The following is a 72,089-nucleotide window of genomic DNA, read 5'->3' as shown; positions in this document are numbered from 1 at the left end:
CTCACATGTTGTAGCTACCATGCAGTAGAGAATCATACTCTTATTTGGCATTAGCCCCCGCCTACGTTCTATTTACTTTGATATCTTTGTTGTAGGCTTAATTTTCTTTCTTTTTCTCTCCTTTTAGGCTGGCCACCAAGAAAGGAGGAAACGGAAAAGCTTCTAAATGGGGCAACGAACAAGTCATCCGCACAACCTTTCGAAGAAGCTCATCAATTGTAACAATCCATCCACCTTGCTCTCCTTTGCATGCACCGAGGACGGTGCATTCTTCAAGTGTGGGGAGGTCATTCGACCGATCTCCATGGGTAACAATTTCCTTTTCAACACCAATTTTTTTTTATTTTTCTTTGTTAGATTAGCTATTGCATTACATGATAGGTTGCATGTTAGTTAGAATTTGTACATATTTTTACCACTTCTTTGTTATTAGGACTACTTGGTTAGGGTGATGATTTTCTTTCCAAGAAACCGTTTTAGGGTAACCTACCAATTTGAAAATTTTTGTTGAACTTGCTTGAAAGAATTTATTTTGGAACATGGTTTTGAGCTAAGAACACAAGCTTGTGAGATTTGAGCCTAATGGTGTGGTTACATCTTATAACCACTTATTTTCCTTCTTGCGTGTAATTGTTCTCTTTCTATGATTGTAATCTTTGATTTGTTTGAATCTATATGTCCCATTATTCCTTGTATTCATGCATTTATATGATTGAGGCCATTGTTTCATTAACTCACTTACCCAAATAGCCTTACCTCTTATCATCCATTGTTAGCCAATTTGAGCCTATGATTAACCCACTTGTTCTTATTTTAGCACATTACAAGCCTTAAAGCGGAAAACAATGAATGTCCTTTATTTGGATCTTTGATTGGTTTAGGCTAGTGAGTGTGAGTGTCATCCAAGAGTGGGAAAACTTTGGGACATTGGTTGGGATAAAAGGGTGTTTGTGTTTTGTATTTTTATATTGGGGAATTGGTACATACTCATGTATTGATTAAATGTATAGACCTTATGCATTAATGTTCTTGTATATAGTTTGAAAGAAAAAGAAAAAAATGAAAAGAAAAAGAAATAAAAGTGAAAAAGAAAAAAAAAGAAAAGAAAAGAAAAATGTATATAGAAAAAGAAAGAAAAAAAAGAAGAGCAATAAAGGGGACAAAATGCCCCAAAGTGAAGCTCAATAAGAATCAATGCATAAGTGTTGTGAAATGAAAAGAAAATGCATGAGTATGTGAAAAAGTGAGGAATGGGTAGTTAGATTAGTACTTAATTGTATAGGCCATTATATAGGCTAAATGGGAAAGTTTAAGTTAATCAAAGATTCAAATCCTTAAGTCCACTAGCCATATATGATCCTACCTTGACCCTAACCCCATTACAACCTAAAGAAAAGACCTCATGATACATGTATGCATGCATTGAATAATTGTTGATTGTTAGAAGAAAAACAAATTTTGGAAAGCATGATTAAGGGAGAATTGAGGGAATCAACCCCAAACACCGAGCGACTAGAGTGCAAACACTTCCGGTGAGGGTTTGATGCTCAATTCCTTGATTCCCGGCTTTCATGAGCATTCTTCTCGCAAGTCTACTTGAACTTCATTTCGATATTCGAATTGGTAGGATTCATGAATCGTTATATGATCTTGGCCCTACTTGTGCACGTATGACTTGGAGGATTGGTTTATTTTTAACCAAGTAGGTAAAACCATTTTGCATTTAGTTGCATATAGTTCATTTACATGGAATAAATGTTGATACCCTTTGTTTCTCTCTTGGCTTAAGCATGAGGACATGCTTGGTTTAAGTGTGGGGAGGTTGACAAACCCCATTTGTAGGGTTTATCTTGTATTGATTTTTGGGGATTTTATCAACTTTCACCCACATTTATTCAATGAAATAGCATGGTTTTATAACTTCTCCCTTAATTGTGCTTAAGAGTGAAAACATGCTTTTTAGGACTTAAAATAGCTAAATTTAATTCACCTTGATTCTATTAGATGCCTCGATATGTTTGTTAAGTGATTTAAGGTTTAGGAGGCAAAGATTAGATCAAGGGAATGAAGAAAGAAAGCATGAAAAGTTGGAGAACTCATGAAGAAATGAAAGAACCGGAAAGCTGTCAAGCCGACCTCTTTGCACTTAAACGACCATAACTTGAGCTACAGAGGTCCAATTGATGCAGTTCCAGTTGGGTTGGAAAGCTAACATCCGGGGCTTCAAAATGATATAAGATTTGCCATAGTTGCATTGCGCATATGGGCGCGCACGCGCACGGTACGCGGACGCGCCGTTGGTGGCACATGACTCACTTAATGCAACACGTGGCCAGCGATTTTAGAAGCTTTGTGGGCCCAATCCAACTCATTTCTGATGCTATTTAAGCCAAGAATTGAAGAGGAATCAATATATACTTTAATCATTAGTCATAGTTTAGTTTTAGAAGTAGTTAGAGTTAGAAAGAGAAGCTCTCTCTTCTCTCTAGAATTAGGATTAGGAATTAGGGTTAGATTAGGATCTCATAGTTCTAGGTTTAATTCAAGTATCCTTCTACTTCTACCTTCAATTGATGATTGCTACACTTTGGTTCTTCTCTCTATCCCTATTCTCTTGTTGTAATTTCTCTTATTTTGTTTCTAGGTTTTGTAATTGAAATACTCTTGTTCTCTTTATTTTCTTTCAATAATGCAATTTGAGGTAATTCATGATAATTATGATTTCCTTGATTGTTGTTGTTAATTCTTTACATTCAATTGTAGTTAGAATTCATTCTTGTTGTGATTGACTATACTTTTCTTTTGTGCCTTCCAAGTGTTTGATTAAATGCTTGGAAGAATGTTAGACTAGAATTTTATGTTCTTGGCTTGAGAAGGTAACTTAGGATTTCTTGAGTCACTAGTGTCCAATTGATTGATAGTTGATAGCCATTAACTCTAGCCTTCATTAATCCAATTAGTGGAAAGCTAGGACTTATGGACTAGGATTGATATAACTCACTTGACTTTCCTTTGTTAATCGATTTAAGGATGACTAAGTGGGATTAATCCTTGCAACTACCATACTTGTGGCTAGTGATAATGATGAAGACCCTTGACAACCAAACCTTGCCAAGACCATTTTGTGAATAAAGTTTTCCTACCATTTACTATTCACATTCCTCATCCAAAACCCCAAAATAAACAAGTCCATAACCAATAACAAGAACACTACCCTGCAAGTCCTTTGAGAGACGACCCGAGGTTTAAATACTTCGGTTTATAGATTTTAGGGGTTTGTACTTGTGACAAACAAATTTTTGCATGAAAGGATTATTGTTGGTTTAGAGACTATACTTCAACGAGATTTCATTTGTGAAATTCTAAACCGTCAAAAATCCATTCGTCAGCTCGTCTCAAGACCATCATGAAGATGGCAAGAAAACATACTAAAATAAAAATGAGCTGTGGCTGAGATTTTCACCAAATATAGTTAGATTTGGTGAGGTAATCTTGAGCTCTTCATGCTAAAAAAGGAAGAAGAAGATTCGGCCAGCAAGGAGGAGATTCTTGGAGGCATGGCTTGTCTTTGATTCTGCTCAACCACCACAGGAAGTAGCTAGAGTGGCGAAGTGATGGTAGAGGCAGAGATTGAAGCAGATGAAGTCATCATCATCATGAAGCATCAAGGGCCAGAAATCCATCTTGGAGAGCAAGCCAAGGATGGAGAGCTCGGATTGATGAAGAGTGATGATCAAGAAAGGACTAGAGGTAATTGCATGTTGGATTTTGCATGGTTATCTCTTCTCTCTATGTGGCCGAACCGGTTCTGTTTTCTTGGAGAAGAAGAAGTTAAGCTTGGGTTTTTGGCTTCTAGTGTGGAGGCTTCTCTCTTCTATAAAAAGGGAGAACAGCCACTGTTTGGAGTAAGGAGTTAGAAGTAAGCAGTGAGAGTGCAAGGCACAGGATTCTCAGAGCTACCTAAGCTTACAGATTTTCTTCTCCTTCAATGTATTCTGTTTAGTATTTTTCTGTTTAATTTTGTCATGTCTTGAGTCTCATGGAAAAAGGCAAACAAGTGAGGTTTGTATGAAAAAGCCATAGAGCGGAAAAAGACAGAGAGTGCAAAATTAAAAGAAAAAGCCATAGATGTCCTTAGAGTTTCTTTGTTCATCTATGTTGCGTTTCATGATTCTGTGGGAATCCCCTTGTAAGTTGGGTTAGCACTTTACAGTTTGTAATCAGGTTGATTATAGTGAAATTCCATCATTGTTGTGATGAAGACTGGATGTAGGCTGCACTGCACTTAGCAGCTGAACCAGGATATATCTGGGTGTAATCTTCTTCTCTTCTCTACTCCATTTCTGTTTCTACTGCACAGGAGCAAAAACCAAAAATATCTCGTGCCAAGTGACGAGACAAAAAGAAAAGTCTCGTGGCTAGGGACGAGACAAAAGAAAAGGTCTCGTGTGAAGTGATGAGCTAAAAACAGAAAAGTCTCCTCTAAATCCAGCAAGTGTTAGCAAGCAAAAAGGGGGCTAAGATTCAACCCCCCTTCTCTTAGCCACTGAAACCATCAATTGGTATCAGAGCTTGGTCTCAAAGAGATCAAGCTTTGTAGCTTGGAGAAAAGATCCTTTTGGCAGAAAACAGTGGCGCAAATGTGGTGTCCTATAATCTGACTGAAGGTCAATCGAGCATCAGACCTCCTCTTTTCAATGGAAAAAATTATACCTATTGGAAGAAGAGGATGAAGATATTTGTACAAGCAGTGGATTACAGACTTTGGAAGATTATCCTGGAAAGGCCCCAATTTCCAACTACCACAAATGCTGAAGGAGTAGTCTCCCTCAAACCGGAAGCAAGATGGACCGAAGAAGATAGGAAGAAGGTAGAGTTAAATGCCAAGGCAATAAACCTGCTCAACTGTGCTATCAGCTTTGAAGAGTACCGACGGGTATCACGATGCACAACGGTAAAGGAAATCTGGGACAAGCTACAAATCACTCATGAAGGAACCACCATTGTAAAGAAGACTCGGACAGATATGTTGAACAGAGAATATGAAATGTTTGCAATGAAGGAAGGAGAGTCCATTGATGAACTGTTCGAACGGTTCAACGCCATCATTGTTGGCTTAGATGCTCTGGAAATTACACATTCTGAATCTGTGCTAGTGAGAAGAGTGTTGAGATGTCTTACAAAAGAGTGGGAAACAAAATCTTTAATTATTTCTGAGAGCAGTAGCTTAGATTCCATGACACTTGATGATTTGAGAGGAAATCTTCTTGCTTTTGAAAACACCTATTTGAAAAAAGATTCAAAAAAGAAAGGAATTGCTTTTTCTTCTATGACTAACCCTCTGGATGATGAATCCAGTGATAACTCTTCTGAAAATGAGTTTGTGTTGTTTGCAAAAAAATTCAGGAAAATGGTGAAGCTCAAAGGCAAAGGCAGCAGCTCAAGGAAGATGAAGAAAGACCTTAGCAAAGTAACTTGTTACAATTGCAAGGAAATGGGGCATTTCAAATCTGACTATCCCAAGTTAAAGAAGGAGGAGAAGCCGAAAAAGGGAAAGAAGAAGGGAATGATGGCCTCATGGGAAGATTTGGAAAATGACTCAGATGATGATGATAAAGAATCGGAGACCAAGTCACAACCGTGTCTCATGGCAGATCATGTAAATCAGGTAGTCTCTCATAACCCTAACACTGAAGATCTTCATCTTATGATAGACCACCTTTCTGAAAAAATTAAGATGTTTTCTATTGGAAAATCAAGAACTTGAACAACAAATCACCATTCTTAAAGCTGAAAACAGTTTTCTAAAAGAGAAAGTGAGAGAGGCCGAAACTGCTTGTGATCTTGTTGAAGAAAATAAGCAGTTAAGAGCCCAAATTAGAAGCTGTAAAAGTGACCATTCTGTCCTTGCATATGTAGACTGTTTTAAAAGAAATGAAGAGTTGCTTAAAGAGGTTAAAATGCTTAAGGAAGACTTAGCCAAGTTTACACAAAGTTCTGAAAATCTTAATCAAATTTTGGCTAGTCAAAAACCTCTTTATGATAAAGTTGGGTTGGGATTTTATAAATCTGAAAAGTCTCATTTTGAAAACATTGCTTCATCTTCAAATGATACAAGGTATCAAAACCCAACCTACTTTAACAAAATAGCAACTCCAAGATTTTGTAGGCTATGCAATCGAAATGGACACTTTTCTATTCAATGTTTCTTTGGTGAAAGAATGATTGGTGATAAAGTTTGTAAAGTTGTTTTTGATTATAATGGTTTAGGACATAGAAGATAGTTTAACGTAAAAGGATCCAAAAAGATTTGGATACCTAAAGTCTCTTAAGCTTGTTTTGTAGGTGTGCCTAGCATCCAAAAGGAAGGAGAATATGTGGTATATGGATAGCGGATGTTCTAGGCATATGACCGGAAAGACAACTTTCTTCATAAAGCTTGATGAGTATGATGGAGGACTTGTCACTTTTGGTGATGATGCAAAAGGAAAAATAGTGGCTGTTGGAAAAGTTGGTAAAAATTTTTCATCTTGTATAAATGATGTTCTTCTTGTAAATGGTTTGAAACATAACTTACTTAGTGTTAGTCAATTGTGTGATTTAGGTTTTGATGTTATTTTTAAGAAGTTTGTTTGTTTGGTTGTTTGTGAGAAAACTGGGGATATTTTATTTGAAGCCAAAAGATACAACAATGTGTATGGATTAACTCTTGAGGATTTAAAGGAACAAAATGTAACATGCTTTACATCTTTTGAATCTGAAAAATGGTTTTGGCATAGAAAGTTGGGACATGCTAGCATGTACCAAATTTCTAAGCTAGTTAAAAGGAATTTGGTTAGAGGAATTCCAAACATCAAATTTGATAAGGATCTTACTTGTGATGCTTGTCAATTGGGCAAACAAGTAAAATCCTCTTTTAAATCAAAAGATGGAATCTCAACCAAAAGGCCATTGGAGATGTTACATATTGATCTTTTTGGTCCTACTAGAACTCAAAGTTTAGGAGGTAAACACTATGGCTTTGTGGTGGTAGATGATTACTCTAGATTTGGTTAGGTACTTTTTCTTGCTCATAAGAATGATGCTTTTCATGCCTTTTCCACTCTTTGCAAGAAAATTCAAAACAAAAAGGATTTAAAAATTGCCTATTTGAGAAGTGATCATGGAAGAGAATTTAAAAATCAAGATTTTGAAAAATTCTGTGATGACTTAGGAATTTCTCATAATTTTTCATGTCCTAGAACCCCCCAACAAAATGGGGTGGTTGAAAGAAGGAATAGAAGCCTTCAAGAGATGACTAGGGCTATGCTATGTGAGAATGAGATTCCTAAATTTTTGTGGGCTGAAGCTGTGAACACAGCATGTTATATTTTGAATAGAACAATCATTAGAAAAGGGTTAAAGGAAACCCCTTATGAGCTATGGAAAGAAACCCCTCCAAATCTTAAGTACTTTCATATTTTTGGATGCAAATATTTTGTGCTTAATAATAAAGAAAATCTTGGAAAGTTTGATCCAAAATCCTATGAAGGAATATTTGTTGGATATTCCACCACAAGCAAGGCCTATAGAATTTATCTCAAGGAGCATAGGACTATAGAGGAATCCATACATGTTACTTTTTGTAATTCTAACTTAATTCCCAGTACTGTGATAGATAATGATTCAGATGATGAAGAAGCTGGAACAAGCAAAGAAAATCCCAAATCTGTTCAGAATGAAGAATCTGCCAGTCCAGTTTTGTCTCATCAGATTGGAAGAGACATTTCCATTTTGTCTCCTGAGCAGGCACGAGCAACTGAAACAGTAAGACCACCAGAAGTTCATCAAAGCTCTACACCTGTCCGAAAGCCTAGAGAATGGAAGTCCATGAGGGGTTATCCTCATGACTTCATCATTGGTGATCCCTCTCAAGGAGTAACAACAAAATCATCCACCAAAAGGCAAACTGAACCTAGCAATCTTGCTCTCTTGTCACAAATAGAGCCCAACAATGTCAAACAAGCTCTTGAGGACCCATCATGGGTTAAAGCAATGCAAGAAGAGCTTGCTCAATTCGACAAGAATGAGGTTTGGACACTAGTACCCCATCCGAATGGTAAGAAAGTTACCGGTACTAAGTGGGTATTTAAAAATAAACTTGGTGAGGATGGACAAGTTGTTTGTAACAAGGCTAGATTAGTGGCCCAAGGTTATGATCAAGAAGAGGGTATAGATTTTGATGAGTCTTTTGCTCCGGTAGCTAGATTGGAAGCAATTAGGTTGCTTCTTGCCTATGCCACCCATAAAGGTTTCAAAATGTTTCAAATGGATGTTAAGTGTGCTTTCCTTAATGGTTTTATTGATAGAGAAGTGTATGTGGCACAACCCCCCGATTTTGAGCATAAAGAGTTTCCAAATCATGTTTTCAAACTAACTAAGGCCCTTTATGGTCTTAGACAAGCTCCAAGAGCTTGGTATGAAAGGCTAAGTGCCTTCTTGTTGGAAAATCAATTTCAAAGGGGTACCACCGACACTACTTTATTCATTAAAGCGTCTAATGATGATATGCTCCTTGTTCAAGTTTATGTTGATGACATTGTATTTGGATCGGCCAACATTTTCTTGTGTGAAGAGTTTGGAAAACTCATGACTAGTGAGTTTGAGATGAGTTTAATGGGAGAGCTTACTTTCTTTCTTGGCCTCCAAATTAAACAAACTCCTAGTGGCACTTTTATTTACCAAGGAAAGTATGCTAAAGAGCTTATCAAAAAGTTTGGCCTAGAAAATTCCAAATCAATGGGAACCCCAATGCATCCTAATACAAAACTTGAAAAGGATGATGATGGCCAAGATGTGGATGAAACAAGGTATAGAGGAATGATAGGTTCACTTATGTATCTTACCTCCTCTAGACCGGACATTGTCCAAAGTGTGGGTGTATGTTCAAGGTTTCAATCTCACCCAAAAGAATCCCATCTTACAGCCGTTAAACGCATTATTAGATACATCAAGGGAACTTGTAATTATGGGCTATGGTATCCTAAATCTGATGACTTTTGTGCAGTAGGGTTTTGTGATGCAGATTATGCGGGAGATAGAGTGGATAGAAGGAGCACCTCCGGCATGTGTTGCTTCCTTGGAAGCTCACTCAACATGTGGTCAAGCAAGAAATAAGCCACAGTGGCTCTATCCACAGCTGAAGCTGAATATATTTCCGCATCTGCATGTTGTTCACAATTAATTTGGTTAAAAACACAATTGAAAGATTACAAATTAAAAATCAATAGTATACCCTTATTTTGTGATAATATGAGTGCTATAAACATTTCAAAAAATCCGGTTCTGCACTCAAGAACCAAGCACATTGAGATAAAATATCATTTTATTAGGAAACATGTGCAAAAGGGTACTATTGATATTCAATTTGTAAAATCTGAAGACCAAATTGCTGATATTTTTACAAAACCCCTCTGTGAAGACAGATTCTGTGCCCTGAGAAAAAGTTTGGGAATGTTTGATTTAAGTTTCATTGATAAATTGTGAAAAGTTGATTCTGTTCAGTTTTGTCTCGTAGGTTTGGACGAGATAAAATTAGAAGCGTTGGAAGGGCTGTGATCAAGGGGGAGACAGTGTCTAAAGTGAATTCTCATGGCCCCACCAAATTTTCTTGACCCCACTTTGCCGTTATGTTAGTTATCTCTCTATGTAAATAAGAATCCTCTTCCTTGTGTCATCATATCTTTTTGGAAGTGGTTATTGTCAAATCAAATCACTCTCTCCATCTAATCCCTTGATTTAAGGCAACAACTTTTCAGTTTTTGATTTTAAAAATAAAAAGGGAATCATTTTGGGTAATAACTACACCATAATGGTCATTAACCGTCCACTAATGGTCATTACCTCCACCAAAGTCTCTCTCTCCAATCCATATTTAATGTGTCATTCACCTTGCTTCTCCCTCACTCAATTCGGTTACTTCATCAACCTTTCATATTTCATTCTTCCATCACCATGAAAAAGAAAATCACGCCAAGAAAGAGTGAAAGAATCCTTCTCTCTCAAAAACCATCAACCCCTCAAACCCACACTCACATCCACATACATTCTACTTCTTCATCTTCTCCCTCACCCCAACCAAGCACACCGAAGCCATGAGGAAGAAAGTAATAGCACAGAAGAGTTCCGGAAGAAGAAGAAGAAGCGGGAAAAATAAGGAGCCCCGCATTGAGGAAGAGGAAGAATCTCATACCTCGCCCATTCGTTCACCACCACCTTCATCACCGAAGAGAACTACCCCCGGAAAAAGCTCACAGAAGACCAAGGGGTTTGCACTAAACGACACCACCGAACCTTCAAATTTGGAATCCCTGGAATTCAAAAACAAGTACAGCAAGACTCACTCTCATTATGATCCGAGCATATTCAACTCTTGTGCCTCATTTGAGTTTCACAATGAATTTATGGAAAAACGTCATTTGTGTGCAACCTACCTTGTCAACCTCGACACTCTCACTAACAAAGGCATCAACATCTCCTCTCTGTTTGAACTCCTCAACTGGAAGCCACTTCTTCTCATTCAGAAACCAGTCTATCCTGGCCTAGTTCGGGAGTTTTACGCCAATATGCGACTCATTGACGGCTCTCTTCATTCCTATGTCAAAAGGGTTCAAATAGCCCTTGATTCTGAGACCATTGGAGCGGCCCTGGGCTTCAAGGATGAAGGACCACGAGCGTACATGGCAGAAAAATGGGATACACAAGTCGGCGTTTCATACAAAACGGTTCTTCAGCACATTTGCAAGAATCTCTCTGGCTTACATGGAACGACTCCAACCCACAAAGCTCTAGGACCAGTCAACTCTCTGATTCACCGAATCATCACCCACGTTCTGACTCTCCAAAGCGGCTCACACAACCGAGTAACATTTTCTGACTGTCTCATATTATTTGCTTTGGTTTCCTCTACACCGATATCCTTTGGTTATATTATGATTAGGCATATGTGGGATTCTGTTAGAAGCACCAAAAAGGCTAACCTGCCTTATGGTATGTTTTTAACTAGAATTTTTGAATACTTTAAAGTTGATCTGTTGAATGAGGCTGTAGAAAACAAGGTGTCCTCAATCAAAGGAGGAGGAGTGACTAAGGGAACCAAAGGGCACAAATCTGTTGCATCCGATAGTGACTATGAGTACAGGCCAGAATCTTCCAAAACAGCCGAATTCATCAAACAGATTTTGGGTGAATTCTCAAACATGGCAGAAATGATGGTTCAATCTCACAAAGAGACCCGTAAGCTAGCTTATGAGAGCGAGAAAGCTTGGAAAAGATGCAAAGATAGGGTCGGGCTGATGCTAGAAAGTCTTAAGGAGGATCTGAGAGATGATAGTGAAGAAGGCACTGAGGAATCTGATCTTAATCTATCAGATGATTGATGACTGTTGTTTTATGTTATTTGATATTGGCATGATTAGGCTCAATCTTTCTTTTGTAAAAGCATGACTTGATACTCACTACTCCTTGACACTTTGACATATTTGGCATTTTATGAATATTTTGTTGTATTGCCAATGCTTTCTTGCTGCAGGTACATAATGCCCCTTGATGCCAAAAGGGGGAGGAAATTGATCCAAAATTGAAACTGAAAAACAGGGGATGAAATTCTCTTTGAGAGTTCATGATCACCCTTGTTGATGATGGATAATGCATTGTGAAAATGCATTAGGATTATGTTTGAGGATGTTTTGTTAATATAGCATTCGGTTCTACTTTAATTACTGCCATTACTTGATGATTATCTTGGTAAAATATGTGTTTGTAAGAAATTTGAATTACCTTGATAGAATGATTGATGATTGGATTTATTTTTGGCAGTTCCTTTAGTTTGAAATGATGAAAGTTGCTGTGTTTGGAAAGATTATATCATGTTGATGAAAAATATTTTTCCTACCATAACCATGATTGCTCTGATTTATTGAAAAAAATATTTGAACAGCAAAATCTTCCTTCAAAATAAATTGATTATGTAGTTTGAGCAGAAAATCAGTTTATGATATCAAATGAGTTTTGATTATCAATTTAAAATTGCTCATAAATCAAGCATTTAGCATCATATAATATGCTAAATAACATTGTTCATGAAGCTTATTAAAATGTTACAAGTTAGTGCTTCCCTTGGTAAAATAAGCATACATCAAGGGGGAGCCATGTGACATTTAGAAAGGGGGAGAAATTCAATCTTCAAAGGGAGTACTCATACTCAATTTTTTAAATTTCTTTCCATTTCAATTTTAATAATGTTTGTCATCAAGGGGGAGATTGATGAGTTTGGAAAACTCTAAATTAAATTGATGATGATCAAACATTATTAACAGCAAAATTATTAATCTAATTTTGATTGATATATTAATTAAATTAATTTTGCTGTGCAGGTTTTTAATTGGGCCGAAAATAAAATATAAATGATTACAAGCCCAAATGTGAATTTTTGCTTAGCATTGGTTCAAATATTAATCAATGAAGTTTGGCTGAATTATTGTTCTTGTGTTGGGCCAAACTTAATGCTTGTGGTTACAAGCCCAATTATAAATCTTTGCTAAGTGATCCAATACTTAGCCTGAATCAAAATATTATTAGGCCAAAATCAATATTGTTACTACCAAGCCCAATTTTGATTTTGATGAATGTTTCCATTGCTTGATCCGAAACAAAATTCATCAGGAAAACAAATGTTACCATTGCCTCACACCTTCAACGGATTTCATTTCTCTCTTTGATGGATTTCAAATTTAATTTAAGAATTGGGAACATAAGTAAGTGAGAGAAGATTGATTTGATTGCTATGATAGCTATGCACGCCTCTGATGGATTTCAAATTTAATTTAAGCATTGGGAACATAAGTAAGTGAGAGAAGATTGATTTGATTGCTATGATAGCTATGCACGCCTCTCAGCAAAGGGAAGTAAAAGCAACCTTTACTTGTGTAATGTATTGAATTGCTTTTTTCAAGTTGTTTATTCTCTCTCATCTCTTTCCTCTCTTCGGACATTAACCAGGAAATAATGGAAGCCATGGAAGCTACACCTACTCACCGAAAAGAAGATAGAGCTCGTCTCAAGACCATCATGAAGATGGCAAGAAAACATACTAAAATAAAAATGAGTTGTGGCTGAGATTTTCACCAAATATAGTTAGATTTGGTGAGGTAATATTGAGCTCTTCATGCTCAAAAAGGAAGAAGAAGATTCGGCCAGCAAGGAGGAGATTCTTGGAGGCATGGCTTGTCTTTGATTCTGCTCAACCACCACAGGAAGTAGCTAGAGTGGCGAAGTGATGGTAGAGGCAGAGATTGAAGCAGATGAAGTCATCATCATCATGAAGCATCAAGGGCCAGAAATCCATCTTGAAGAGCAAGCCAAGGATGGAGAGCTCGGATTGATAAAGAGTGATGATCAAGAAAGGACTAGAGGTAATTGCATGTTGGGTTTTGCATGGTTATCTCTTCTCTCTCTATGTGGCCGAACCGGTTCTGTTTTCTTGGAGAAGAAGAAGTTAAGCTTGGGTTTTTGGTTTCAAGTGTGGAGGCTTCTCTCTTCTATAAAAAGGGAGAACAGCCACTGTTTGGAGTAAGGAGTTAGAAGTAAGCAGTGAGAGTGCAAGACACAGGATTCTCAGAGCTACCTAAGCTTACAGATTTTCTTCTCCTTCAATGTATTCTGTTTAGTATTTTTCTGTTTAATTTTGTCATGTCTTGAGTCTCATGGAAAAAGGCAAACAAGTGAGGTTTGTATGAAAAAGCCATAGAGCGGAAAAAGGCAGAGAGTGCAAAATTAAAAGAAAAAGCCATAGATGTCCTTAGAGTTTCTTTGTTCATCTATGTTGCGTTTCATGATTCTGTGGGAATCCCCTTGTAAGTTGGGTTAGCACTTTACAGTTTGTAATCAGGTTGATTATAGTGAAATTCCATCATTGTTGTGATGGAGACTGGATGTAGGCTGCATTGCACTTAGCAGCTGAACCAGGATATATCTGGGTGTAATCTTCTTTTCTTCTCTACTCCATTTCTATTTCTACTGCACAGGAACAAAAACAAAAAATATCTCGTGCCAAGTGACGAGACAAAAAGAAAAGTCTCGTGGCTAGGGACGAGACAAAAGAAAAGGTCTCGTGTGAAGTGATAGCTAAAAACAGAAAAGTCTCCTCTAAGTCCAGCAAGTGTTAGCAAGCAAAAAGGGAGCTAAGATTCAACCCCCTCTTCTCTTAGCCACTAAAACCATCAAAAAGAGAATGATATTCTATTGCTTCTGTGTGTAATCAACGAAAACTTAACCTTCTATTTATATATGTACAAAGAGTTATTTTTTAAACTCTTATTAAATATATTCTTTCTTAAAAATGTTAAACCGCCCAACATAAATAAATATCCATCTTGTCATCCTTATCACAACAAGTAAATATACAAGGCCTGATGTCCTCTTATATGGCGCAAAAACAACTCTTTCATAACTCCATCTTAATTAATTATGTCTCTGTAGAACGTTTCCATTTTCTACTAGCAATTGCTGATCTATATATAATATATTCGGAGGATCAGAACCATTCACATTTTATTTAAAATTAAAACAAGCTTTTAAATAATAAATTGCAACAAGGCTCTGCATTAGTACTCTTGCATGAACATATGATGATTTATGCCATTAAATAAATAACATGCCACACTTATCACTTAATTAATTAGATTTTGACACACTGATGAAAGTTGGTACCTCTCCTCGATCAGGAAGATCTCGAATCGATCTGTATCGGATCTATATTCTATGGGTCCGTTTAAAAAACTTTAGAAGTAACATTTTTTAATTTTTAACTTATGAAAAGTAATAGTATTAATGTTCGATGTAATTTTTAAAATTAAATTGTAACTTTTTAAAAAGCTATTTAGGAGCTTATAGAGAAGTTAAAAAAAAATGAATTCTCTCATAATACTTCTACTTTTCATCACATTTCTATAAAATAAGTACTTCTAGAGTTAAAAATCCAAACACAAAATAACTTATTTATAAGTTACTTTTAATAGAATTATTTATTGTTTAAATTATTTTATCAAAAGAAGCTTAATTAAGTTGGTTACCCAAACTGGACCTATATCCTATAGACACATAAATGTCTACTAAAAAGAATTAAATATTAAAAATATATTATATTCATCATCATGAGCTGAGAATACATATTGCCAATGGAAATTAAAAAATTCATTCACCAATTAAATGGGTAACTTCCATGACCAAATTACTTTAATTTCATGTGACGGTGGATGGCACGCCCGTGCATGTATGAATTTATATACTGTCGAATTTAATGAAAATAAAAAGTGTCATGCATTATTACATTAACAATTTAGTTTAAAAATAATTTTACAAACAACAACAAAATCTTATTCTATTAGATGGAATCGACTACATAAATCAAACCATATTATTGCGTCCTATCATATATTATATCTACAATAAAAATATTTAAATATAAATCTCTTTTAATCATCATGTATGATCTTAAAAAAAAAAAATTCTACTATTTATCTCCTATTTATCTTTCATTTTATCCACCTTCAACCAAATATTTTGTCAATCTTCTTTCCACATGTTTATACCACTTGAGACAAAATTCTATCATCTCTCTACAATAAACGTGCTTTCAATTTTTTCTTTTATATTTTCGTTTCTTATTTTATCTATTCATATATAACTATTCATTCATCTGAGTATTTTCATCTCTATTCCCCGTAACTTATGTTCATGCTTATCTTATGTCGTCCAACAGTCTGTTCTGTATAACATAGCTTGTCTAATGGTAGTACGATAAATTTTTTTTTTTTTAATTTTAAAGATAATTTTTATTGATTGGATATAAGATCAGATATACTCTATCACTTTAACCAGTCTAATTGTATCGATTTTTTTTTACATTCTTCTCGATCTATCCATTATCTTATATAACATATTTAAAATGCTTAAAACACTTTACTTGTAATAAGATAATTTTTCTAATTTCACTTCTGTAATATTATTTCTGTTCGCCGAAAGAACTTATATTTTATATATGTGCAAAACATATTCTCTAAAACTTTTTTTCACAACTTTAGATTCTGATTTAAATCTTTCTTTGTTTCTCACATAAAGACAATATTATGGACAAAAAATATATACCATAGTATTGGTTGTGGATATTTTCAACAAGTACTTCTATTCAAAATTAATGTAAAAAAATATACTTAGAAATAATTCTTAATGTAATTTTATACTATAATTTTAACTAATAAAAACTCAATTTGATTTTAAGGTACAAAGTGAGCAATTTTTTCAAATAATTAAGTAAGTTTTATTTTTATTTTTTAGTGAGTATCAAATTTGAAAAAAATGATTAATATAGAACATAAATCCTCATTCATTTGTGATAATTTGTATTAGTTTATCTGTTAATTACTTAGCCATATCATTTGTAGTATAATGACGAAAGAATTAAATTGAATTACGATATCAAATTTTAAAAACTGAATTAAATTAATGGAATATTGAAGGATATGCATGTTTGTGTTAATTTCAACTTTTTTATTTATAAACAGAATCTTTGGTAATTATTTTTTTTTCTTATGTTCTTCCTTCAACTTGTTCTCCAAAATTCGTATCACATTTTTCACTTTCAATCTAACAGTCAAGTAAATATCTTAGTGTTTAAGTCATTTTTTTTTTTATATTGTCTATCTTTGACTTCAACTCTCCTTGAACTTTACGCCTCTTACGGTCGACTTAGTTCGCAGTCGGGACTTATTAAGGAATCTATTTTTAGTATCCTTCAAGTAAATCAAATAAATGATTTATCATTCTAAACCTATAAAAACGTAAATCGAAGCTACCTGATTTAATTTACATGGAGGAAATACTTCTAACTACTTGTTTTGATATTTTGACATCATACTAAATTGAATCTTCTCAATATAGTTTACTTTGATTTGCTCTCTATCCTAATAAATCAAATGTAACTATTTCGATTTACATTTATTTTTGATAAAGTAAATTTAATTAATTCGATTTATATATAATTATTCAAAATAGAACGTATAACCATTTTTAGTTTAAGATATTTGTGTAATATTTATCTCTATTTATTTTAGCTATGTAAATTGTCCAATAAATAATGATAATCTTTTATATATAGGTAATTTTTTATTAAAATCTACAAAATCGAAAGCTAGAAAATTGTGAACACAATACAAATTTGAATTTAACAGGATAATTTCTGTAAAATATATAAATAAAAATGATTAATTTAAATTTATTTTAATTGGTAATATAAATATATTTGGGGTAAAATATATTTTTGTTTCACTCTTACCGTTTCCTAAAATTTTCGAATTTACTTCCCAATATTTATCATTTTATTTAAAATTAATATTTTAATGGTTTTAAAGGTTTTCAATTTTATCATTTATTTAAAATTTATATTTATTATAAATAACACAAAATTTTAAAATGTTATAGTCTTAAAACCTTATTGATATTCTTGTACAGCTGGCACACAAAATTTCATTTTTTGATCCAAGAATGAAAGACTACAATTATATTGGCACACAATAGCCACTCCCACGTAATGTTTAAGAATGACTTGGCTTAAAGCATAGCTCAGACAGAAATGTTCATTATTATTATTATTATTATTATTATTATTATTATTATTATTATTATTATTATTATTATCTAATGTCTAGTATTTATTTTCCTTTTCCAACTAAGGAAAACCGAAGACTCCAGTGATCATCTGGCCCAATACGTGTCATTGATATATTTTTTTTCTCAAAGTAGGAAAAAAAGACTGATATTATTATTTTTCTTTTTTTTTATACGTATTCTTCTCGATATAGATTAAGGTATATTATTATATAATATAATTATAATTTTATAATATAAATAATAAAATTCTATAAATACCAACAAGTTATATTTCAAATGACATAATTTTTTCGTACTTACATAAAAATTACAAATGTAAATCTCACTCTTAATTAAAAAAAAAAAAAAAAAACTGCAGACGAGCATATGCCTAAATATATAAAGGTGGATCCCACGTCTTTTTTATTTTCAATAAAAGACGATATAATTTAATAATTTTCATTATGTTTCCACTTCCATCCCCTTCCTCCCCTATCTTCTATTTTTGGCATTTTTCATCCAACCAAACAAAACTTGTGTTAGAACTTAGGAGATAGAACCTAAATGTTGGTGTTACAACATAATAAAAAAAATAAAAAAATAAAAAATAAATTATATGGGCCCTGAGAAAATGAAAGAGGCAGAAAGTTATTTAAGTATTAGCAGACTAGCAGTGATCGATAGTGAGAGACAATCATGTGAAAATGGACTCTCTGAAACAAAGAAGCTCTACCTTAATGCATTTTACGCGTTCTTCACTTCCTTATTCTCAATTTTACATTATTATCATCTATCATTACCATTATTATTTCTCGTTTTTTCTTTTATTTTTTGTGGTATTAATAAAATAACATGAATTAATATGTTTATTAACTCGCTCATTTTTTATTTCTATCATAGTTTAAAAATAATTAACCTCTATACTATACATAATGAAAATATAACAAGAATTAATGTCCAATTTTTTTCTAAAATATCTTTCATTTATATAATTTATAAAAAATATATATTTTTTAATTATTTTCAATATTTAAACTCAAGACCTCTTAAATTATAAATTACTTGTTATTTTAACTAATTTTATTTTTTTTAACTTTATACACAACAAATTAAAAAGTAAATTAATAGACACTTTAGTGAACGTATCTATTAATACAATAGTATATAATAAAGAAAATTTAATACTTGGAATTATTGGTCTTTTTTTTCTTTTCATGTTTTTTTCTCATACTTTAATCTCTCTTATTTAGCTTTTACTAAAAGAATTTGTTTTATTTCTAAGATTTAAACTAAAAATAATTAATTATAAAATTAAAAAAAAATTATCTTAATTAATTTCATATTGATTATTATTACATATATTTACTGTTTACGAAAAATGTACAATTTTTTTGGTGTCTAAAGAAATTTATTAATTGTCAAGATAAAATTGAATAAAAGAAAAAGATACATATATATCAGGTAAATTGTAATTAAATGTAAATATCTGTAATGTATCAATTATCAAATACGCAAAAAACTCGGCAAATTGCATTTATTTCTTAGCCATTGACTCTTCAATTCCCTCTCTGCATTATGCCTTCAATATTTTTTTATTTTTCATAATAAAAATTTCCCATTTTTTATGCACATTTCTCGGTAAATGCAAGACACACAAACTCAAACACACTGCTTTGTTTTTGTTGTTACTTCACCTCTTCCTTCTTTTTCTCTCTCTCTCTCTCACTCTCTGAACTTTTTTGTTTCGGTCTCAATTTCAGTCACAGGAGTCAGAATTTGATCTTTTCCCATTCATGGGGTTGTGAATTTACTCAAAAAGTGTCAAACTTTGATCACCGTTTCTCTCTAAAACCATGGTTGGTGTTCATCTTCATCAGATCAAAGCTTGCAACTTTCTCTCCTTCTTCTGCATGATGATGATGATCACAGTTTGTTACGGTGCTACAGACCCAAATGATCTCAAAATTCTGAATGATTTCAGAAAAGGATTGCAAAATCCCGAGCTTCTCAAATGGCCAGAGAATGGAGTAGGTGACCCATGTGGCAATCCTCCATGGCCTTATGTGTATTGCAATGGTGACAGGGTGACACAGATTCAGTCAAAGAATCTTGGTCTCAAAGGTTCACTCCCTCAGAATTTGAACCAGCTCACAGAACTCCAGAATTTGGGTCTCCAAAGGAACAACCTCAGTGGGGTTTTACCAAGTTTCAATGGATTGTCCAAATTGGAATATGCTTTCTTGGATTACAATGAATTTGACACAATCCCTTTTGATTTCTTCAAAGGACTCACAAACATAAGGATCTTGTCTTTGGAAATGAATCCTTCTTTGAATGCAACCACAGGGTGGTCTTTTCCTTTGGACTTGAAAGAATCATTGCAATTAACCAATCTCTCTTTTGTGCACTGTAATTTGGTTGGACCATTGCCTGAATTTCTAGGCACATTGCCTTCGCTTTTGAATCTGAGGCTCTCATACAACAGAATCTCTGGTGGAATCCCAAACAGTTTTGGCCAATCTTCAATTCAGGTTTTGTGGCTTAACAATCAAGAAGGTGGTGGCATGAGTGGTTCTATTGATGTTATTGCCTCAATGACTTTTCTTACACAGCTTTGGCTTAATGGAAACAAGTTCAATGGGGAAATTCCAAACAACATTGGGAATTTAACTTCCTTGAAGGAGATCAACCTCAATGGAAACCAACTTGTTGGTTTGATTCCGGAATCAATGGCAAACATGGACCTTGATCAAGTTGATTTAAGCAATAACATGTTAATGGGGCCAATACCAAAGTTTAAGGCTGCTACACAAGTATCTTATGGTTCAAATTTCTTTTGTCAGAGTAAGCCTGGGATTCAATGTGCACCTCAAGTTAATGCACTCATTGATTTTCTCCATGGTCTGAATTACCCTTCAATTCTGAGTTCTCAATGGTCTGGTAATGATCCTTGTGGAGGGAACTGGATTGGATTGAGCTGCAATCAGAACTCTGAGGTATCTCTTATCAATTTGCCTAGGAGAAATCTTAGTGGTACATTGAGTCCTTCAATTGCTAAGTTGAATTCACTTGTTAAGATTATGCTTGCACAAAATAACATAAGTGGCAAAGTCCCTAGTAATTTTACTGAATTGAAATCACTGAGTTTGTTGGATTTGAGTTATAATAATTTTGAGCCTCCATTGCCAAAGTTCAATGATGGTATGAAGGTTGTTATTGATGGCAACCCTCTTTTTGCTGATCAACACGGAAAGAGTCCCTCACCTATTAGTAGTCCACAACCTTCACCCCCGAATCCGGCATCACCACGGCCTCTGCTCTCTCTGCCACCAAAACCAAAACCAACACCCTCGCATATGCCGCCTTCCCATGCTCCGGTTCAAAGATCAAATGGCTCGAAAAGATCGAAATTGGTAGTATTACTTGTTGGTGTTGGAATCTTTACATTTGTGGCTGTTTTGCTTGTTTCTCTATTTGTATGTTGTTTGAAGAAGAAAAAGGCTCCTAGCAGTCTTAATCCTCACACTCATGATACATATAACCCAGAAACAATGTTGAAATTCGCAGTTTCGAGCTGTGATGCTGATACCAAGTCAACAAAGACAAGGTTAAGTTCTGTGAGTAACCTGAGTGGTGAAACAGAAAACACTCATATGAGTGATTCTCGAAACCTTGTGATATCAGTACAAGTTCTACGCGAGGTGACGAAGGATTTCGCAGCCGAAAATGAGCTAGGGCGAGGCGGGTTTGGAACGGTTTACAAGGGAGAGCTAGGAGATGGAACGAAGATAGCAGTGAAGAGAATGGAAAATGGAGCTATTAGGAGCAAGGGAGTGGACGAATTCCAGGCGGAAATAGGGGTTCTTTCGAAGGTGCGGCACCGGCATTTGGTGTCGCTTCTAGGCCACGCAATAGAAGGAAATGAAAAACTATTGGTTTATGAGTATATGCCTTTAGGTGCTCTAAGCAAGCATCTATTTGAATGGGAGAGATTGAAATTGGAGCCTCTGTGTTGGTCTCAGAGGCTTGTGATAGCACTTGATGTTGCAAGAGGAATGGAGTACCTTCATGGTTTTGCTCGCCATACCTTCATCCATCGTGATCTCAAGTCTTCCAACATTCTACTTGCTCATGATTTTCGGGCAAAGGTTTCTGATTTTGGTCTTGTCAAACTTGCCCCCGATGGGAACAAGTCTGTGGCTACCAAGCTTGCCGGAACCTTCGGATACCTCGCCCCTGAGTACGCGGGTATGCATTTTTTTTTTTTTCATTTTTAGTATTTTCTGTTTTTTAGATTTCCTAATAATCTTGTGCTTCTGCTGCGATTTACAGTGATGGGTAAAATCACGACGAAAGTGGACGTGTTCAGTTACGGTGTGGTGTTAATGGAACTTCTAACCGGACTAATGGCTCTGGACGAGAACCGGCCAGAGGAGAACCGGTACTTAGCCGAATGGTTCTGGCAAATCAAATCAAGCAAAGAAGAGCTTCTTGCCGCCATAGATCCTGCTCTCAAAGCCACCCAAGACATTTTCGACAGCATCTACATTGTGGCGGAGCTGGCCGGACACTGCACCGCCAGGGAAGCAAACCACCGGCCGGACATGAGCCATGCAGTGAACGTGCTGTCGGCATTGGTGGAGAAATGGCAACCGGTTGACGAAGAAGTCAACGGTGGGTCTGGCGACATTGACTACGGTCAACCGCTTTCGCAGATGTTGAAGGTTTGGAAGGAAGCGGAAGGGAAAGAATTGGGTTACACTAGTCTTGAAGATAGTAAGGGAAGTATTCCAGCTAAGCCTACTGGTTTTGCTGACTCCTTCACTTCTGCTGATGCTAGATGAAACATATCCATGCAATTTTATGCTTTTCTTGCTTTCTTTTTTTTATATCTGTAAATTTGACTTATTATAGATAGTTATACTTTGGTAAAGAGATTGTTTTTGTTTCAATTTCTTTAGTGCCTATATAGAAAAATTAAAATCTGGTTCAAAGTAATGATTCTGGGACTACAAGGTTAAGTCAAAATTCTATATTATTTACTTATTTTAGGATGGAAATTTAATCATTTTTATATGAAATTAATAGTTAAAAACAGTTAAATAATTTAATATATTTAATTAAATTATTATTTAATATATTTATATTACGATAATTGTATTATTAAAGTAATGCTTTTTTGTTATTAAATAATATTTTTAAAAGTATTATTCAAAATAATTACTAAAATATAAAAAAAATATAATTTTAATTTTAACAATATTTACATAATCATTATAACCACCTTACCATAATAATACTAAAACCTACTTATATATTACATGATATGGGATGGTTTAGCATTACATAGCTATCAAATTACAAATGTTAAAGAGAATTAAGAAATAATATATTCTAGCCAAAGGCCCATGGTTTTATGAAAACTTCTGTGCTACATTTATTTGACAAAATATGACCGTGATAGTTAGTTGAATGACTTTATGAGAGTCAACAAGCTAAGTAATTTGGCATTTTCCTTTATTTTTTATATTTAATTCGTCAAAATATAAAACAAGTAAACTAATACGGCGGAATGGAGTTATAACTTGTAACAGTAAAATCTTAAATTCGCCCTTGAAAAAATGTCACAGAACATTGAACATTCATTTGACTTTGGAAAGAGTTTGGGAATCAAATTGATACAAGAACTGTTTCAAGGGTCAACTCTTCCGAAGATTAGTGGAAAGTCAAACCTCAACATTTAAATGGCAGCAAAAATTGGCAGTTGAGAATAAAAAAGTGCAAAGCAATAAGAGAGCATGAATATTTCACATGCACACAGAGCCTTTTTAGTGCCAAATCTGTGAAGTGTGAAGTGTGCTCATCTTCTAAGTTCTAACGCTTTCCTTTACCTTCCATTGGACCACAATCTTTAACTTTAATTGCTTGGAAACTAGAAAGTACCCTCTGGTCAATTGTTTAGCATGAATAATTGAATGTAGATCTCTAAAGCATAGTAATTAAAACCGACTTGTCAATACACTCGGTCAATATATTAGATTAATAATTTAATCGGTGAATTATCAGTTAAATCGGTTAATTTAAAAGTTTTTAATTTAATTTATAATAAAATTAGGTAATCGAATTTTTTTTAATCAAGTTCCATCAAATATCACTTATTATATGCGTATTTTATGGTCGTAGTTTTTTTTTTTCTTTTTAGTCGTTATAATGTCTTATTTTAATTTTTTTACTCATTCTTTTATCTTCTTATTCTCTTTTATCATTGATATCATTGTTTTTTCTATATTTTTATATATGTTTAAAAAATTAGCACACAAAAATTTTAATTCACAATATAAAAAATTTGGTGCACAGTATAAAAATTTTAATATATAATACAAATTTATTTCAAAAATTATATGTCCAAAATATTGATACCAAACTAACAAAATATATACATCACATAAATTTTAATGTGTAACCATAAATTTTTAAAGAATCATATATCTAAAACATTGACTCACTCATGATCCAACCAATAGCAGTTAAAACTTATGTGTTATGTACAAAATTTTTTATACTATATCAATAAGTTTAAACTATATACAAAAAATTATATGCTATATTAATAAATTTGTGTATTTTTTAATAATTTTTTTATTGATTTATACTAATTTAATTAGACTTGATTACAATAACGTTTACACATATAATATCATTATTTAATTTAATATAAAAATATAATTTAATTACATCGATGTAATATAATTTATAAAAAAAACAATATACTTAGCAAAAAAATAAAACAGGCTTCTTGTTCCATTCCTTATAAGATTCCTTGATTACCCTATTCTAAATTTTCATAAGCCAATTTTTTCATAAATTTTGTAAGAATAAACACTTAAATTTGTTTCTAAAAATTTTTAAATTAATTGTTTTATATATTTGGTTTTTCATTAATAGTCTTTATAAATTTATAAAAATTATTTCATCAAACAGATATATATATTTTTTCGTTATTTTAAAGAGAATTAATTTGTCTAAAATAGCTAGTAATATTTTTTATTTAATTGTCTTGTAATAAAATTTGTTCGAAATTTATTGTTCAATACATGTATAAAAAATTTAATTAAAAATGACAGACGACATCACTCTTAAAAATTTATAATAAATTAAGTATCTAATCTATCTAAATTTTTTTAAAAAACACATGCTGACATCATCAAACTCATGCCTAGAGGATAACTAGAACTTGTTTGGCTTGTTATACGGATTTTCTATAATACTCTTTTAAAGTAAAATAATTTTTTTTTTTACTAAAGATAGAAAATTCGAAACCACAACCTCTTAATTGAGTATGAGGAGACTATGCCATTTGAACTATAATTTATTGGTAATGTAAAATAATTTTAAAATTGAAAAAACAAACTGTGTTATTGGAATCTACATATAGTACAAAAAATATTAAATTTAAATTATTTTATTATTTTTAATAAAATTTAAAAATAACTATTCTGATCTCTTATTTTAGTATTTTATAATTATTTTCATTTTTGAAGATTCAAATTGTCGGTGAAACTCTAGCAAATGGGGACCATTTGGATAGCATTGAAATTCATTTTCATCACCAAACTTTCAGGATCTTATTTAAGGTTGCTCCATCAATTAAAGGGACTTAGATCATTGAACCTATGTAGTAGTGGGGACCTATATGGAAGTTAGCTAAGAAATAAAACACCTCAACTTATAGGTATTCTCTTTTGGTGCAAACGATCTTCAACTCTCTCTCTCTCTCTCTCTCTCTCTCAAGTCATTTTCTATACTAAATACAAGGGTTTGAGATTGAATGTATTCACCAAAGGGAACAATAAAGTTCATACCTTATCACTAAGTACTCATGTAGAAACTCAATGAACTTGGAGACTTTCTAACTTATAAACTCAATCAAAGGTAAAGCCCTAATAATAGTAATGGTTATAAGACTTTGTGAATAGGATTGTTATTTTCACATAACTTAATTCATATTTCAGGCTAATATACCACCTTACATATGCTATTTGAGTCATAACCTAACTACGGAAGTAAATTATTTTGGTATTTGCAAATTAAATGAGTATGAACCAAGTTGATCTCTTAATAATGTGAATCTAATTGCTCCTTAAAAGAAAATTTCACATGGATAAAAGTGAATAGAATAAAGTATTCTTTTGGTTCTAATATTTGGGTCAAGAATTAATTTAGTCTCTAATATTTTAAACATCTTATTATAGTTTTGAAAAGTTTTAAATGTCTTATTTCAGTCCAAAAAAATTGTAAACAGATTTAATATTATTCCGTCATTAAATTTGATACGAACAATTAGCATATTAATCAATAACGTTTAATTTTAGTATGTAAATAAAATTAATTTATCAATAATCACCAACTTAAAAATTTTTCTTTGATTCTGGATTGTTGATAATTGATTGATAGAATTTTAGAATTTTTTTTATTAGATCGAGAAAAAAAAGTGTTACAAGAAGTTTTAGTTATATTTCTTTAACACAAGGAAGAAAATATAACTTAACAATAATATTGTTAATATCTATGTCATTTATTTGATTAATTATTTGTGTCAAATTTAACAGTAGAATAATATTAAATTCTAAAACAAAAATAAAATATTTAAAACATGAATAACTAAATTAAAATTTGATGTCAATGAGTTATAGTTCAAATAGCATAGTTTTTCCATATTCACCTAAGAAGTCGCGAATTCGAGTCTCCCTATTTTCGGTAAAAAAAAAATTAAGATTTGACAATAGTACTTTATCCAAGTGAATATTAATCTGAGATTTTTTTTTCTCTTGCTTTTGGTCAACTCATGCAAAATTTATCAAATTGGGTAGTGAATGTGAACTCTAAATACGACACATATGTTGACCCAAAAAAGAATGACGACACTGTTGACTTTTTCTTGGGCTCGAAAATTTTGGTTTGGTTAAACTTTCGGGCTTTCTAGTAATGTGTTTTCATTAAGCAGCATATGTAGGGTTACGTTTTTTTTTTTTGCCATTGGTGACATATGTTTGTCCTCTATCTGTTAAGAAATATAACAACCTGTACCTTTCGTTAACTTCTATAGCCCAATTTTCAAACTATCATACTAAATGCTAAATATAAATTTCTGGAACTGCAGAGATTTTCATGACTCCAATAGGAAACTCTTCTCTCAATAGGAGAGTACTCTAAGAATACTGGTTCTTTTTTAATAGAGAGTTTTTTTCAACTTATTTAACTTCACAAATCGTATGTTCACACTATTTTTTTTCATTTAATCTACCAAAATTACTGTGAAACTTGAAATATACAAAGACCAAAAGATTAACAACCAACAATATGAATAACATAGAAGAAAAAATCATTAAACTCAACAAGTCTGGAGAGTTGAGGTACAAGAAGGATTGCTTGAATGCGGTGGAAAAGATAATAAGTGATAAAGAGATGAGTTTTAAAACATGCAGAAATGCATAATTGGAAATGTGGGAAAAACCCACAAGGAGTTAAAGTTACTGACATTGGGCTGAAGAAGATGTTATTCAGCTTTAAAGATAGGAAGAGAGGGCTTCAGATTATTTAGAATGGTCCTTGGAATGTCAGAAAAAATCTGGTCAATCTCAGATTATGGATGGAGGATGAATTAGTTTTTGAGGTTGATCATGACTTCATGGAGTTATAGATTCAAGTTCATGGCATTCCACTTGATCACATGAATAAGGAGACCGGAATTCTTATAGGAGGAATGCTGGGAGTTTTGGCAGAGGTTGAAGACCCAAAAGTGGATAGCGTTCTTAAGAGATCCTTTTTAAGAATTAGAATTAGCATCAATATACCAAAACTCTGCCTACAGGTTTCTGGATAGAAAGAGAGGAGATGCCATCACTATGGATTTTCTTTAAGTATGAGAGGCTGCCAAACAGCTATTGCTTTAACTGTGAAATATTGGGACATGAGAAGAAAACATGCAAGAATCTAACAGCCATGGAATATTAGAATCCAACCAAGAAGAAGTACTCACCAGGGCTAGAAGTAAGCCAAGTTCGTCCAGTTTCAGCCATAGGAGGAGGAGGGTCAAAGCAACATGGATGGAGAGAAGAAGAGAAAGAGCAGGCGCTGACAACAAAACCTTGGAAGAGAGAGTGGGGAGGAACAAAGAACTGAAGAAAGTAGAATTAGGGCTGAACAAAATTTACAGTAGGAAATCAAGGAGAAAAGTGTATGAAAAACCAAACAAGAAGAGAGGATGTGATGGCTAAAGTGGGAGAGCAGTTGGGAGAAGTACAAGAAATTCTTGATTTTCAGGGGAATGAGAATATGTAGCTTGACCCTAAAGGGGATAAGAGAGAGGAACAATAAATGGGCTTACATCAAACAAGCCCAAAAGAGAGAAAACAGCAAAGATGTACAGTAAGTGAGTATATACGGGCCAAATAAGAATGTTGGACCTAATATTCTGGTAGATCAATTACAAGCTGGGATTGGAAGGGAGGATAAATACAAGATAGGTGAAAGGCCTGGAAAAAATACAAATTAGGAGATGGGCTGAATCTGTACACAATAGAAGAAGGAAAGGTGAACAACAACAAAAAAGAGGACTGGAAGGCTACCAAAGGAGATAAAGTAGAGCAGAAAACTATTGGCCAGGAACTAAAAAGGCTCATGACAGCTAAGAGGAAGGAAGATTACAAAATTGTTGAAAGAGGAACGATAAATGAGCATCAAGGAATGGTGAATAGAGGAATGGAAGAAAAATTCAGGAAGCTATCCATGGATGTACAGGGCAGAGAAAATGCATTAGGGAAGCAAAAGAAAGACTCAGGTGAGAACGTTTACTATGTAGAATTATTAAGCGAAGAAGATGAAGATGAAGAGGTGAGAAGGAAAGAGCCCGCTGAATGGGAAGCACAACTAGCAAAGAAGATAGAATTGGAGCTAAACTTGAAAAGAAAAAGAGAAAACAAACAGGTGCTAATGCTGACTAATGAGGAATAGAAGGGGGAACAAGAGGACAGGGTGCCTAAGAAATTAAAGGACAGCAATTTTGCTCTAGATACAGGAGAATATGACTTAACTCTGTATGCTTCTAATCAGTATAAAGGAATACTAATGGTTGAAGAGGCGGGCCATAACATGCCCCACCCTCAGCCATAAGTACAATTAGCTGGAATTGTCGGGGAATAGCGGCTGCCTCGACAATATCCGAGTTGTTTGATCTATGTAAAAAAGTAAAGCCGCTCATAGTATTTTTGATGGAAACTAAGGCTAAACAAGAAAAGATGTTTAGGATAAAAAGAAGGCTCCATTTTGATAATATGTTTTTTAGAATCCCGGAGCTTGTCCGATGGGCTATGTTTGTTATGGAAAGCTAATGCTAATATTAATGTTTATGAGTGGTGTGATAACTATATTAAGGCTAGTATTAATATTAATAATGGACTGAAATGGAAAAGTATTTTTGTGTATGAAAATCCGGTTTTTCAAAAGAGAAAGAAACTATGGCAGGAGCTAACAGTAAGTAATAAGAATAAGGAAGAACCTCAAGCTTATTTGGGTGACTTCAATGATATCTTAAGTTAAGAGAAAAAGGTTGGCATTCATCCACAGTCAAGGATTTATTTAGAAACTTTTAGAAGGTTTGTAGATGAGAATAGTTTAATGGATGTTGATCTCAAAGGTAACAAGTTTACGTGGTTCAGTAATCCAAGAAATAACTTTATCACTAAGAAAAAATTGGATAGGATGTTATCAAGATAAGAAGAAGGCTTAGGAGGAAGTAGAATTCCGAAGAAAGACTGTTGGCAGCAGGCGGAAGATCATTCATACATAGCATAGTCCAAGCGGACTGGTTGTGGGAAAGACTTTTTCAATTGCCATTCCCGATCGAAAAACTCTCGGGAATCCTGACTTGAGCTTTAAAAGAGCTATAAGACGAATCGATAGGATTCTATTCTGGCATAACCTGGGAAAAAAACCCAGAGCCTTACAGCTAGTAGAATCGGATACGGATCTTTTTCAGTCTCTTTCGCTGGGGCAAAGTTAAGCCAATAAGGTTGCACCTCTGTCCACCCTCTTTTTTTACTATGCATACGGATAAACTGCAAATGGATGCAAATTCCAAAACACTATTTTAAAAGCTTTTCCAGCTGTAAGTTTGGATCACTGCGCTTTAATTCTTGAAACACAGCCGCTGATTCGGACAAGAAAGGATTTTAGGTTTGAGACTTTTTGGGAGGAACATGAAGAATGCAAAGAGGTGATCAAGCAGAGTTGACTTTTGGATAACGGGAATGGAAATTGTTGGAATCAGTTCATAAGGAAGAGAAATAGATGCAAGATGGAGTTGATAGAGTGGAGTAGAAGGAAGTTTAAGAGAGCAGATAAAGAAATTGAAAGAAAAGAAATAGAGTTACAACACATTCAGAAATCTGATATGTCAGAAAGAGATCAAAGGAGAGAGTATGAACTGAAAAGACAAATCTCAAAACTATGGAAGCAAGAAGAGAAGTATTGGAAATAAAGATCAAGGCTAAAATGGCTAAAATGGGGAGATAAAAATACAGCTTTTTTTCATACAACAACAATTCAGAGAAGGAATAAGAATAGAATAGAAAAATTAAGAAATGAGTCAGGACAGTGGATACAATCAAAGAGAGGAAAATGTGATGAGGTTAGTGAAAAAATATTTTACCAAGTTGTTTACCTCTACTGGGGTCAGAAATTTGGAGGACTATGTAAGAGAAATACCCAAGAGAGTCACTAGAGAGATGAATGAGGAGCTTATGGCAAGATCAATGAGGAAGAAATTAAGAAAGCGACCTTTAGTATGGGCGGCTTAAAGGCTCTGGGTCCAGATAGATTAAATGGGTTATTTTTTCAGAAACACTAGGATATTTTGAGTAAGAAAGTGTATGAAATTGTTAAACAGTTTTTTAAAGAAGGCATCGTACTAGAAGATTTAGGTGAGACAACTGTTGTTTTGATTCCCAAAATTAGTCAACCGAAAAGCTTAAATCATCTTAGACCCATAAGCTGTTGTAATTTTGTGTACAAGATTATAACGAGAGTTTTGGTGGGGAGGTTAAAGAGAGTGCTAGATGCTATCATATCTCCGGTTCAAAGTGCTTTTGTAAAAGGAAGACTCATATAGGATAATATAGTAATAGTACAAGAAGTCTTTCACAAATTAAACAAAAAAGGAAGTCTTAGAAGCAATGACATAGCCATTAAATTATACATGAATAAAGCGTATGATAGACTGAAATGGAATTTTTTGGAAAGGGTTCTAGAAGAGTTCGGTTTTAGTAATGAGTGGGTGAAGTTGATGATGAGTTGTGTGAAAAGTGCTAGTTATAGGTTCAAAATAAATGGAAAGTTATCCAGCAAGATCAGTCCCCAAAGAGGACTTAGACAGGGAGATCCTCTATCACCCTATCTCTTTAGTTTGGCTGCTGAGAGCTTTACTATTCTCTTGAAAAAGGCGGCAAGGAATAATCTAATTTCGGGAATTAGATTAGCTCCCACAGTCCCAGTTATTACTCATTTATTATTTGCTGATGATTGTATTATTTTTGCAGGGGCGCAAGAATAGGAGGTTTATCAGCTCATTCAGATAATTAACAAATATACAGAGGCATCAAGTCAAAGAATCAACACTGAAAAATCCGGGCTGATTTTTGGAAGTCAAGTATCTATCCAGAGTAGGGTGAATATAGAAGAGATCACTGACATGGCAATGTGGGAGGATCTCGAAAGTTATCTAGGGTTGCCAGCGAGTTGGGGAAGATAAAAAAAAAAGAGCATTGGAGTGGATAGAGGAGAAAATACTTGACAAAATGAAAGGATGGAAGAAAAAAATTATTAAATCAAGCTGGAAAGGAGATATTGATAAAGGCAGTCATACAGGCGATTCCATTCTATGCTATGAATGTTATCAAATTTTCAAAATCTTTCTGCAAAAGAATCGAAGCAGCGATTGCCAGATTTTGGTGGTCAAATAATGGGAAGGAAAGAAGCATTCAGCAGAAGAGCTTGGCAAAAATGATAAGGAGTAAGAAGAGTGGAGGCTTGGGTTTTAAAGACCTAGAATGTCAAAATTTAGCACACTTTGCTAAACAAGCTTGGAGGCTACTAAAAGAGGAAGATGCTATATGGGTGTGAATTTTGAAGGCCATTTATTATTCTAATTGCAGCCTATGGGAGGCAACAAAAGGAAGAAACACATCATGGATATGGAAGAGTATGTTGGAGGGAAGAGACTTCGTCAAAAGGAAAGGCAGCTGGAGTGTAGGGAATGGAGTGGAGATAGAAATTTGAGAGGATAATTGGGTGGCGGAAAAAGGAAAACCAGAAAGGTGTAGAGATTGTAGATTTAGAAAGGTGAGCGATTTGATAAGAGATGGGGAGGGTTGGGATGCGGATAAAATTCATGATATATTTTCTGGTGACATAGCTGAATTAATACTCAAAACACTAATAAGTTTGATCAATAAAAGGAATCATTTTGGTTGGCCATATAGGAGTGATGGACAGTACTCAGTGAGAACGGGTTATCACTTTGCGAAAGAGGAGAAGGATGCCAGGGAGGAGAGAAATCTCAGCAAAGCCTCAACAAATCAGAACTTGAGGAAGGTTTGGAAAATGCTATGGAAGCTACCGGTGCCACAAAAGGTAAAATTGCTTCTATGGAAAGCAATGCAAGAAATTTTACTATTGAATGCAAACTTATATCAAAGGATGATAGCAAAAACACCCTCATGCAGCATATGCCAACAAGCGGATGAAACTATCGAACATGCTTTATTGTTGTGTTTGTGGACTAGAGCGATGTGATTCGGATCTAACCTACAAATTTTGCCTACGGTCTATAATGTGAGTTCTTTTGGGAGATGGATGATGGATACAACAGAAAAGATCAAGAGGGAGATCGGGACGGATCAATCAATAATTTTGTGTAAATTGGGATGTGTGTGCTGGTGCATATGGAAAGAAAAGAATCAACACATATTTTAGCAATCAAACATCAAACCACAAAAAGTAATAGTCAATTCAGAGCACCTAACAGCAGATTTCTATAATGCAACAGAAGGTGGTTCTAATGATAACAGATTAGAAGTAAGTAGGAGCGGTAAGAGAAAGAGAGTTACCTGGAGGCTTCCGCCCAAGGAGTGGTTGAAGGCGAATACAGATGCGGCTTTCCAAAAGGAAACAGGCACGGCAGCTGCAACAGTGGTAGTCAGAAATTGGCAAGAAAAAATTGTCACTGGGTCAACAATAATATTCAAGACAGTGTCAGCCTTAGCAGTAGAAGCTCAAGCATACAGAGAGGCTCTCATTCTTATTAAAAATCTTCAACTAATGAAATGCATAATTGAATTAGATTGCTTACCTTTAATTCAAGCAATTAAGGCAAAGGTACCAGTGGCAGAAGCAGATGCAATTATTAGAGACATTCTCCAATTGCCGGATGAGGCTCTGGATGTGGGAGCTACCTGGACTCCAAGAGACGACAACAATTTAGCTCACTAACTGGCAGCGATGGCAGCGGAGAATGGACTACAGAGGCAGTGGACAGTTAATCCGTCGGTTCAAATTATGAAAACAATCAGAATAGAAGCAGGATTCGCATCAATTTAGCAAAATCATAATATACAGAATCATAACAATTTAGGTTCAATTTCAACCAGCCAACCAAGACATCAAATAGAAGAGAATTTACTGGTAAGAGGGAAAGCGAAAACAGGGAATAGAGATGAAACTAAAGTTGAGACACAGGGTCATCCATTAGCAACGTAAGGGAGTATAATTGGGAATGATGAGGAGCCAAAAGAGGAAGGGAGGAGGGGCCATGGAGGCGGTCACCGAGAGCTTCAACGCATGCCAGAAAGCACCGCGAGAGGAGAGGATCGGGGCCGTCACAACACTCGAGTAGGATCTTCTTCAATGCACTAGCAAATGCGGTCCAAGAAGAATACAACCACATGCAAATGGGTGACAGGTCAGATTCAATTTGAGAAATCACAAGGGACATCCATTGAGAACGAAAAACAAGCTATTTAAATCGGGGGAGGACGGCAGCTGCGATCGGCAGCAACGGGAGACTTATATAGGCTATTTCATCAAACTCGGGTTTAGGCCATCGGCGAGAGTGAAGGAACTGGGTTTTAGCTCCATGCAACAATCTTCTTGAATCATGAGGATAAGCTTCGGTAGCATTGGTTTCTTTAGCGACTGAGCGTGGAAGAGAAGAATTGGGATCAAGGTAGGTTGGCGGGTTAATTTGAGAGTACAGATACAAGTTGGGTTCGATTTTGGTTGTGTGGGCTGGGTAGGCCAAGTCCAAAAAAAAAATCTTAGAACTGCACCGGGTTCAAATCCTCATGGAGGAATATAGAACCATGCTAATAGAATACTAGTAGAGATGGGTGTGTGAGTTGGTATGTGTTTTATAAGACAAAAAAAAAATTTCTTGACCAAAAACCTCAACTGCTAAATATAAATCATTCAACACGAAAAAAAAAGATATAAATTGATTTCATCACCAAAATTTAACAAATAGAACACCAAATTTTTTCCAATTATGCTATATTTTTTTTTCAAAGTCAGATAATTTTATTCATGAATTAAAAGAAACATATAGGTGTCAATATATGGGACAAATAAAAGAAATGGGAGACTTCCAACGTTCTACTATAGATGTAACATCATATAATAATCTAATAAGAGAAATAAAAAGTAAAGTGCTCATCAATTAGGAAGTGGAAATTTGTTGAAGCTCTTTCTGCAGCTTCAAAGTCGACGCCATTATCTCTTCCACATTAGTTGATACATTATCAAAGATAAACATGTTCCTAACCTTCCATAAGGACCAGCTCAAAATCACCATCATCATTCTCTGAGAGGAGCTATTGGGTTAGTTACGCAAGAACTCCCATTCTCAAGTTCCACCAAACATAGAAATCAGAGTCTTCAGTGCCTCTTCTAGTAGCTGGTAAGCCCATTTTGACTAAATTTTCTTTGATTTTACACAATGGAAGATGCAATGATTGATTGTTTCTGGAAATTGTAGGCATCTTCGGCAGGTAAGTTGAATCGATGGGATGCGATGATAAAACTTTTGCAGCACTAGAAGCTTTTCATGGAAGCCCCTCCAAAGAAAAATCTTAATCTTCGTTGGGATTTTCAGCTTCCACAGTTCTCGCCACAAATTTTATTGTCTCATAATCTCTGGACAAAATTCAATGGGAGGATGCGAGAACCCATAAGCCACACGGTACCCAGTACTCACTTCATACAAACCACTTTTATTAAGGGCCCAATAAATTTTATCTTCTCCACCCCCAATTATTGTTGCTAGCACACGCTGACTAGTGCCCGAAAAAATACTTCTAATTAGAGTTTGATTCTACTGACTATTAGAAAGTATTAAGTCTTTGACCATCAATAGTGGTTGATTTTGTAGATTGGAAGTTTCAGATGAAGAAACAACATAAGGATGTGGAGGTGCAAGCCAATGATCGCTGAAGATTCGGATATTGGACCCATCACCAACTCGCCAAACCAGCCCCTTTTCAACAACTTTACGCCCTTCCAATATGCTACGCCACCCCCCACGAAGGTATTGTTCCGATATCTGCATTCATTATAGAACTGTATCGAAAATATTTACCTTTGAGGGGTCTAGATAGGAGTGATTATGGCTGAGAGGCAATTTTCCAACATTATTTTTCTAATAGCACCAAATTCTGAGCCCCTAGATCTTAAAACCTAGTCCACCTTCTAGTTTCGGTCTTGTGATAGTATTCCAACTAACCCATGCTATTTTTCGCTCTGTACCTTTTTTACCCCACCAAAATTAGGAGAGTATGTTGTGAATCTCCCTAATTAAAGTGTTAGGAAGGCGAAAACATAATAATGAACAAATTGGGATAGCCTCTCCAATAGTTTTGATTAGAACATGCCTACCTGCAGAGGAGAGAAGTTTTCTTTTCCACCCTTGAACTCGCTTCCTCACCTTGTCCTTGATTTCTCCGAAGGTGGCGTTTTTTTATTTTTGAATTGTAGATGGAAGACCCAAATATTTATCTTGTGCACCAATATGAACAATTTTCAATTTCTGAGCCAATAGTGATCGAGCAGCGGGAGGAGTATTATTACTAAAGAATAGAGCTGATTTATGCAAATTAACTTTTTGGCCACTGAACCCCTCGTATGACTGGAGAAGATTGAGAATATTTTCAAAATTATTTTCTGACGCTTTGCAAAAAGGGATTGAGTCATTCGCAAACAATAAATGATTAACAATAGGACATCTTTGGTTGATCTGAATACCTTCAATAAGACTTTTTGCTCTACCTTGTTTAGCAAAAAGGATAATCCTTCTGCACAGAAAAAAAAGATAGGGAGATAGAGGGTCTCCTTGACGGATACCTCTATTTGGTTTAAAAAAAACCAAAAGGTTGACATTCAACAACGATAGAGTAAAAAATTGTAGTCACCACCTCCTGTATCCAACCAATCCACCTAGTTTCAAATCCCAGCTTCTCCAAAATGAACTAAAGAAAATGCCACTCAACACAATCATAGGATTTGCTCATATCCAATTTAATAGCCATTTCACTCGATAGGCTCCTCTTCTTTGTCTTTAGATAGTGCATAGATTCATGAGCGATTAGGACATTGTCTGAAATCAATCTACCCTTAATGAAGGCACTTTGACTAGGGGTGATCAGTGAAGTCATAAATTTCTGTAGCCGATAGACTAGTACTTTAGAAATAATCTTATACACAACTGAGGAAAGGCTAATGGGTCTAACCTGTGTCATATCCTTTGTATCAGGAATCTTAGGAATGAGACAGATTTGTGTATGGTTGAAACTCTTTAGTAGTCTACCACTGACAAAGAAACTGCGGACAATCTTAAAAACATCATCTCCTATTAAACTTCAATAGAATTGAAATAATTTAGCCGTAAATCCATCATCACCAGGGGCGCTCTGGAGGTGAACATTAAAGACCGCTCGTTTTACCTCATCAAAACTGATTAGTCTAGTTAATTTTCTGTTCATGGTTGCTGGAACTTTGGTTTCAAAATCTTCGAATGCATGTGCCGGATTAGCTTGGTTAATCGATGTGAAGATATCCTTGAAGTATGTTTCAGCTACTTGTGCAATTTTCTCACGGGTGGTAACATACGTACCATCATTCTTTTCCAGTTTCCAAATTTTATTTCTCCGGATTCTGGATTGAAATGATTGGTGAAAGAAACTTGTATTTTTGTCCCCTTCTTTTAACCACTTTACACGAGATTTCTCCCTCCAATAGCTTTCCTCCCGAATGTAAGCATGCTCAAGTTTATTTTCCAAGGCTTCAACCTGTTCTCCCCCTGTAATACCCTCCTCTCTGAGAATTTCAAGTTGAGATGTGAGTTCACCAATGTCCTTCTTCGAATTAGATTTGTTCTGTTGCTGTCATTGAACAATACGGTGCCTACAATGCTTCAATTTTTGAGCCAAAACAAACATTCCTGAGCCATCCACCCATTCCTTCCAAGTTTCAATATAATTATCTGAATTTCTTCAATACCATACTATCTCTCCTGAAACTTAAACCTCTGATTAGATTTTTTCATGACCGAATTTGTATCAAGGAGGATAGGCGCATGATCTGAACCATTTTCTGCGAGTCGAGACAGCGAGGCTGATGGAAAATAATCCATTCATTTACCGTTTGCAAGTGCACGGTCAAGCCGCTCCCTGATCTAGTCCTGCCCTCGTCGCCTATTAGTCCAGATGAACCTTCTCTCAATCATACCAAAATCCTTTAGTCCATCACAATCAATCAAATTCAAAAATTTAGAAATAGATGAAGCTGATTTTAACCCCCTCCTTTCTTTTCATCAAGGCTCACTATAGCATTAAAATCACCCATAATTACAACTTTTCCAAAGAAACGTTGTACAAAAGAGAAATGTTCTGTGTACTGGATAGACCGAATCCCATCCAAGCTATTTAAATGTACTCCAATTAGCCCCCTATAACAGTTCAAAGCATAATCAGTTACCTTGACAGCTATGAAAAACTCTTTTTCAGCAAGAATCTCAACCGTTGTGCCCTCCTTCCATGCTAAAGCCAATTCACCAACTGTACCCGTCGTCGAACTAACAATCCTCCAATCCGTAAAATGACAAGATCTCAACTTACTTTTTACCAGACGAGATTGATTTTTTGTTTCACATAGAAGCACAATCTCGAGAGAGTGGGATTGACACATTCCTTTTAAGGTTATGAACTGTCATGAGTCTTCTCAAACTGTGATAATTCTATGAAAGTCTCATGACAAATTAAAAGAAATAAATAAAAAAGAAAATAAAGAAAGGATTAAAGAAAGAAATAGATAAAAATTAAATATTGACCTAGATAGCACAAAAAATTTTATTTTAAAAAAAATCTTAACAGAGCAAGATGAAAGAGTACGTACTCGTAAAAAATTCTAGACGACACATATTTTTTGGAACTATCTAAAATGCATTCCAATTATGCTATATGAATATAAAGAAATAACTACCAATTATTTATGGTATAAAAGTAAATATTTAGTATTCATAAAAAGTTTACTACGTTATTACAAAAATTTGATTATTTTATTATGATAATTTAATTATCTTATATTTTTGAATAAAAAATATTTAATAAAAGAAAAAATCACTCTTGACCTTGACAATAGTATATATTGTATATGATGACAATCTTAAATGTAAAATATATATATATATTTATATTGTATGCTCTCACTCATGAAATATGAGTAACAGTGGCGGATGATATACATAGAACCCAATCATAGATAAGTTTAGGTACCAATCCTATAGAAAATATAAACTTTGGCAACTAATTATTTTGTTAAAATATAACATGTAAAATAATATATATATATATAATAACAGTATCAATGAGGCAATGATTAACCAAACTCATTAAAAGATCAGAGATACACATCTTTTAGACTTGAACAGTTGAACAAGATTCTCTTTTGTGGAGGAGGCCATGTTTATAGTCTTTATACTAAAATAAAAAGATAGAAAGTCAAACAAAAATTTCCAAATACAAAAAGGTGAAAATTATTATCCTTGGTGTATATTTGGCAAATTGGGTGGCCATGGATATTTTTCATTTCTCCAGCTTTACATTTCTTTGTCCCTATTTTCTCTAACGAGAAAAGTATTAAATATAGTGAGTTGTTGAAATCAATCCCAACATTTTCTTGATATCTTTGCTTAGTGATACCTCCCTCATTGTTTATTTTATTTTACTTTATTTATTTATTCTAAAAGATGGTTAACTTTTCAATTACCATTATTATGCTTGATATTAGATGGGAAAAAATGATTGAAAAAAAAAAAAGAATAAAAGTGATAAATTCTCTCCGGTCTTTGTTTATTTTCATTTATTATAAAAAATAATTATACATCAATTTTATATCATAAATAGTAAATAGAGATTAAAAATAATCTTTTTTTTTTCAATAAGAGAAACTAATTTTAGTTTTTATTGTGGTTTTACTTATTTAATTAATAAAAATAAAAATAAATTAATATAATTATTAAATTATTTTTATAATAATATTATTAAAATTTATAAATTAAAAACATATGAAAGAAATTTAATAACTTAATAAATAATAACAATAAAAAAAAACAAACATATTAGTAAATTTTTGCATGAGAAATTTGAAAAATATTAAAAAAATTGTGATAATAAAAATGCGTGTAATTAGTATTTATAAAATAAAAAATATTACTATTTTTTTTCCAATGTTCATTATTTAGTTTTTATTTATATTAATTTTTTTTAAATTTAATGAGATGAGGCCATTCTTTTATTTTTGATATTGAATTAACAACGGTGTCTTTTTTGAATTGTGAACTGTTGTGGTATTTTTTTAAATGTGAAACGAATTAATTTATAGAGTAAAAATTGAACCGTCTGATTTTTGAGAAGTACAAAAATTAGACCGTCCAATTTTTGGATACAGAAATCAAATCTTCTTATTTTTGTATTTAGATTTTTCGATTTGTGTTTAAAACAATTTTTTAGATATACAAATCAAAAAGTTTTATTTGTGTACCTCAAAATTTTTTAATATTTTTTAAATACAAATAGAAAGGTCTAATTTGTACATTTCTCATAATTTTAAAAAATACTATAAATTAAAATATTTAAGTATATCACGCATTCCACTCCTACCAACAAAAATTAGCTACACGAGGCAAGTATACATTGGTTATCCCTAGTCCGTACTCTGCTTCCTCGACTGAAATCAACTTTACCAATGGTAAAAAATGTCATAAAGAACCATACATGATGGAAAAAGGACTCTTAAATAGGCCCATTGGAAGTGCTTTAAGAATTCATTTAAAAAAAAAAAGTTAACTACTTAGCTGCTAATAACCCTAAAGCAAGGTAAATTAATCAAGAATAGCTCACAAGATTTCGTATGTAAGATTGAAGAAGGTTCTACCATATATAAATAAGATGCTTAATGGGAAAGAGAAATGTTATTTGTACACTAAAATCAGCCACTAAAATTATCTACTAATGTATTTGTATATAAATACATGTATGATTTAATTTATTTTCAATATGTATTTGTATTCCAGCATGTATTTTATACTGATGGTTGACTTTGGTAGCTGATTTTGGTGTATAGGTAGCATAATCCAATGGGAAAATGAGATGAAAAAACATATGTAAATAGATTTTTTAACAAAATCATAATAACATGAACATGTTTTGTTATCCAGATTTTGGATCCAATATTCAAAGTAACAACACTATACAACATCAAAATTATGAAAGAACAAGAAACACTACATGCACATTGGTATTAAGTGAATAATACAAATTAAAACACAAATATATAAACAAATGCATGACCCAACAACAACAACATGAAAAAATTCAAATTTTGAACAACAATAATAATAATATAATTATTAGGCTGCAAGTCCTAATTCCTTTCTTTTTTTACCAACAAACAAGTCCCCTGATTTGATCATGCCAGGGAACCTTCCAAGAATTGTCATGAATGGAAACTGAGCAACCCCATGTTTCCTTCCAAGTGAAACTATTGACATTGGTGCTTGTGCCTTGTATGTTCCCAATTTAGGTTCTTTGCCACTTCCTTCTATCAACACCTTCAAGTTCTTGGCAACTAATACACCATGAGCACTTGCAAACATCCCTTGTTTGATTTCCTGCAATTTCACATCAACACCACATTTCCATTCATTTGATTTTCTTACTCAAACAAACAAGTTGACAATGTAAAAGAGTTTATATTTGGCATCTCATTATATATTCTTGAGCAAAAAGTATAAACACAATATGACAAATACAAAGAGACAAAGATATATGCTTTCTGTTCCTAGTTTTAGAAAGTATAAAATGATGACTTACTTTGATATCTGTAATATCTCCAATTGCAAAAATGTTGGTCTTTCCCTTAACTCTCAAGTATTCATCAACTTTGATCCTTCCTTCATCATCCAAATGATCCTTCAATATAGTTTCTCTAAGCCATGCAGAACCAACAGGTTTCCCTATACACACAAAATGGGAATCTGCATCTATTGTCTCACCACCTGAAGTTTGATATGTCTTATTTCCTTCTGCAGAGTTGTTATCATTATCCAATTCCACAGATTGTTCCAATTTCACATCAACTTTCTTTGATTTGAGCCACTTCAGTGTCTTCCTTGAAGCTTTTGTACCAATGTATTCTAGCAACCTTGACCCTTTGTGGACTATGGTCACCTTCTTCTCTGGGAAATCGACGGCGATCTCGGCCGCCAGCTCCACCCCTGTTGGACCTCCACCAACAATCAAGATTGAGTTTGAGGACTTTATCTTTTCATTTCCTGCCAGTGGAGAAACAGCTTTAATCAATAAAATCAAATAGACATATACCTTGAAATAGCACTAGAGCAAGTTATTATATGCTTGAATTTTGATTAGAAATGAACACACCAATAAATAATAGTATTTGAAGTCTAATAAAATGAGAGGTAAGTTGTGTCTCAAAGTGTTACCTGCTTTGTATTGGTCAAGTCTTTGAGCCCTGGTTTTGGGGAGAGGTTCTGAGTGGCCAGTGGCAATAACAAGGTAGTCATAGGCAACATGGGTGCCATCTTGTGTGACAACTTGTGTTTCAGAAATTGAGGCAGCAGAGGACACAACAAGCTCACCTTTCTTGAAGTAATCTCTGTGGTTGATCAATATCCTCTCTGCAAATGATGGTTCCACCAATGCCCTCAACCCAGCCCATGGAATCTCAAAATACTCCTTTCTGTGTTAAAGTCAATGCAACCATTACATCAATTTAAATCTCTCCTTTCTTTCATTCTTTCACAACATACTCTTTTAGAGAATAACAAACAAATGTAAAAATAAAAACAAAAACACAATTTTTCTATTTAAGAATAAACACTCGAGTTGACGTTAAGAAAAATTTTAGATAAGATATTTTAGTACCCAACAAAATTTTATTCTTCAAAAGTCTTCGAAAATTACTTCCGTCAGATTGATCATTTTATCATTTTAAAAGGGATTAATTTGTCTTAGACGGTATTTTTTACTTAATTGTCTTATAATAAAATTAAGGAGAATTGTAGAGAGTTATAAGAATTTATTAGTTTTGGCCATCAGTAACTATCAATGTTTAAAAATATGGAATAAAGTATGTTGTTAGATTACTAAACTAAAAGAATTGCAAATAGTTAAGTGATGATAAAAAATAATAAATTTTAATGATCTACTAGCATTTTTCTAAAATTTATTAAGAGCTTATTTCTCCAACATGCATATTAAAAATTTGATTAAAAGTGATAAAAAAACTAATCTATCTGACAAAAATAATTTTAAAAAACTTGTAGAGAATAAAAAATTGTTAAGAAATTAAATGAGATCAATTTATGTGATTACTCTCTGATTTCTGTCAGCATCAACTTCCCAAACACTTTGTTCCTCCCAAGAGAAAGAGTAGAAACAGTAGGACAAGAGAGATCCATTCACAGTTCATGTTTCTAAATAACAAGACATCATTATTGATAAACAACAAAACAAAAAAAACACTTGATTAAACTACAAAGACAAGATGGATTTTGCAAGAACATATAAAAAGACAGAACTCACGGATCAATAAGAGTGACACTAGCTTGATGCTGAAGAGTATATGCAAGAATAGCACCAGCAACACCACCACCTACTATCACAACTTTCTTCTCAGCCATTTTTGTTTCAAAAGTTCAAAACTTTGTAATGATTGTTGTGTTCTTCTCTCAAAAGAGGATAAAGGGAACTAAATATATAGATGTCATGCGTCACTGCATCAATCATCAAAGTAAATTAAAAAGGGTGTCATGTTGAATTTGGACGTAAACAACTACCAAAGACAAAACAAATAAAACCATAGGGTCAACTTCCCACAACCTTATTGAGGTGTCTCCACTGAATGTTCTTAGAAGAAAAATAGCCCAATAATATAATATTCAAAAATCATGTTTCATGATCAAGATATATTTTCCTGTGGGAGAATTAAAAAAAAAAAAATAAATTAAGAGAAAATAGTCTATTTTGCCAGCCTGCATTGTAGCTTGTTATATAAGAATTCTTATACGAAAAAATATTATAATCAAATCATATTACATATGATATTTTTTCTCTCTTAAATTATTTGAATAGTAACTATTAACATGATAAGTTGATTAAAAATATTTTCTTTAAAGATGTATATTTTATACATAAAGATATTATTTTATTATATTAATTAAATTGTTAAACCTCAAAAGAAAATTTAAATCTCTAAGCCTCTGGTTTTTCCTAAACCAATTGGCTGGTTTAATTTTCAAACATTAAGTTTTTTTCTTTCTAATGGGACCTAAAATGTGGCATGATCCGATGTGAAAAGATAAACTAACATGCCTTTGAAACTATTCAATACGTGTTCTCTTATAATCATTCGTTTTCAATTATTAATAATATTAAGATAATAATTATATATATATAATTGTGATCGCATGGTGGCGTCAAGATTCTAGGATCATCTTAGTAGAACAGAAAACTTCTTTGGAAAGAAAAAGAAAAGGAATATCTCCATAAGTAAGCATGAAAGAAATAATTCATTTCCCACTTGTTAATATCCTATTTCAAACTCAGAATTATTTTATTTGGTTTGGTCTATATCCAATTTATTTAGGATAAGATTATAATCCATCACTTTCATTAGCATTTGACTACTAATAATAACGTGGAAAATTGACTTTTCTCCTCCATGAGGCCATTACAATTTTCAACTAGATAGGTTGTAATTGGTTTTATTATGAATCTTATCCCTTTGTCACTTTTATTATTGTTATTATTTTTTACCTCTATCCTCCAAATCATGTAGTAAAATTCTCTCTCTTTTTGCGGTATAAATATTCATTTGTGAACTAGTAACTACAGGATCAAAGCTAGTTTGTTTATTCTAAGTCTTTGTTCTGTTATTGATTATCTTAGTTTCTTAGCTGTAATCAAAGGAATATATGTTTAAATGTTTATTCTAATTCTTTGTTTGTTGATAATCTAAGTTTCTTAGCTGTAACCAAATGTAAAACGTTGAAGGGTCATCATGAAAATGTTAGCTGTAACCAAATGTCCGGCATAATATTAGTGACAAAGAGCTTTATGAAATCTTTTGTTCCTAAGAGCTTTCCAGATTCTTCTAGAACCAGACAGCAGGTCTGTTTAGTTTCATCTCCAATATTCTTTATTTTCTGAATTTTATATTATAAAAAATGAAATCAAGAAAATAAAAGAAAAAATATATATAGGGCAAGCTTGAACCGATAGTTGATAAAAGTGAGAGGTAAAAACTATAAATACCTGAAGTCCATAACCTTAAAAATACAAACGAATAAAAAATTCTCAACGTTTTTCCCTCTAACTAATGTATCATATGTTATTATAATCAATAGATTCCCTTTTCTTTCTTTTTTCTAAATATCTCTAATTCAAATATTCAATATAGCAGATTGAATCCTCCACGCCAAGTTAGAATTCATCAATCAAATTGATAAACAAATGGAACATGGAACATAGAAAATCCATTAAAAAAAAAAAGGGTACACATCCCACTATTAATATGAAGTTTGGTTAGGTTTGTGACATAAGCAAGTAAGATGAGACAAACATGACTGAATTCCCACCCAAATTATGCAGAAAAGAAATTGAGATATGTAAGAAGAGCATATAAGATATAAATATTTTGAACACAAAATCAACTAATACAAACAAAAAACAAATTAACTCCTTTACCAGTTAGGTGGGAGAGATACATCAAATAATAATCATGCAATCAATTCTATTCAAACATATAGTTTTGTCAATGATACAACAATTAAATAGTAAAATCCATATCCTGCTTCCAACTTACATAATTATACATCTCATGAAAGTTAAACATTGTTTGTATAAATATTTGGTACAATATGGTACAAATAAATTCTTATTTTCTATTGAGGAAATTACAAACTGAAAATATGTATATTGATTTTGTACACACAGCATGTTCATATAACATGAAGAACCATTATTTTAAGGATTGAGTCCCATCTGTTTTCTTGTTTTACCTACAAATAAGTCTCCAGACTTGATAATGCCAGGGATTCTTCCACTCATTGTCATGAAGGGAAGTTGTGCCACCGCTTCTTTCCGCCCAAGTGAGACGATTGCCAATGCCGAATGCGGCTTGTAAGTGTCCATCCTATTCATACATTCTGTTCCTGCCTCCATTGTTAGCTTCAAGTTCTTTGCTACCATTTCGGCCTGCTTATGTGCCAAAAACCCCTGCTTGATTTCCTGTTGTAAGATGGACATTAATGAACTTCCTATCAGATTGACTTGTAGTGAAATAAAAAATGCCGCATATCTTCAGCAACAGAAGTAATTTACTTGGGACAAAATCAAAGAGACTCTTACCTAAAGTAACACAAGTGCACAATCACATAAATCTATAGGTATGCAAAGATGTCCCTTTTCAAAATTCAATGTAAACAGTATGCTTGGTGTACATCAATACATTAATTTTAGTTACTAGTAGAAGAACTTCAAGTCTTCAACACTAGAGAAAATTCTGGCAATAAAGTATGATATCTCATCCTAACTTAAAGATGAATACAGAACATGAAAAGGAAAAGGAAAAGAAAGAGTAAGAATAAGTAAATTGTTGTGTTTGTTATCTTAGCGTGTGATTTAGAATATATGTAAAACTTTGGTAAGGTAAGCGCTTACCGGAACATCTGTAATATCCCCGATTGCAAAAATGTTGTCCTGACCCTTCACTCTCAGATGTTCATCTACCTTAATCCTTCCTTGATGATCCAAGTCATTTTTCAACACAGTTTCCCTAAGCCATGCTGTAGCAAGCGGTTTCCCTATGCATAAGAAATGACAATCTGCCTCAATGGTCTCTCCGAGAGAAGTTTGATAAATCCTGTGTTGTCCTCCATCCACAGCAGAGTTCAGATCAACTGATTGCTCAAGTTTTACCTCGACATTCTTCGATTTCAACCATTTGAGAGCCTTATCAGAAGCTTTTGCCCCTATAAATTCCATTAGCCTTGTTCCCTTATGCACTAGCGTAAGCTTCTTATCCGGAAAATCAACTGCTATCTCCCCTGCAAGTTCCACACCAGTGGGACCTCCTCCAACAATCAGAATGGAGCGAGCAGATTTTATCTTCTCATTTTCTGCCAGAGTAAAGGAACTTCATAAATCAACCACTAGCTACACCAAATCAATGAATCATCACATGGTTAAAACCCATTCTACAAGAACATTCACACAAGGCAAAATGACCTATAATCCTGTAACAGAGTTCCACCATGTTCCTTTTGTTCATTTGTTTATCATTTATTCATATCACACAATAAACCCCTTGTAGTTAATCCAAAGACAGTAGCCTAGAAACATGATGTTTGTCGTAGATGTAGACTCAGTTTTAAGTGCATAACTTCTTGATAAAGATATATAGTTCAAAAATTTACCTTTTGTGTACTCGTTAAGTCTTTCAGTCCTCGACTTAGGGACAGGATCTGAATGGCCAGTGGCAATAACAAGATAGTCATAGACAATCTGGTGGCCATCGGCAGTAAACACTTTCGTGTCAGTCACATTGACAGCACTGGATACAATAATTTTGGCATTGGTGAGGTACTCTGCATGGTTGATCAACGTCCTCTCCGCAAAGGGTGGCTCAACTATTGCCCTCAAGCATGCCCATGGAATCTCAAAATACTCCTTCCTGGATTCAATTCAATTGCACTCAATTCATGACAAAATAACAGCAACAAAAACTACAATGTCACAATGCGCATGTAAAGCCCAATTCAACCATATTGCAACAACAATAACAACACCCTAATTAGTATCATCTATCAACATCAAACTTGAAACTTTACAATCCGGGAAGTTCTTCTAGGAATGAATTACAAAGACATTGGAAGAAGATACATTTTTTTCCTATATTCTGTCCATACAAAATTGAAACCAAAGGGAACAATTCCTTTCCCCATGTCTTGTGTCTCATCATCACTGCATTTTGTGTCATAAGAAGAACACTTAGTTCGATGATAACACGTGACATCAATGAGGACCAACTTGATTCACTGATTTGAAATTTCTGATCTTTCGATACTAAACCAAACTTGACCTAAAAGGACAAAAAATGAAAAAGAAAAAGCACACATTGTAAAACCGCTAAACCCCGGTCTCTCTTGCATAAACCTAAAAAACCTTAAGAATCAAATGCGATTAAAGGAAGGAACTAGTGCAGCACTTAGCTAAAATCTGAAGAAACATAATTAAAGGGAGAGAAAAAAACAAGTAAGAAAAGGAATCAGAAAAAGTTGGAAGCAAGAATGTACGGATCAATGAGAGTGACATAGGCATGGAATTGGATGGATTTAGCGAGGAGGGAACCAGCAACGCCACCTCCGATGATGACCACTCTCTTTCCCGTTTCCATTTCGCTTCCGAGTTCAATCGATCAATCACAGCTCTAATTTATCTGCTACACCTCCCATGCCAATTTGCCAATTGTCCTCCCCAAACGCCAACTCATATATCATCATAATAATAAGAATTTAATTTTAAGTTTTTAACACATAACAAAACTGTTTTTTGTGCATTTAATTATGTAATATTATATTATTAAAAATAATTATTATTATAATAAATAAATAGTTAAATTAATTTTTAAAAAATTATTTATTTGTTAAATTGATTTTCAAGTCGTTATTTTAAATTAATTATAGAGTAAAGTATTATTTATGTCTCTAACGTTTGGGGTAAGTTTGAAATTTGTCCTTAACGTTTTAAACGTCTTATTTGTATTCCAAACGTTTCTAAATCGGATCAATGTTGTCCTACAGTCCAAATGACTAACATTTAGTTAACAGCGTTGCATACGTGGACGTTAAGTAAGTAAGCCCAAAGGTTAAGATATACATGTTTGCTTTTTCGCGCCCAATATACCGTTCACCGTAACAAATACAAAACGTTGAAGAATCAGAACAGCTCTACCCAATGTTTTCCATTCCAGTTCTCCTTACCACACACGTTTTACTCTTCTTCGAGGCTGATCGCAGGGAGGGGCTGCAAGGTAGTTGGCGGATCGTTGTTGGGTGTTTTGCATGAAAGCTTACACCTTTGTTCTGGTGACAGAGTGGTTTCGTTCGACAAAGTATGTACCAGAAAAAAATTTGTTTTTTGAGGTTTTGTTGAGTAGTTCCACGAAAAACGATGGCCATATATGAGATTGGGTGCATTTTTAAGGTTTAGTTGATTTTTATATTCCCAGAAAAATGTTTGTTGCTTATGTTAGTTAAGGAATGAATTTTACTTCTTTTGGTGATTGAATGTGTGCCTGCGGTTGATGTTGTTTCACTGTGTTTACTTGATGTAACATGATTTGTTGTTTAGGATGAGTTATTTTAGTGTCAAAGTTTATCACCAAGGTAGCTTCGAACTTCAAGGAGGGCCTTTGAAGTATTTGGGTGGGGAGACAACTGTCATAGACTACTGCAATGAAGATGAGTGGGGTCTGATTGAGGTTTATGACATAGTGAGCAGACAAGGATATTTGAAGAAAGATATTGCCGCAATGTGGTACAAATCACAGGATCAGAATACAGAAGAAGGCTTAAGGATGCTGCGAACTGACAAAGATGCAATGGATATGGCTAACATTGGGGTTAGGGAGGATATGGTGGAGCTGTATGTAGTTCACAAAACTAGTGATATCCATGAAGAGGTTGAGGATGTACACATGTTAGGGAGTACTGAAACTACCATGCAAGTGAAGGTTGGTGGATCTGATGGGCAAGGGCCAATGGTTACATTTAAGGCCCATGCAGTTGGATAGGTGAAGATAAATTCTGGCCAAATGTGGAGGAAGAAATTGTGGGTAAGAAAGATGGATCAGATGAACCAGATGAGGAAGAAGAGGGTAGTGATGGCAGTGAGGACGAGAACTATGAACCCAAGGGTGGTGAAGATGATAGTTGTGATTCATGGAGTTCTGATTCCATAAATGGTGATAGTTCAGAAGATAGTGCTACCGAAGTTGTGTTTGGTGATAGTGACGATGACAAGGAAGGGGCAGAGGGCTTAGTAGATGTCAACATCAGGGTAGGGGATAGATTCGAGGCTGCACCAACTGAAACCCAAACAGATGCAGCAAAAGATAGTAGGAGTGACAAAGGTAAGGAGAAGATCGTTGTAGGTTTAGGTGATGAGGAAGAAGGATATGAATCTGAAGATTTTCTGGATATGCCTATTATTGATGATGATGAGGATGATAATAGTGCTGCGAAGAAGTATCCGTTGCACAAGCAACTAAAGGACATGAGTGAGTATAAGTGGGAGGTTGGAACTCTTTATGTCTCAAGAGAGGAGTTTAAGGATTGTGCCACTGCCTATGCTGTACATACTAGGAGGGATTTGAGGTTTGATAAGGTTGACCTTCGGAGAGTGAAGGTTACTTGCGTGGAGGGCCGCAACTGGTTTACATACTGTGGGAAGATGAAGAATGAGCAAACATGGCAATTAACCAGCTGCCACAACAAGCATAGCTATTCTAGAGAGTTGAAAATTGGGATTATGCATGCAAAATGGTTGAGCAAGGTGTTTCTAAAAAAGATCGCTGAGAATCCAAAGATAAAGCTCTCCACACTAATGAAGAAAGCATACAGCAAGTGGAATGTAGAGCTTACTAAGTCTAAAGCTTCCCGGGTTAAACAGTTTGCACTTGATGAGTTACAAGGAACATATATAGAGCAGTATCAGAGACTCTATGACTATTGTCATGAATTGCTGAGGTCTAACCCAAGTTCTACAGTTAAGTTGCAAGTGGAGAGACCACTTGAGTTTGCTTCTGAGAGACCAAAATCGGATGTGAATTTAAGGCCAAAGTTTCAAAGACTCTATGTGTGCCTTGATGCATACAAGAAGAGTTTTGTAGTTTGCAGACCAATAATTTGTCTTGACGGGTGCTTCATTAGACACCATATGGAGGTAAACTTCTCACGACTATTGGCTAGGACCCGAACGACCAGATATTGCCAATAGCCTACGCAGTGGTTGAAGCAGAGACTAAGGACACATGGACTTGGTTTCTCACCAATCTATGTGATGACTTTGGGAGTGATAAGATAAGGAGATGTACCTTTATGTCTGACCAACAAAAGGTACTTATTTCTATACTCATTTAAACTGATAGCTACTTTATTGATCCTAGTATTAGTGTTAGACTTGCTGCCCTGGTGATCCTAATATTTGAATTGTATGAGTAGAGGTTTGAATTGTGCATGTCCAATAGAGTTACTTATTTAATTGTGCCTATCAAATATCATACTGATTTAATTACTGCTTCAACTGTGTATGATGGGTTTAGGGTTTAGTTTCAACCTTCGATGAGCTCATTTTCGAAGTGGATCATAGATTTTGTGTTAGACATCTTTACAGCAACTTCAGGAAGAGATTCCCAAGGCTGCAACTAAAACTGATGATGTGAAATGCTGCAAAAGCTACTTATTTACAAGAGTGGGAGAGAAGGATGGCTGAAATCCAAAAGGTTGATAATGGAGCCTACAACCACCTTATAGAGATATCGACCAGATATTGGTGCCGGCATAAGTTTGGGACTTGGTCTAAGTGTGATACCTTGGTAAATAACATGTGTGAAGTATTTAACTCTGTGATTGTGGATGCCAGAGAGAAAACTATAGTCAGCATGCTTGAAGACATCAGAGTATACATAATGAGGCGTTGGGTTGATAATAGGGATCGGATAATTGATTACCCAAGAGAGGTGTTGCCCTGTATCAGGATTGAGGTTGAAAAACAAGCTGATGCAAGTGGTAAGTGGGTGAGCACCTATGCTGGTCGTGACAAATATGAGGTAACTAGCATTCATGGAGGCAAAGAGAAGTTAGTGGTTGATTTGAAGACTCACGAGTGTTCGTGCAGGAAGTTTTAGTTGTCCGGAATTCCCTGTGCTCATGCAATGACCTGCATTAGGAAGATGTGCTTCAATGTGGACAACTTTGTTGCAAACTGTTACAAGAAAGCAACTTACTCTGAGTGCTACCAACATGTGGTATATCCTGTGAATGGCCCCAACCTGTGGGAGAAGACACAGTTTGATGACGTTTTTCCACCAATCTACAGAAAACCCATTGGAAGGCCTAAACTGAAACGAAATAAAGCTGCAGATAAGAACCCAACTAGGGGAGGAGTATCTCGTGAAGGGCAGAATCAAAAGTGCTCCTATTGTTTTTCTAGAGGCCACAACAAACGGACCTGTCCAAAGAAGCGCAAAGTAGCTGCCACTAGTTCAGTAAGTACTCTGCTTTTTTTTTTTTCTGGTTCGGGCTTCATTTTTATTGATTGCATTCAAAGATTATAATGTCGTATTGTGGCTGTTAACTAGGCAAACAAAGTTGCTGGATCTACAAGAAGAGCTTCAAGAATCATCTCTAGCACTATCTCAAGCACTGTATCTAGTACTATCTCTAGTCAGGCTTCTAAGCAATCACAAGCTGCTTCAAAGAAGACCACGACGTCAAGGCCAAAGAGAAAATTCTCTGTCAATGATGTGAGTTTCCAATAATCTCAGGCTACGTCAAAGAAGGCTAAGTTGACCCGTCCAACAATAATTCTGGACAATAACTCAAGGGTGCTGCCAAGCACAACAATCTCAGGGTGCTGCCAAGCCATCCAAGCACGTCAGCATATCCCAACTCAAGTTCATGGCTAGGACACCTCTCAAAGCATGGAAAAAGATGTGATGATTATCATGTGTGCAGTTTTATGTTTTCTGGAAATTTTATTTTTTAGTAAAAGATTTCTCTTTAGTATCATTATAACGTGTGAAAACTAGTTTAAAGACTACAGTTTGTTATCTCAGACCGTTATTGTGGAGCAAAATGTGTAGCTCTTGTTTTGTTATTTTGCTGTGAATCTGTTGTGGTTGTAGCCAATGACAATGTTTATGGTTAATGATTAAGTAATATGTTAGAGTTCAGATTGTTGTTATGCTCATGACTTGCTTGATTTAAACAGGATGCAAAATATAACACTTTATTTCATTCAATTTATTTTCACAATTCAGATGAGTGCAATAAAACAACATTGCAGCTGCACAATCTATAATTGCATTTAATTACACATGCACAATATAGCCTTTCATCAAACTTAAATCAACAAAACATCGTTTCATTACAATTTCATTGAGTTCAACAAAACACCAACCATTTTAACATCACTGCTATTTCTAAGCCAAAATACAGAGCACAAGTTAGGGATCTAATAATTTTCTCCTAAATCTCATCATCTACAGCAACATCATTGTAGTAAAAGTCTCCCAAATTTGGTGGTGGTTGTTTTCTCACAAATCAATATTAGGACAACTGTCCATCCAACTAAAGCAACTCCCACTGCAACCATGAACCTGAACTCAACCTTATCCAATTTGCCCTTCAAATTTCTGACCTTCATTCTTAACCTTGAAACTTGTGGGGACTCTTCCTCTGATTCTTCCCATACAAAATAACAGCATTCTTCTCCAATCTAGACCAAATATGAAACAACCGAGTCACACCCACAAATTGTCAAAACATATAACTCAATAACAAAAAAACACATGGCTAAACCTCACCCCAAAGTTAACGCAACCCCAGAATCTCCGCCCGAAATTTTCTACCGTCGATGAGGTGGCGAGCACAGACCGTTCCCCACAGTAGCAAGTTGTCCTCCTTTGACGTGCGTGGTTTCTATTTCGTGTCTCCTGCTTGCTGCTGTGCGTCGCTTCAGATTGACATGCTTCATACTCCATCCTTTTTCAAGCAGAGGAAGTCGATCTTCAGAGAAGGTGCAGCATCAAGGAGGAGATAAGATTTTGCAATTAGGGTTTGGAAGATGACTATTCTTTGCTGTTTATCTATTTATTTTTTCTTTTATTTTTAATTCAATAATGGTCACACAAAAATGCCCTGCCACCGTGTACACTAACGTCCACGTATGCAACGCCGTTAACCAAATGTTAGTCATTTGGACGGTAGAACAACATTGAGTCGATTTAGAAACGTTTGGAATACAAATAGGACTTTTAAAACGTTAGAGACATATTTGAGACTTACCCCAAACGTTGGGGATATAAATGATACTTTACTCTTAATTATATTAGTCATTCTACCACTTTCATTGCTAATAGCGTTAGAATTTGTTGATACAGTACGTTAAGTAACATCACACCACATACTTAGTAGTCCTAATTAACTATTAACATAATTAGTTTATAAAATTATATCAAATTAATCTCAAATTGAGGAATTCCAATACCTTAAGTTTTCCTTTCAATTAAATTTTTATTTGTTCTAATTTCATAAACTTATTATATAAATAGTCAATTAAGACTTTCAGGTGTGTGTTGTGATGTCACTTAACGTGTCACATTCGTAAATTTTGACACCATCAACAAAAAAAGTGACGGAAAGACTAACATGATTAACTTAAAATTTTTAAACAACGAATTTGATTAAAAAATTCTTTCAATGACTAATTTGAAAAATGAGTAATCTTTTAGAGACAAATTTAACTATTTATTCTATTTTAATTGATAGTGTGAATAGTCATTAAAAAGACGAATATAATTACACAATTTTTTTACTAACAACGGAGCTTTAAAGCCCAAAGAAAAATACAATTGTAAACATTTTACATGAATAATATATTGATATATATGAATTTAATTTTAATACAATGTCAGTATAAAATAATTTTATATATGTATTTAATTATGTAATGACATTAAAATAACTACTAAAACCACAAATTTGGTATACAACTTTTGTTAATATATATTAATTTTAATATACTAATGGTATAAAACTGTTTTACATATATATTTAATTAAGTAATGTTATATTAACAAAAATAATTATTATTTATATTAACGGTATAAATATATATCCAAAATAATAAATATAATTCGACAAATATGTGAGATATATTCATATATATTTGTCATTTTAATTTATTAAATATACGTTATTATTAAACGAATTTAAAGAATAAAATAATATATGTATAAAATTAAAATAGAATAAATTATTAGTCCAACTCTCTCTAAAACTTTTGGTTGTTAATAGAATGGTTCTTAAGGAAAAAAAATGACATTATAATTTTTGAAAATTAATTTTATTTAAAAAATATATTGAATATAAAGATATATATTCTCTTAAAAAGGTTCTTTTTTCTATGAACGATGGCCAAAAATTGGGAAGGGGAATGGAAAAAAGTCAAGATTTTGAATTTTGTCTTAGTATGCCTGGATGTCATTAACTAATAAAAAAAAAAGGATCTTTTTGACAATCTTGTCACCTGAAATTGAATTTTTTAAAGGACAAAATAATAATTTAATATATAAAATATTTGTATACTTATGTATGAAAATTAAAATCCTAAACTATTTTCATATAAATCTCAGGAAAGATATTAGACTAAACTATGATCAAGCCATATAAATAGCTTTTTACCCTTGATATGATGAGATTTGCGTTGCATTTCATTTTCAGTTTAGAATTCTTTTCTAAATACCTTAGCTTTTAGAAACTAAATGGGATAATTATTTTTAGAGTAATTACTTAAATTAATTTCTAAGAATTTTAAAAGTATATATTTTAGTCTTTATAAAAAATTAATATATAAAAACATCTTTAAAATTTCACTCCACAGACAAATCAATCTCCAGTTTATTTTTCAATGAAGTAATTATCTAAATCAGCTCCCAAAATTTTAAAAGAAAATATTTTAGTTTTCAAGTAAAATTAATACACATATCAATTTTTAACGTTTTTTTTTTTGTCAGACATTATAATAGTCCCTCGTCCATTTTTCAACATAACTTACTAACAGAAAATATAAATTTAACACACTTTTTATTATTAATATAATTTTTACACACATCATAAATAAAAAAATAATATGTATGTGCCACATGGATATGTATGTATATTAAGTTAGTTTAATTATGAAGTAAAAATTCAATTAACTTTTTGAGTTAATTGATAATTTAGTGATCAAGTTGAGATTCAAGAAGTGAAAATAGAAAAATAACTTTGATTATACTTAATTCCTAGCTATCATGCCAAACTAAGTTATATTAAATATAAAAGATAGAGTAAAGTATCATTTTTATTCCCAATGTTTGGAGTAAGTCTTATTTGTGTCCCTAACGTTTAAATCGTTCTATTTGTATCCTTAACGTTTATAAAAGTGATTCAATGTTATCTTACTATCAATTATACTAACAAATCAGATTATATTTTTCAATTATTCTCACTTAGATGTATTCATTCTCAATTAAGTCTCACTTGGATGTGTTCGATTTTAATATTATATCCACTATTTGTGTTTAGATTCAATTATGTCCCTAGAAAAGTAAATTATGTAAATGTTGTAGGAATTAGTTTCAATATTTGATAAGCTATTTTTCGGAGTAGATCATCGATTCTATCACAGACATTTGTATTCTAACTTCAAGAAGAGATTTTTAAAACTCAAACTAAAGCGCTCATGATGTGTAATTGACGACAGGATAACATTGAATCACTTTTACAAACGTTAGGGATACAAATAGGACGATTTAAACGTTAGGGACACAAATAGGACGATTTAAACGTTAGGGACACAAATAGGATTTACCCCAAACGTTGGGGACAAAAACGATACTTTACTCAATATAAAAATATCAAATGATTTCAATCTTGAGTTTTTTTAAATTAATTTCTAATAATTTTATTTTTATTATTATTATTATTATTATTATTATTATTATTATTATTATTAACAACTACAACAATAATAATAATAACGTTGTTCAATAAAATTATTAAAAATTATTTAAAAAAAATTCAAGGTTGAAACTATTTAATATTTTTGTATTTAATTAATATAACTTAGCTTGGTATAATAATTAGGAATTAAGTATAATCAAAGTTATTCTTCTATTTTCACTTGAATCTCAACTTGATCACTAAATTATCAATTAACTCAAAAAATTAAATTTCTACTTCATAATTAGACTAATTACTTAACACATACATTTAGGTGGTACAGACATATTATTTTTCTTTGATTTATAATGTTTGCAAAAACCATGTTAACAAAAAAAAGTATTTTAAATTTGTATTTTTCATTAGTGAGTTACGTCGAAAAATAGATCGGGGACTGTTATATCTAACAGAGAAAAACGTTAAAGATTGATCTGTGTATTAATTTTTTTGGAGACTAAAATATTCACTTTAAAATATTTGGAGACTGATTTAGGTAATTATTCTTCTGAAAAATAGACTAAAGACTAATTTATCTGCCAAAATAAAACCTTAAAAATGTTTTTGTAGTGCATTAATTTTTTTAACACTAAAATATTCACTTTTAAAATTTTTAAAGACGGATTTAGATAATTATTTTTATTTTTAATCGTTCAAATTAATAACATAATATATGTAGTGTTGAATTTTGTAATCGCGTTATGATTTGGTAAATACTGTTTTTTTTAATGTGTAACTTTATTATCCCTCAATCGAAAAGTAACACAAATTTTATGCAAAGAGACTAAGTATTTTCTTTATTTCATTTTAATATAATAGTTGATATTGATATAATTAATTTTAAAACTAGACGGATGATGAGTGATGACAGATACTTAGTGGCTAAGATAAAAGAAATTTATTTGCCAAAATCATAATTTGGTTTTTGAAACAACATTGTCTAATTAAAGCAGATAACTTGGACATGCACACATGCATATATACTTAGAATAGCTGGCAGGACAAGAAAGTATAATAAAAAAACGATAACTTTTTAAATTTTTCCAACACACGCACCATATAAAAATAGAAAATTTTATGCTACACCTCCTCGTGGCTATTATTTTATTTTATTTTTTAGCAAACATTGATATTTCATTACAATAATAAATTAGTACAAAGAATTTCTCATTTGCTTTACTTCGACGTGCAAAAATGCCTAAAGGCAAAACAAGGTGGTACAATTGGAGAAGGATAGAAATATTCTGTCTCTATATTTTGTGTATGTTAGAACTTTTTTATTCGGTATATAGAAATATTCTGATACCACGGTGAAGACACAAATATTTATTATTATATATTATTAATAGTTATATTTTATATTTTGAGATATTTAATTTATCAAATAGAGTGTTTGAGAACTCTTCTAATAAGGCTAGATATATTAGTAGAAAAAATGTCACCAAGGTTTACATTTGTGTTCTCAGATATCTTGTCTTTCTTGAGAATCAGATTTTCTAGAGATAAAAAGACACTTGTTGAAGCTTCTAAAAGATCAATTTTGTATTGATAAATTAAAAATTTTAAACTTTAATGCATCTATTGATGAATAAAAAATTGTTAGTTTTATTTCCTTTGAAAATCCTACTAACCTAACCAATAAGAAAAATATCAAGGTAGATGTATGGAGGGGAAAAAAAAGTGAAAAATTGAGAAAAAAAATTGTAATAAATAATATATATACACTAAAATCAGTTATTAATATAAAATATATATATTAAAATATAAAATATATATTAAAAATAAATTAAATAATATATATTTATACATAAATATATAATAACTGATATTAATAATTAATTTTGATATATAAATAATAATGACGGATGAATGAAATTAAAAAACTTAAGTATAACATGTTGTAGAGTTTATGTATAATTGAGGGAGCTTAAAATAAAGGTGTTGTAAAATAACTAAATAAATAAGAAAAATATAAATATAAAATAGAAAAATATAAATATAGAATTTTAGTAGTAATATTTACCACAATTATTATCTTAATATTATCGAGATGATTATTATATTACTAATATATATAAACTTAAGATTTTCGGAGAGATAGAGAAAAGAGAGAATTATTATAATATATATGAAGAAAAAAAAGAGTGTTTTTATTATTATTGTGTATGTTTATTTATATGGATGCATCCTCTATTTATACACACAAAAATTTTTTGTTTTCAAACTCTCATTTAATTCATTCACTATTGAGAATGTTGGACCGCCCATCGTAAATGGGTATCTACCTTGTCATCCTTATCACAACACTCCCCTTGGATGACCATTTAGGATTATTGCCTCGTTAAAACCTTACTAAAGAAAAATCCAATGGGAAAAAACCTTAGTGAAGAAAAAAAAAAGTACAATATCCTTTAGTGATGGGACTGCCTCATTAAAAACTTTGTCAAAAAAAATCCAATAGAAAAAAACCTGACCAAGGAAAAAAGAGTACAGCCTCCCTCTTTCGTCGACATCATTTAATGTCTCGAAATCGGCGCATCCCAATCTCATGTACCAATCTTTCAAAGGAGGATTTTGGGAGTGACTTTGTAAATAAATCTGCCAGATTATCACTTGAGCGGATCTATTGGATATTAATTGTCCCTTGATTTTGAAGATCATGAGTGAAGAAAAATTTTGGAGAAATATGCTTTGTTCTATCACCTTTGATGTATCCGCCTTTAAATTGAGCAATGCATGCTGTATTATCTTCAAATAGGATAGTTGGAACTATCTTATGATCAATCAGTCCACATGATGATAGAATATATTGGATCAGACTCCTGAGCCAAAAACACTCGCGACTTGCTTCATGAATCGCTAGTATTTCGGCATGATTAGAGGATGTTGCAGTAATCGTCTGTTTCGTGGACCTCCATGATATAGCTGTTCCGCCATATGTAAACAGGTATTCTGTTTGAGATCTCCCTTTATGTGGATCAGACAAGTGGCCAGCATCTGCATAGCCAACTAGTTGTGACTTGGATCCATAAGGATAAAACAATCTCATATCAATCGTTCCATGAAGATATCGAAGATTTGCTTGATTCCACTCCAATGTCTTCTGGTTGGAGAGGAACTATACATTGCTAGTAAATTTACAGCAAATGATATATCGGGTCGTGTATTATTAGCAAGATACATTAGCGCTCCAATGGCACTAAGATATGGTACTTCAGAACCAAGGATATCTTCATTCTCTTCTTTAGGACGAAATTGATTCTTTTCCACATCTAAAGATCTTATGATCATTGGGGTACTCAAGGGATGTGACTTATCCATATAAAATCTTTTCAAGATCTTTTCTGTGTATGTTGTTTGATGAATAAAGATCCCATCTTTTATATGCTCGATCTGCAGGTCGAGACAAAATTTAGTCTTTCCAAGATCTTTCATCTCAAACTCTTCTTTTAGAGTTTTTATAATTGTTGGAATCTCTTCAGGAGTTCCAATGATATTTAAATCATCAACGTACACAGCAATTATAATGAACCTAGATGCAGATTTCTTTATGAAAATACATGGGTAGATATCATCATTCTTGAATCCATTTTTGGCCAGATACTCAGTAAGACGATTATACCACATTCGTCCAGATTGCTTCAGACCATATAAAGAGCTTTGCAATTTAACTGAGTATAATCCCTGTGAATATTCATTGGATGGTTTAGATATATTTAGTCCTTCAGGGACTTTCATATAGATATCACAATCTAATGAGCCGTATAAGTAGGCTGTTACCACATCCATTAAATGAATATGTAGTTTATGATATGCAGATAAATTGACCAAATAACGCAATGTTATCGCATCCACTACAGGGGAATACGTTTCTTCATAATCTATACCGGGACTTTGTGAAAAACCTTGTGCCACAAGTCGGGCTTTATAGCGCACAACTTCATTGTTCTCATTTCATTTTCTCACAAATACCCACCGGTATCCAACAGGTTTTACATCTTCTGGTGTACGGACTACAGGTCCAAAAACTTCACGTTTTGCAAGTGAGTCTAACTCAGCCTTCATGGCTTCTTTCCATTTTGGCCAATCATTCCTTTGTCGACATTCTTCGACTGATCTTGGCTCAAGATCCTTACTTTCATGCATGATATTTAATGCCACATTTTATGCAAATATTTCATTCACAATTGTCTTATTTCGGTCCCATTTCTCTCCTGTAAAGACATAATTTATCGAGATCTCGTCATTTTCACAAATTTCAGGTACCTGAACGTCTTCTGGCGTTAAAATTATATCAGAATTTTAGACAACTGCAAGTGTCTCTACTATGTCTTTTTCAACAGGAATCATATTTACCTCTTCTTTTTCGAGGATTTTTGTCTTTGGAACCGACAGGTCTGCCACGCTTCTGGTGTGTATTTGCTTCGGTGGCAATTTGTCCAACTGGGACATCAATTCGAATTGGGACATTTTCCACTGGTATATAAGACTTAGTTATCCTCTTTGTATCGAAAAATGCATCAGACAATTCATTTGCTATTCTTTGTAAATGTATAATCTTTTGAACTTCTAGTTCACATTGCTCTGATCGAGGATCTAAATGCATCAAGGATGATGCATTCCAATTAATTTCCTTTTCAGGAAGCTTATTCTCTCCCCCCTAATGTTGGAAATTTTGATTCATTAAAATGACAATCCGCAAATCGGGCTTTAAATACATCCCTAGTTTGTATCTCAAGATACCTTATTATAGAGGGAGAATCATATACAACATATATCCCCAATTTTCTTTGGGGTCCCATTTTGATGCAATTAGGTGGTGCAATGGGAACATATATTGCACACCCGAATATTTTTAAATGGAAAACATTTGGCTGATGGCCAAAAGCTAATTGCATAGGAGAGAATTGATGGTAACTCGTTGGCCTCAAACGAATAAGTGCTGCGGCATGTAAAACAGCATGCCCCAAATCGAGGTTGGGAGATTTGTTCTCATAAGTAAGGGTCTAGCAATTAATTGGAGGCGTTTAATGAGTGATTCTGCTAACCCATTTTGTGTGTGAACATAAGCTACTGGATGTTCAACACTTATTCCATTAGCCATACAATAAGCATCAAAAGCTTGGGAAGTAAATTCACCAGCATTATCAAGACGAATTGCTTTGATTGGATTTTTTGGAAATTGTGCTTTTAATCGAATAATTTGAGCCAGAAATCTCGCAAACGCCAGGTTGCGAGAAGATAATAAGCACACATGTGACTATCTCGAAGATGCGTCTATTAGGACCATAAAATATCTAAAAGATCCACATGGTGGATGAATATATCCACATATATCACCTTGAATCCTTTCTAGGAATTCAGGGGACTCAAATCCAATCTTTACTGGTGATGACTTTAAAATTAACTTTCCTGAGAACATGCAGCACAACAAAATTCACCAGTTTTAAGAATCTTCTGGTTCTTTAGTGAATGTCCATGAGAGTTTTCAATAATTCTCCTCATCATGGTTGTTCCCGGATGACCCAATCTATCATGCCAAGTTATGAATTTATTTGGGCTAGTAAACTTCTGGTTTACAATGGCATGTGATTCAATTGCACTAATCTTGGTATAATACAACCCAGATGAAAGTGAGGGTAATTTTTCTAATATAACCTTTTTATTTAAATTATGAGTTGTGATACATAAATACTCATGATTTCCCTCATTCATTGTTTCAATATGATATCTATTTCGGCGAATATCTTTGAAACTCAATAAATTCCTCAGAGACTTGGTAGATAATAGTGCATTATTTATTATAAATTTTGTTCCTCCAGGAAACAAAATTATAGCTCTTTCGGAGCCTTCTATCACATTGCCTGAGCCAATAATAGTATTAACACATTCTTCTTTTGGCACAAGATGGGTAAAATATATATCACTTTTGAGAATGGTGTGCGAACTTGCACTATCCGCAAGGCATACATCTTCATTATATATCCTTGTCATTTTCTTCAAAGATAAATAATAATAAAATGAGTAATAATACATGCACAGTCAAATTAAATTCTTGATTGGAATTATTTTTCTAAGAAACACTGCACATAATGTCATATATTAAAATTTTATCATTATCACTATTATTATTAAAACTTGACATATTTAATAATTTTAAAGCATAAACATTAATATTTCATTATTTATATACATCATATTTAAAACTTAAATACATAGAAAATAAAACTTAACAATAAGTTTCATACATGATTTATTTACATGAATACTTAACAATCTCATATATTAAACTATTCCATCATTGATCAAATGACCAATATTTTCTTCAGGATCCTCAAAGAAATCAGATACATCATAATGAATGGTAGAATTCTCAGCATCATTTGAAACAAAATTTGTTTCCTTTCCTTTGTCATCCTTTCTCAAAGATGCCTGGTAAAGATCGACTAGGTGCCTTGGGGTCCGACAAGTACGTGACCAATGGCCCTTTCAACCACAACAGACTTATCCTCTGTTAATTTATTTTGCCAAATATTTCTTTCTTTATCCCACTTCTGGTGAGATCCTCTCTTGTGAACATAATTCCTTTTCCTTCCATAATTTTTCTTGTTATTAAAAGCTTGCCATTTACCTCTTCTGAAGTAATTTGCCGCATTTACTTCAGGAAATGGGGCAGCGCCAGCTGGGCGCGCTTCATGATTCTTTAAAAGCAACTCGTTGTTGCGTTCAGCAACAAGAAAGCAAAAAATTAACTCAGAATATTTTTTAAATCCTTTTTCTCGATACTGCTGCTGCCGGAGCACATTCGAAGCATGGAAGGTTGAGAAAGTTTTCTCTAACATATCATTGTTAGTTATCTTTTTTCCACATAATTTCATTCGTGAGGTGATTCGAAACATTGCAGAATTATATTCATTTATGGATTTAAAATCTTGCAGACGCAAATGCGTCCATTCATATCAGGCTTGAGGAAGTATCACCGTTTTTTTATGATTGTACCTTTCTTCAAGGTCTTTCCAAAGATCTGCAGGATCTTTTAATGTAAGATATTCATTTTTCAATCCTTCGTCAAGATGACGACAAAGAAAAATCATGGCTTTGGATTTATTCTTCTGAGATGCATTATTTTCAGCCTTAATGGTATCTCCAAAATCCATTGAATCAAGATGGATTTCAGCATCTAATATCCATGATAAATAATTATTTCCAGATATATTAAGAGCATTGAATTCAAGATGAAAGAGTTTTGACATAATGAAAATTTGTTACCTGAGTCTTCCTAAAAAATTGATTAGAGTCTCGTGCTAATAACGTGTTGTAAAACAACTAAATAAAGAAAGAAAATGTAAATACAAAATAGGAAAATATAAATATAGAACTTTAGTAGTAATATTCACCATAATTATTATCTTAATATAATCGAGATAATTATTATATTACTAATATATATAAATTTAAGAGCTTTGAATAGATAGAGAAAAGAGAGAATTATTATAATATATGAAGAAAAGAAAGAGTATTTTTATTATTATTGTGTGTGTTTATTAAGATGGATGTATTTTTTATTTATACACACAAAAATTTTTTGTTTTTAAACTCTTATTTAATTCATTCACTATTAAAAATGTTAGACCTTCTATCATAAATAAACATTCACCTTGTCATCTTTATCACAACAGTTTAGTCACTTATTAATACATGAAAGGGCGGTAAATAAATAATTGCTGTTAACATCAACAGTGTTCCAACATCCAAGAGAAGCTAAACATAAATGTCACTTGGATGGGGTAATCAGTGTTAGCTTACTACTATAGTCTACAAGTCTACAAGATAAGACTATATAACCATTAACCAATGCATTTTTAACTTTTGCTGCCAAATTTAATACTTAATAGTAGCTATAATTAATGGTGTTTGTTACTACTTACTATACATATTGCAAGCCTAAAGAGAGAGAGAGAGAAATCAGAAAAGTTAATATGCGGGTTTTTTTTTCAATAAATATTCTCTATATTTTATGTGTTTTTCATAAGTAATATTTGTATATGATAATTAGGTTCTGTTCGAAAAATTTTAAACGTAATTTTTTAAAATTTTTGACTTATAAAAAGTAGTAGTATTAATATTTAGTGCAATTTTAAAAATTAAATTGTAACTTTTTAAGAAGCTATTTAAGAACTTATAAAGAAATTAAAAAAATGACTTTTCTCATAATACTACTATTTTTTATCATATTTCTATAAAATAAATACTTTTAGAGCTAAAAACTCAAACACAAAATAACTTATATATAAATTAAATTATTTTTAATATAGTCATTTATTATTTAACCTATCTTGTTAGAAAGAATTTAATTAAACTATTTAATTTACCCAAACTATTTATAAGTAGTAATAATAATAAGAGTTTAGTTAATATATGTCTTGAAATAATAAGTTAAAATTGTTAGTAATAGAAATTTTAAATAATTTATTTTAATAAATACAAAACAAATATATTAAGAATTTAAACTTTACATTTTTTTATAAAAAATTTTTTAATTGATAATTTTATCATGTGCTTTTGGCTAAACCCTAACAACAATAATAAAAATAAAAAATATATGTTTAGATGCCATCCGATCAGAAATTATTTTATATATTGCTTTCACTTTGGTGATGTACAGCTGTGTGGGCGAGACAGGGGTTGGATTCATTGGTGGTGACGAAGACTTTTCAGACATGGCGAGATACTGACAGCTCTTTCTCGGTGATGGCGAGATGCTGGGGTGGTGACACGCGTCCAAGGCCTGTGTAAGATTCAGAATTTTTGAAAAAATATTATTATGAGTTAATTTTAATTTATTTATTCATTAAAGATTTTATTTTTAAAAATTATTTTATTAAAAAAAATTAAATCAAGTTTTGATAATTAAATTAAAAATTTTACTTAATTTTATAATTACTGAATAATTTTTTATATTTAAATTATAAATCTTAATAGTTTTAAAAGAATAAGAATTTTATACGATTTAGTTTAAATAATTGAGATTTTAGAATTTAATACTTTATTTTTATAAACAAATAAAATAAATTATATTATCTCTAATTTTAAATTAGAATACTTGATTAAAAACTAATTAACAAATTAATAATTAAATAATATTTTTCAAATAAATTTAAGAGATTAAATTAGATTTTTAATTAATACTCTATACCTCTAATTTTGTTAAAATTGTCTAAACTACCCAAACCCTAACCCCTCACCGTCACTCACACTCACCGCCTCACCCACCGACATCCCACCCCTTTTTCCCTCTCAGTCGCAACTTACATACACAAAATAAACAAAAAAAGAGAGTGAGATCTGAGAGACATAAGAGGAGAAGAAGATCGAGCCGAGGAAGGAGAGGGAGTCGCCGTCACACCGCCACCGTCGCTGGTGCGCTGCGCTGCCAAGGTCGTCGCGTCGCCGATGAAGGGGGGGAGAGAGAGAGAGAGAGAGAGAGAGAGAGAGAGAGAGAGAGAGAGAGAGAGAGAGAGAGAGAGAGAGAGAGAGAGAGAACGCGAGGAGCGTTCCTTGTCGCCTCGCTGTTTCGCCGTCGCCCTCACCGAGAATTGCCGCCGTCGAGCTGCGTCCTGCGCCGCTGTGCTTCGTCGCCGAAGATCCGCCGCAAAACTGTCGCCATCATCGATCCCGAGACGAAGACAAGAGAGCGCTCATCGATGAGTGGGAAGGGATGGAGGCTGGATTTTGTCGTTGTTCTACCCCATTGCTACCTCTGGCCTGCCCTATCGAAGCTTCTGGAGCCGCTGCCGTCATTACTGGGGTTGGCTGGAGTTCGTCGCGAAAAAAGATAGACTAGTGTCGGCATCGTTTTTCCTGGTAAGAACCCATAACTGCTGCTGCTCTTGCTTTGTGCTGCTTTATTCTGCCCTCTGCTTCGTGGCTGTTCCTGGTGCCTTTCTGTCCGCCAGAGCTGCTGTCGTCGAAGTCTGAGCCAACCTCTTCCTGCTCGCAATCCGTTCTTCCTAACACCCACTGCCACTGTTTCACTTTGTCGTTGAGTTCAATTCCTACTAATTACGTCAAAAGTGAGGAAAGAGATTTATTTTAAAAATTACTGTTTCTAATATATGAATGTTTGAAATAAAAGTGCATAAGAGTTGGTTTTGGCTGAGGTTTTGCGGCGTTATTTGCCATAGGATTGAGTATCGGTACTTGCATGTCGTGTTTGAGGTCACTGTTGTTGCCTCAGAAATGGTTTGAAGCTGTGGTTGTGGTGGGCCGCGAGGAAAAAGGGGCTTTGACGCGTTTGGTTATGGGTTCGACTATCCGAGGTAGGGGTGTTTTCTTAAATTCATTTTACTCAGGAGTTGTTACAAGTTGATACTAATGCGAAAAGTATAGTTTTGTGATTTCGTAAGTCTTATGGATTAAATTGAGTTGTTTTGAATGAATGAAATTGTTTGATTGATTGATTGATCGACTGAAAAAGTTGAATGTTTTGAAATGGTTGGCTGATGTTGTTGAATCGATTTTCCTTGAATTATTGGAAGAGATTTAATGTTGGAATTTAGTTTAATTTTGGAAATGATTTGATTTTAGAAAAGATTCAAAATTGAAATTGATTAGGCTTGAAAAAAATTTAATATTAAAAATTGGGTTGACATCAAACGTGACTTGATATCGAAATTGGTTTAAAAATTAGAAAGGATTTGATATTTGATAATTGTTTGATATTGAAGCTGGTTGAGAACGGGTTAGAAAATGTGATTTTGATGAGATCCGTAAGAAAGGCATAGTTCGAATTTTAGAGGAGATGCTGCTCAAATTTTTATAAAAATTTGGAGATTTCTTTTAAAGTGGTTATTTAGAAAGATTGAGATTTAATGATTATATGACTTATTTTTGAGTTATTAAGAAAAAAATTATGTTTTGAGTTTGAATTCTTAATAAACGGAATGGAAAGAATGATGAGGATTGAATTTGAATGAAGAATGATGAGATTTGATTTTAAAAGTATGATTTTTGAATGAATTTAATGATAATGAGAAATAGATTTGAAAATGAAATTGAATTTGATTAAGAGTTGAGACCCCGGGTAAGAGGCAGTGGCGCTGTCCACTTGCTCCGGAAAAGAGATGAGGAAGAAGAATGAAGAAAGCTGAGTTAGTTTGATTATAAAATTGAATGAATATGATAAATGAGACATGGTGTTGAGGATGATTAATGACAAGTATGTCTGTATTTTCTCTCTAGTTGTAAGGATGACAGGACACCTATTCCTTCTAATAGTGACATGACACATAATCTCTCTAATGGTGACAGCGAACATAATCCCTCTAATGGTGATAAGGTACGTATTCCCTCTACTGGTATTAATGCGCAACAGAGAGATAGTGTCCAGGTTAGCTACCGGACATGTCGGGTTTAACTATATAACTGACAATTGAGCTCATTAATCATAGGGCAACATGCATTATATGTATTTGCATGCTTTGTTTGAGTTTGAATTTGTTTTAATTTGTCTAATTGTTTAACTGGTATTAACTGCTATCTGAGTTACTTGCTGTAACTGCTATCTATATCTGTATTTTTTTGTCTGTTTTGTCTGTGTTTGTTTCGATGTGGTACTTTTGAGATTGAGTGTTGGGTGTTGAATTAATGATAAATGCTGATTGATTGCGTGAATGGGCATGAGGCTGTGATTGATTTTTGATTGAGGGTTAGTTAAGTATGAAAAATCAAGTTGGTTTAGCATAGACTTGATGAACCTATGCTTAGAACAGATTAGTCATTCATACAGTTTAAGAAACTTTTAAAGATTTTTCTTATACGAAAAGGAAAATTTTGGATTTGAATAATTAACTGATTTCTTTTAAAAAAAAGTTTTGAATTTTTAGATGGTTAAACCGTCGATTTTTAAAAGATTCATAAGACAACGATAATCACTGAGCTTGAAAACCGTTTCCTTATTAAATATCTTCTTATGACAACTCTAAAACTCCGTGGTGAGATTGTGTGGTTAGGTTTTCACCCCCTATAGTTTTATCTTTTCAGGAGACGGACGAAGAGGCTTATGAAGAGTTTAATTTCGTTTTGTTTATATGATTTTGTTATATTAGTTTAATTGTTATTTATTTTTCTCTCATCATCACTATTGTATTTTGCAAGAGTGATAGGAATTGTATGTTGTGTATGCATATTATATTCATAAGTTACTTATGTAAGAAATTTCATATATATGCTTGTTTGTTTTTAAGATAAAGTATTTTTTCGATTTTTCAAAAAAAACAGCGATACAGTTTCGAAGTAAAAGCTCTTATTTTATTATTAAGTATATGAAATTTTTGTAATACTTCTTGCTATCAGAATAGCACAGCAAAAAACGTGACATTCTGATAGTGAAAGTGTTACTGCCTGGTTTCAACGTTGCTCTCCTACAACTTTGCCTCTCGTAGACAGCGAGAAAGAGAGAGCATGGCACGCGTCCTCCATGCATGGAATGTAGCTATCCACCACCTGGTCATCCTCTATAAAATTCATTCCTTCTCTTTTTCATGGTCTTCGAAAACACTGAAGATAGAATAGTGATAAAGCACTGAAAATAGAGTAGATAGTGGTTTATAGTAGTTGTAGTAGTGGAGTGAGATCAAAATTAGAGTCATTATAAGTGAAAACTGAACAAAAAGAGTGAGTGTCCATAAATTATTTAAAAAAATGGTACGAAATTTAACTCTTCAAAAAAATATATTGTTGCACATCTAAATTATCTTTAATATGTAATTTATTATTTTTTAATTTATTTATATGAATATATTTATTTTATTGTTAGTGTTGTCTTTTTTAAGTTATTAATATTCTTATCAGTTTAAATGTTAATGTTAAGACAATTTAATTGGTAATATTAATTAAGATAATGTCTAAATGTTAATATTAGAATGTAAAATACAAAAAATATATATTAGTCATGTAAAAATTATTTTTTTAGTAGGTAAATATTTTTTAATATTTTTTATTGTTAACTGTTATCTTTAGTAATATAAATATGTGTAATAATTTGAGAATTGCATATTATTATTGAATTTAAAAAAATTTAACATATCTTATGTAATAATCTAAAAATTATAGAGATTATTATTAGTTTAAAAAATATGATATTAATATTAAGTTAACGAATGTTGAATGTTAGTATATATTTTAAATCAATATTATATAGATATTTATATTCATATTTATATTTTTAATTGTACCTAATCACTATTATCGAATATAAAAATTATTGTTTGTAGGATATTATTGTATTAATGCTAAATATTATATATTAATGCTAAGCATATGTTGTTAAAGAAAATATGTAGGGTACATAAATAAATATATTATTAATAAATATAATATTATAATATAATAAGCTTAATACACTACAAGAAAATAGAGTTATTTTAACACTTTATTTTTTAACACCATAATTAAATGTCAAAATTAATATATATTTTTGACAAATATCACAAATGTCAAATTTTCTATGTTTTTTTTATGAATAATTGACCGTAGAAAATTACTCCTCAATTTTGATACTCATTTGTTTTCAATTTACTCCACTATTTTTCTTTTTCTTTGGGCTCTGTTAATTTTGACATCACACTGCTCTCAGTTTAGGATTATACTACTCATTCTTTATCTTCAAAATCTCAATTTATTCTTTAGTTTCAAGATCTCATTTCATTCTTTGTTAAAAATTTTTGTTGAAAATATTTTATAGTCAATAAGTGTCAAAATAAATAGTATTTTTTACAATTAATAAGTATCACAGAAAATATATTCTCAAAATTTTCTAACAAATTATTTTTGACAGCCAATATTTATCAAACAAAATTTAAATTTTTTTCACAATCACTTATATGTTAAAAATACTATTTTTGACAAAATTTTTATTAACATATTTTTATAGTTAAAATAGTGTTAAAATTTGTTTTTTTGACAAATTTTAATTTTTTTTACACATTATAACCCTAAAAAATAATCTATATTGTTGTAGTAACATTAATAATATATAATTAATATTACGAATAGAAGTTCTGTAAATTTCGTTACATGTTAATCTAATTATTTTTATCTTTATTTAATTCGTTCAGACGGTGAGAGTTTTAAAATTGAAAAAGTTAGTCTTACTAAAATGATATAAGATGTGTTTGATAAATACGTTAAGAAAGACAAAAATGCGTTTGAGTCTTTTGAATATTTCATTTATATGTTTGACAAATTTTTTTATCATCTTAATACAGAAATAATTTTACTCTTTAAATTCTGTTTATCAAAAACTACAAACTTTTGCTTTTGTATTTACTTTTTTACGTTAGACTGAAAAAATTTTTTATGTATCAATTGTATCCTTCATTATTCATATATTTATTATTTATTTTATAATATTTTTTTTCAATACTCTCCATGCATATTATTATTTTTTATAAAATTTTTATTATTTTTTTTTATATAAATTTTTTAACTGTTATTTTTTTGTATGAAATATTTTTTTTATTTTGTATTATGATTCTATTAATCCTATTAGAGTAAAAAATACTGAGAATACTAAAAAAATATTAAATTTTATTTAAATATCTAAAATAAAATTATAAAATAACGTAAAATAATTATTTAAATTCATATCTTTTTTTGTAATTTTTCATCTAAAATTGATTTTAAATAATGTAATCTAAATAATATTTAGTTTACTATAATCCGTTTTGAATGAAAATTACCAAACATAAACCATTAATACCAACTCACTTTTAATCAAAATCAATTTTACAAACTTAATTTTATACAAATCTCCGTTTATAAACGGTAATTCAAACACACACATAATCACTTGGTAACCGATGCATTACGAAAAATTGGACATATATTTCATCTTTTAATAAGTGAATGCACAATCACATTAAAAAATATGGTACACATCTATGGTCTCATGAGCGATGGTCATGCCGTAAGTGGCACAATATTCTAGTTTTTATCTTGACACACGACAATCAAAAGAGCTCCCTTGTATCGTTCATACAAATATGTGTCATCAATCTACACAAGTGGTTTACAGTGTTGAAACGTCTTAATGCATGGATGGAAGTTCCAAAACACTCGGCGCATTATCTTGACACCTTCCTCCACTTCAGATTCACGATATGCTGGTATAGTATAAGCCTGAACCACATAATCTGGGTTCTGCACACACATTGCCACATACCAGGCCGGCAAGTACTCGTAGGAGGCTTTTCAATCTCTAAAAATTTTTGCAATCGACTTTTGCTTTACCAACTATGCTTTACGATTGGTCGATAGCTTATCGTATAGTTGAATTTCGATTGAATATCTGCAATCACGACTGACCCTTGGTAAATGGTCGGCTTCATCAACTAGTGGCCTTATAGCATCTACAATTGTATTAGAATCCAGTTTCAAATGGTCTTGAGAAATTGTATCTATAGTACAAGTATGACTTCCATTGTATCGTCTAATTTTTCAACATCATTTTCTCTAAATCAAACTTGCCCGAATCAGTCAATTACAACCTCTATCATATTGCAGGCATTTTGCATAAAATGTCAAAGGCTCATATGCAAATATCTTGTAATAAACCCCCTTATAAATGGTGTAATTCCTAATTGTTGTGATTACAGCTTTCCTGAAACTGAATTCCATTCCAATAGCAAACTCACCATCTTGCACAGAAGGAAGTCAGAGAACACCTGTGTATGAAGAATATCAATTTTTAAGTTCTATAAAAATATATTTAGTTGTATTTAACTGGTACCTTAACTAAATTCATAAAAGATGTACTTTCAACAAATACATTTTAAATATATTTTAACATCTAAAATTAGAAGTAAAATTGTCATGACAAAAAATAAAACAATGACATACCTGAGTTTGCCAATTCAAAAAATTCTGTGCGTTCATAACTTCGAGATCCAAAGTA

General features: G+C 32.8%; 4 protein-coding genes across 4 annotated transcripts; 2 read left to right on the top strand and 2 right to left on the bottom strand.

Moving 5' to 3' along the window:
* Positions 1-19,259: 19,259 nt before the first annotated feature.
* Positions 19,260-22,683, top strand: LOC112737457 (receptor protein kinase TMK1). The gene is made up of 2 exons (XM_025787368.3): positions 19,260-21,933; positions 22,018-22,683. Exons 1-2 carry the CDS (start codon positions 19,539-19,541, stop codon positions 22,527-22,529), a joined length of 2,907 nt encoding a protein of 968 aa, XP_025643153.1. The 5' UTR covers positions 19,260-19,538; the 3' UTR covers positions 22,530-22,683.
* Positions 22,684-40,478: 17,795 nt separating this feature from the next.
* Positions 40,479-43,680, bottom strand: LOC112737456 (uncharacterized). Its single transcript, XM_025787367.3, has 5 exons — positions 43,191-43,680; positions 42,894-43,084; positions 41,792-42,048; positions 41,160-41,620; positions 40,479-40,957 (listed from the first exon to the last, which is right to left on the bottom strand). The coding sequence occupies exons 2-5, from the start codon at positions 42,989-42,991 to the stop codon at positions 40,697-40,699; spliced, it is 1,077 nt and encodes a 358-aa protein (XP_025643152.1). The 5' UTR covers positions 42,992-43,084; positions 43,191-43,680; the 3' UTR covers positions 40,479-40,696.
* A 1,405-nt stretch (positions 43,681-45,085) lies between these two features.
* On the bottom strand, positions 45,086-47,903 carry LOC112737454 (uncharacterized). The gene is made up of 4 exons (XM_025787366.3): positions 47,666-47,903; positions 46,787-47,043; positions 46,032-46,489; positions 45,086-45,599 (listed from the first exon to the last, which is right to left on the bottom strand). The coding sequence occupies exons 1-4, from the start codon at positions 47,764-47,766 to the stop codon at positions 45,336-45,338; spliced, it is 1,080 nt and encodes a 359-aa protein (XP_025643151.1). The 5' UTR covers positions 47,767-47,903; the 3' UTR covers positions 45,086-45,335.
* Positions 47,904-50,856: 2,953 nt separating this feature from the next.
* Positions 50,857-51,912, top strand: LOC114924958 (uncharacterized). The gene is made up of 3 exons (XM_029291192.1): positions 50,857-51,230; positions 51,321-51,639; positions 51,733-51,912. The coding sequence occupies exons 1-3, from the start codon at positions 50,857-50,859 to the stop codon at positions 51,910-51,912; spliced, it is 873 nt and encodes a 290-aa protein (XP_029147025.1).
* Positions 51,913-72,089: the final 20,177 nt, after the last annotated feature.

This window comes from Arachis hypogaea, chromosome 13 (genome assembly GCF_003086295.3).
Source record: "Arachis hypogaea cultivar Tifrunner chromosome 13, arahy.Tifrunner.gnm2.J5K5, whole genome shotgun sequence".
Classification (NCBI taxonomy): Eukaryota; Viridiplantae; Streptophyta; class Magnoliopsida; order Fabales; family Fabaceae; genus Arachis; species Arachis hypogaea.
This window is presented reverse-complemented; position numbering and strand designations above follow the sequence as displayed.

Excerpts from the sequence above, each read along its gene's own strand:
- LOC112737457 (XM_025787368.3), top strand. The coding sequence starts at position 19,539 with ATGGTTGGTGTTCATCTTCATCAGATCAAAGCTTGCAACTTTCTCTCC. Across the intron at positions 21,934-22,017 it reads CCTCGCCCCTGAGTACGCGG|TGATGGGTAAAATCACGACG; the intron begins GTATGCATTTTT and ends TGCGATTTACAG.
- LOC112737456 (XM_025787367.3), bottom strand. The coding sequence starts at position 42,991 with ATGGCTGAGAAGAAAGTTGTGATAGTAGGTGGTGGTGTTGCTGGTGCT. Across the intron at positions 42,049-42,893 it reads AGTGTCACTCTTATTGATCC|AAAGGAGTATTTTGAGATTC; the intron begins GTGAGTTCTGTC and ends ACTTTAACACAG. Across the intron at positions 41,621-41,791 it reads ACTTGACCAATACAAAGCAG|GAAATGAAAAGATAAAGTCC; the intron begins GTAACACTTTGA and ends CTCCACTGGCAG.
- LOC112737454 (XM_025787366.3), bottom strand. The coding sequence starts at position 47,766 with ATGGAAACGGGAAAGAGAGTGGTCATCATCGGAGGTGGCGTTGCTGGT. Across the intron at positions 46,490-46,786 it reads ACTTAACGAGTACACAAAAG|AAAATGAGAAGATAAAATCT; the intron begins GTAAATTTTTGA and ends TTACTCTGGCAG. Across the intron at positions 45,600-46,031 it reads GGGATATTACAGATGTTCCG|GAAATCAAGCAGGGGTTTTT; the intron begins GTAAGCGCTTAC and ends ATCTTACAACAG.
- LOC114924958 (XM_029291192.1), top strand. The coding sequence starts at position 50,857 with ATGGCTGAAATCCAAAAGGTTGATAATGGAGCCTACAACCACCTTATA. Across the intron at positions 51,231-51,320 it reads ATTCATGGAGGCAAAGAGAA|GAAGATGTGCTTCAATGTGG; the intron begins GTTAGTGGTTGA and ends GACCTGCATTAG. Across the intron at positions 51,640-51,732 it reads AAGTAGCTGCCACTAGTTCA|GCAAACAAAGTTGCTGGATC; the intron begins GTAAGTACTCTG and ends GCTGTTAACTAG.